Source organism: Pinus tabuliformis, chromosome 2_2 (assembly GCF_031772625.1).
Source record: "Pinus tabuliformis cultivar Carrire ecotype Pingquan chromosome 2_2, CPIR1, whole genome shotgun sequence".
NCBI lineage: Eukaryota > Viridiplantae > Streptophyta > Pinopsida > Pinales > Pinaceae > Pinus > Pinus tabuliformis.
Window position 1 is genome coordinate 553,489,894 of NC_142300.1, and position 72,089 is coordinate 553,561,982.

At 37.8% G+C, this 72,089-nt stretch overlaps 2 protein-coding genes and 2 pseudogenes across 3 annotated transcripts; all 4 read left to right on the forward strand.

The window, feature by feature from the left end:
- Nucleotides 1-30,776: 30,776 nt before the first annotated feature.
- Nucleotides 30,777-36,596, forward strand: LOC149193839 (uncharacterized; annotated as a pseudogene).
- Nucleotides 34,498-36,271, forward strand: LOC149193840 (protein REDUCED CHLOROPLAST COVERAGE 1-like; annotated as a pseudogene). Its single transcript, XR_016254803.1, has 4 exons — nt 34,498-34,591; nt 34,782-34,874; nt 35,145-35,217; nt 35,502-36,271. The product of XR_016254803.1 is annotated as a protein REDUCED CHLOROPLAST COVERAGE 1-like (transcript).
- A 3,615-nt stretch (nt 36,597-40,211) lies between the features above and the next one.
- Nucleotides 40,212-41,195, forward strand: LOC149193841 (protein REDUCED CHLOROPLAST COVERAGE 2-like). The gene is made up of 3 exons (XM_089406990.1): nt 40,212-40,539; nt 40,880-40,943; nt 41,064-41,195. Exons 1-2 carry the CDS (start codon nt 40,413-40,415, stop codon nt 40,939-40,941), a joined length of 189 nt encoding a protein of 62 aa, XP_089263116.1. The 5' UTR covers nt 40,212-40,412; the 3' UTR covers nt 40,942-40,943; nt 41,064-41,195.
- Nucleotides 41,196-48,751: 7,556 nt separating this feature from the next.
- Nucleotides 48,752-50,841, forward strand: LOC149193842 (uncharacterized). The gene has a single exon (XM_089406991.1). It carries the CDS (start codon nt 49,349-49,351, stop codon nt 50,339-50,341), a length of 993 nt encoding a protein of 330 aa, XP_089263117.1. The 5' UTR covers nt 48,752-49,348; the 3' UTR covers nt 50,342-50,841.
- Nucleotides 50,842-72,089: the final 21,248 nt, after the last annotated feature.

Consider the following 72,089-nt stretch of genomic DNA (forward strand, 5'->3'; position numbering starts at 1 on the left):
GGATCTTTGTATATCTCAGGATGTTCACCTATAGGTTCCTCTGGGTCACTGTCACCAAAGAAGAGAGAAGGGTGACTCAGTGATGTGGTGGGGGTGTTTGGTAGGAATTTGCCTGATCTATCTCGGTTCCTACGAGGCATGAAATGGAAAAGACTTTCTTTTTCTTTTGATTGCTTTTGCTTTGCTTTTCTTTTGGTACCTGCAAAACTGAGACAGATTGATCTACAACTAACTATGAAAGATGCAGAATTAAACTGAAAGCAGGAAAGAACTAATCTACTTTGCTCAAATGAAATTGCAAGAATGGAAATGCTAGTCTACGCTTGCAGAAAGGAAATGCTAATCTATGAAAGCAGGAAATGCTAATCTATGAAAGCAGGAAATGCTAATCTATGAAAGCAGGAAATGCTAATCTATGAAAGCAGGAAATGCTAATCTATGAAAGCAGGAAATGTCTATGCTACTTTTGCAGAATGGAAATGAAGTAAACTACTTAGCAGAAGGCAAGAGTAAGAAAGTAGAAGAAAAGCAACAATTACTAATACTCTGACGCTTCCCCCGCAACGGAGCCAAAAAGATGGTGGGCTCCAGTATTGTAGCAATAATGCTACAACTCCTGGAGCTTCCTATCTCTAATTTTATCAACCCAGTAGTTCGTACAAACTTGGAAGCGACAGTGTTGTATGCATAAGTACTAGCTCTTGTCGCAGCTGTCACTTGGTCAGCTGGCACAAGTCCGCTAGGGCTTAAGCCAACTTCTATATGCTCACAGAAGAAGCTTTATGAATGATGGACGAAAGCTAACTCAAAGGAGACTAGTCTATTTGCAGAAAGAAACTGAAAACCAACAAAGCATGAAAACCCTAGTAAACCATAATTTAACTAGCTAGGCCCTTACAATGCAAAACTGTGAATGAAACTACTACCAATGATGCCATTACTTGTAGTGAGCTGAAATACATGCATCTAAGCTACTTGCATCTGAAAAGACATGTTTTTGTATTTTTTCATTAAGTGGTTGGATTTATTGTGATGATGCTTTTGATTAGGGTTTGGTTGTGCAGGAGCGGTTTGAATGGAAGGAAAGCATGGGCAAGGTCAGGATGGCTAGGGGCGGTCCCTGAGGGTCTCTAGCATCAGTCCACAGAAGTCTACCATGTTCGTATGCTCAGCAACCGAGTTTGCAGGCTTCTACAGGATGTCTGCAGGGGATCCTACAGGAAACTCAGGGATTCTACAGGAAGTCTGTGCAATTCTACAGGATGTTTGACCGTGGAAGTTTTGGGAGATGGTGAAGTGTTGGAGTGGTGTGGGAGGATAGGTGAGATGGAGATGGAACTGGTGATGGCTCAGGAGCAGAGAAGTCAGATGGAGGGAGAGTGCATGTAGTGGGTTGATGGCTGGAAGGATGGGATCAACGAAAGGTCAAAAAGATGAAGCTACGTGGCAGTGGATGAATTGGAGGGTAAACGAGCTAGACAGAGGCCGAGTAGGTGGCTTGAGGAGAGGTTAAGAAGAAGAATAAGGAAGTGGAATGATATGGAGCAGTGTAAATGAAACAAATGACTTATGTCTTGCACCAAAAACGAGAATTCATTAACCTACGATAACTGTGCCATTAAACCTATGAACAGCAATGGAAAACCAAGAAAAGAAACCGTGCATGGAATGCAGAATGTAGAAGTATGGTTCAATATCAAAAGTGCATGGATGGATCTTCAACGAAAATGTCTATGTTGCAGCTTGCATGGAAGTGAGAAGAACTGTGTTTCTTTTTGGTGGTTGATATGGACTGCACCCCAATCCCTAAGCAGAGATGGCAGTGAGCTCTAACAACCTTTTTCTGGAGCTCCAATAAATTATAACGATCCTCTTCTAAACTAAGCAACTGGAATCAAATTCACCATAAACTAATCCTATTCAATCTCATAAAAACTACATCAGCAGACTGTAAATTCGAATTGCATGTCAAAAATAAAGAAACGAAGTGCTGGAACGAAATGCAAATAACATTACAACACCGAGGAGATCTATTGCTCTCAGGTTGGGCCCTAACCTGAGAGCTATAGCTCCCTTAGAAACTCAGAATGAGATCAAAATCTGCCTGCCTTTATCCATAACCAAAAATCTGATGTCATGCCAAAACTGGCTTACAAAAAGGACTAACACCGAGCTATAGCTCGTATTTCCAAATTACAAGAGTAATGCAAAAGTTCAAAAAGCTTCTCTCCAAGGCTACGGCCTCAGTATTTATGCAAAATGATCATCCAACAGGTGTCCTTGATTTGTGGAGCTCGGCTGTCCAACTGAAGGTTAAACTGCTGATCCTGTAGAACAGTTATAACTGCTGTTCCTGTAGAACAGTTATAACTGTTGTTCCTATAGAACAGTTCGCTGCCTCTACGCTCGGTGGGGAGATTGGTTGGAGCTTGGAGCTATGGTGGGAATCACGAGGAAGGTCCCCAAGACTGTGGACATCCTCTCCTAAAAACCAGCAGTGCCACCTTATTGTCTCCTTGTCTCCTTTCTCGTGGTCTTTGCTCCCTTTTAATGCCAAAAACCTGAAATCATCATGTATTAGTCACGTAGATAGAATGCCTACCCTTCTTCCTACAAACAACACGAATAAACCAAGAAATGAATGAATAAGCAATAAAAAATGAATGGTTTGAGCAGAGCAAGTAGGCCAAATGAGCCCAAATTGTACCAAAAATTGGGGCTCATCAATGTTGCAACTCCTAGGGCTACCAACTTTACTTCATCAACCTAGGGTTCATACAAACTTGGAGGTGACAGTGTTGTATACACAGTAGATGCAATGGTCTACTCTTGTGACTTTTTTACTAGGGTGATAGACCACTAGGGTTTTTCATACCAATCTTCTATTGACTAGGAGGAGTCTGACTACTAACAACAAATGGAAAACTATCCTTAATGCAGAAAGAAAATGTTGCCTACTTTATGAAATGAAAATGTTGATTGGGAAAGTGCTATGCAGTGACATGAAATTATTGAGCTAAGCATTTACACATATTACTTGCAAAAGATATCTAATTTAAACATGTGTTCTAACATCTAGTTATTTATACTAAGTAAGCACGGAAATTATCCTAAAACTACTATGACTGTTGTATGCATGTACTAACTAGAAATTGCAGAAAAGAGTCTTTTTGATTTTCAATTTTATAAATGTAAATTCTAAGTGAACTAATCTGATCTTTTTCAGGGGAGAAGGAAACCAAGGAAACAAGTCCAAAATGGTATGAAGGGTATGGAAGTGAAGTGTAGGCCTAACCTAAGCTTAGATGATTATTTCTGCTCAATTCAAGCTTAAAACAGGCTACTACAGGGTTTCCTATAGTACTACAGGATGTCCTGGTTTTACTACAAGATGTCCTGGTTTACTACAAGAAACAGGCTAAAAGCTATGGGAAGGTAGGAGAGGTGGAATAAAGTGTGGGAAAGGTGTCTGATGGTGGGATAAGGCATATAGGAGGTGTACACTACCCAAGGCTCAACCCAAATCTTCAAGATGGTTGGATTTTCTCAAGGGAGATGTCCACTTTTCTACAAAACAAAAATTCAGATTAGGCGTTGGTAGACTCTGGTGGCATGGGTGAAGAAGACTTGGATGAGGCTGGTGAAATGAGTTTTCCCTACAGATCAAAAACTCCTACAACAACACACATTATTTCCTTCATTTATGCACAACTTCATTTACATATGGAAAGTACGAGTTGAATTTAGGGAAAACTGAGTTATTGATGGTTAATGGTGAAATCTGTGAAATGCAATGCTTTCTAGACTACAACAACTTCAAGAAACCAAAATGACAACTGCAGGTACTTCTAAGGAATTATAAACAGTAATCTACTCAATCAAGAACCCTAGCCATGCAATGATCTAAAGAGACAAATCTGTTTTTTGGGCTGAGAGTGGGGCCCTCAAATCATGATCCCATGAGGGAGATGAGGAGGAGGCCACTATCACAAGATTTCTAAAGTATTCAATTTTACTATTGTACCACTGATCTACCTTTTCAACTAATGGGATCAAAACTAAACAATCATTCAAGTACTTGTAAATGAAATAAAGCATAAATAACTTCAACAACTAACTATGAATGTAATCTAAGCATACATATACAAAAAGAAGAGGAACCTTTGCTGCTAGGGTTGGGCCCTAACCCAAGAGCTTCAACCCAATGATTCAACTCATTGCTGGATCAAAGAAACCCCTTTCATTATCACCAAAATGTCAAAAATAACATGAGAATAACAGTCACAATATCTTAAGTTCAAAATTGTCTCTTGGCTACAATCAAAATACGAATCCTAATGAGGCCCTAGGACTTCTTATTTATACAACTAAATCTACCAACATATTCCTTAAAATTAGGGAGGCTTGGCTCCCAAACTTGATATTAACTTGTGTTCAAATATCACTGGCTTGGATTCCAATGAACTCGATGGGTTTGGTTGCTTGTAACTCCGAGCTGATGAGATCTGGTGGAGGAAAATTCGAGTGATTGATGAGTTAAGGAGGGAGATCCAATCTCCTAAAATCCCTTTTTCTTGTCTACTTTGAGTCCCTGCACTTAAATTAGCCAAAACCTGCTCCAAATCCTATAATTAATGCACATTAGGCCACATGAAATAACATCTCACCTTTACCCTTCTCACTAAGTAAAATATAATAAAACATGTAAAGAAATGTGATAAAAGTTGATTTTAATAAGCTAGAGAGTGGCATTAAGTCCCATATAATTTACCTATTGATGAGCCTCATCAATTTGCAAGATCCTTATAGTAACTTCTCTATTGAATGGGATCATATGTAGCTCGTGAGGGTTCAACTTTCTTGATGACAGGTTGTTCAGAAGGGCCCTTATCACCACCATTTCGAGTGTGTCCTCATGTAACAACATTAATGTTCAATTTTTGGACTTTTTCTCATTTCTAAAGTTTAAAATTAATCAAATTAGCTCCTCTTTATCGATTATGCTCTTAACATCAAGCAATTAATTTAGGACAATCCTTTGTTGCATGGGAATTAACACAACATTGTGAACACCATGGTCTTTTTGGAAATGGGAAATCCCTGACTACATGTCCCTATTCATCATAATTATATCATCTAATATGCCCTCTTCCACCAGTTCTTCCTCTTATATAACCCTCACCTTCTCTTCCACAAGTCGATTCATTCACTCGAAAGGAAGAATGATCCAACCAATCATCCAGAGCATCCAAAGCTTGACATTAGTAATTACTATGTGTGGGAGATCCACAAAGCTCACAAAAAATGGAATTAGGCACATTGGAACACTTCTACAATATAGGACATAACCGAGGTGAATGACCATAAGAATGGAAAATTTCACAATATTCATTAGAGGGTGTACCTTGTTGGTTTGGAAAATCATGATATTATGTCCTTGAAAGGGAATAATTGATTATACTTGCACAACTCCTCCTGAAAGCAATGTTTGTGAAGGAGGGGGTCGTATCAGAAAATTGGAAGGTCCCACACCTCGCAACTACAGACACTCTGTAACATGGTGTCCCTCAGTGTAGCAACCTACGCACCAAACCCAAGGAAAACCAAGTTTTTAAGTATTCATATCCTTCAACCTCTCAGTTAGAACAACAATTCAATTATGTAGATCAACCAAAGAATGATCACTGGAAGTAGAGCTTGGTTTGGAGTGGCCAGTATATCCTTCAATGGCCTCAATTTTTATTTCTTTCTATAAAGCTTCTACTAAGGAGTTAATCCTCTGTTGAGTAAAAGGCATTCTTGTTAATGGAAATAAAGCCTGAATAAACCATTCTTTCTTATGGTATGTTTGGATGGGATGAGTTAATTTTCCCACATAATCTTTGAACCTATGCATGCACTCCCATGTAGATTTCCCTTCCTTTTGTTTCATATCTCGCAACTTAGTTAAACCCTACTACGTAGTCTTAGGCAGTTTGAATTCCTTAATAAACTCCTCTCTTAGTATATCCACAATCAAGGTTTGAATGGTTGGTGTAAACTTCATATACCATTTAAGGGATCTTCCCCTTAATGTAGTTTGGAACTCAACTAACTTCGTTGCATATAGGATTGCCTTGGACCTTTATATAGCCCCACATAAATACCAATGTTTTCCGACATCCTCATCCCCTCGACTCCAAAACTTAGGATATTGGGTGAAATAACCCACTACATTCCCATTGATTGGAGTAGAACTAGGAAAAACCAAAATAAACTCTCTTATACTAGTTTGAGACATATTTACCAAATTTTGCTGACTACTAGAAGAACTAGGAACTGTATCTACTTTGTGAAACTCCAAAGTCTTAACAAGCTTGTGTTGGGAATCACAATTTCCATTAGACCAAAACCCACAGGTGTTAGTCAATGATCGAATGATCAGAGATAAGGATCCATGAGAGTCGGTTAGTCCATGTCACGAAAGACATGGGGAGCATTGGTTTATCCAATGTCCAACAATCTCCCCCCAAAGCGATCCAGTGTGTATTGAACTCGTGACCTATGCTTTGATATCACTTGTTAGGAATCATGATTATCGTTAAACCAAAACCTGCAGTTGTTAGTCAATGATTTCATCTCCATAGATAAGGATCCATGAGAGGCGGTTAGACCATGTCGCGAAACACACGGGGAGCGTTAGTTTATCCAATGTCCAACAGCTTCGAAAAGAACCTTACCATGTTTTGATAAAGTACAAGGGGAAGGGATGGAGGAGAACCAATTGTGTTGTTTTCTTGCAAAGTATTGACTTCATGGGAAGGATTGTCTTCTTGGAATAATATGCACATCATAAAATGCATACATTTATCTACAGGAGTACTAGGGTCAGTTACCACGATCTTCAGGTTTGGTGTTCAGGCTTCACATGATTCCTAATGGACATCATCATAACCTTGAATTTTCTCTCCTATCTCACTTTCTCTAGCTTCTTTTCCTCCACTAGAACTATCATCTCCTCCCAATCCTTTTGATGGTCCCTAGAATTATATAATTTATTAGGCTCATTTGATTATTTCTAGACACTTGAAATATGTATTTGACCCCCTTACTTGCATATTATGGAGTTAATTCATAGTATTAATGTGTTCTTAGGAATTCGATTTCCCATTTCTTATTATGTGCCTAATATTATTATTTTTTTGCAGAATATTGAGAGAATATTGAGTGAACTCTAAAAGATCTACAAAATGAGAGAATCTAGGGACTTATTCCCTACCAATAAATGAATGGAATATTATGAAGTTATTGAGCATATTTTGGAGCTCCATTGATTGTCAAAATGTAAGAATGTGCTCCCCACCAAAAGAGGATCTTGAGCTTGGTTGGCTTATAAAGGATCTATCCTACTTGGAATTAGAATTCAATGATGGGACCAGATCCACAATTTTATGGAATTGCAGGGAAATAATCCCCCTCTTCAAGGACGATGCCCCTCAATTCTTTTTGTATAAATAAAGGGACCTAGCATTCCAATAGGAGGTTTGAATTAGTGGAGAATACATTTAGAGGAGTAGCGGGCTTCTTTGCTAAGTATTTTATTATGTACTATTTTGGCAGTGAATGAAAGCCATCTTATTTTCAATCGGATCCATCTTTAGAGGGATGATTCCTCTTGGGTTAGGGCTAAACCAAAGGCTCTAGTCTCTCTCTTTTGTGTATTTTATTCATGCATCTTCTTTCTTGTATCTAGCTAGCAGTGTTTATGTTCCTTTATGTAGAATTTGCTTGTGAGAAAGTTGCGTGTGCATGTATGTTAATCACCTCTCTTGTGGGAAGTGTGGTTGTAGATATTGTCTTGGCAAGCCAAAAACATACTTAATTTCTTGTTTTAATAGTTATATATTGAATCAATTTCCTTTTTCATCTCTTTTTTCTACAATTAAATCATTTGTTTGGTAGCCTTTCCAAGCATCAAATGAACAATATATCTTGCGTGCGGGTTAGGGTATGGGTGTGCAGGGTTGAGCATTATCATTTACACTTTTCATTCCATTACCAACAATTTCCGTCTTTCACCAACAACCTCTTCAAGCACATCGTTTACAGAGATCGCCTTTCATATTTGTTAGAGGCCGCAATGTGCATATTTCCTTATGCAAGATGGGCTCCTGAGGAGCACTAGGCTTGGAGAGGGCTTCATACACCCTTCCCATACCTTATCCAAAAATATATTTCCTTCAAAACACCTTCTAAGCCCACATATTTCTCTCGGGCTTGATCTTGTAGTAAAACAAGACAATCTTGTAGAACTTTGTCTCGATCCTGTAGCACTATGAAAAAAACCTCCAAATGCATTATGATTTTCCTGACAACACTCTTGACCACCCATAATCACTTTATGATGATCATAAGACCATAAAAATAAATAAAATGGATTCGTAGACCTAGTAGGAACTTTTCCTTGGTTAATAAAATAGATAGACAGTCATTCCCAACAATCATGTAGCAAAACAATAGTAATTTTATGCTATTTTTTAACATGTTTTAACGAGGCTCTTTTGAGTTGATTCCACTTGGATTGAGTCCTAAAAAAATTCTATTTAATAAAAAAATTCACCCCATAGAATTTTCACTTGATCAGGTTAGGCATTTGGTAGGTTAACTAGCTCACTAGTTCTAGAATTTCTAGTTTTTAGAGTAGTAATTTTCTGCTATTTTTTAGCACATCTTAACAAGGGTATTTTTGAATGATTCCACTTGTATTGGAGTCCTAGGACATCCTAATTAATAAAAAAAATCACCCCATCTCATTTTCATTTGATTTTCTTGGGCATTTGGCAAGTTAACTCGAGCAACAAACATCTTGTAGCAATCCTATAATAGTTTGTTTTCGAGATCTTCCTTGCCTAGATTCACTCCAAATTCATGGTAGAAGTAGATTTATAGCCTATGAATTCTCTGAGACCACTTTGGTTAAGTTGAGCCTCGGTCCATTTATCTCTTACATCACTTGCTTCTTGAATGTTGATTTTTGTAATTATTCTAGATTTCCTTTCCGCAATTTACTTTATGCAAAGTGTGATTTCCTTATTACAAGAGTAATATATGACTTTTCCTTTCCTACAAAATAAAATAGATTTACTTTAATACCATTTCCTTTCCAAAAAATAGATTATATTTTCTTTGTTTTCATTATGCTTTACATTTTTTTAAATAGAATAGATTTCCTTTCCTTTCCAACAAAAGTAAAATAAGTGTGCTTATTGTTATTGGTGGCTTACCTAGATATTTGCTCATTTGAAGTTGTTTCATTTCCTTATTTCACTTGCATCAAAGGGATTCAGAATAGGAAGAGGAAGGTGTTTTCTACACATACAGTGTCGGCCCCTCTTAAGTTTGTACGAACCCCGGGTTGATAATTTAATTTGGCAGCCTTAGGAGTTGTAGCATTCTTGTCGTAATACTGGGGCTCATCACTTTTTGGCACCATTTTTAGGTAGGGTGTCAAAGAAAGCACTCTCTTTTTCTTGGAATGAGTCCCTCTTCCTTTTCTTCAAAAATTAAATTGCATTAGGCATCTTTTATTGCATTGCATTAGGATTCTCATTAAAAAAAATTAGAAACAAAACAAATATTTCTTCGACACCACAAATCCCCCCACTTGATCATGTGCAGGTAGAAGAAGAAAATGTGGTAGAGAAGTGATCCAGGAGGCTCTCGTCAGATCAGTTGCATAGGTCATCGTCAGTGTTCAATGTCGTTGTTGGCATTCAGTTCAGTGTCGCCAACAATGACAATGTTGTTTATGGTTGATCAAGTGATGGCAATGGTTTTTCATGGTGATATGGTTTTGTACATGGCTATCGACATGTGGTTGTCGTCAGTTCCACCAAGATTTGGTCATCAACATTTGTTTGTCATTCGCCTCGCAGGATTTGGGTTTTGTCGTCCACTTGTAGGTTGATCGTTGACATGGGTGTGTTGTCCATTGTAGGGGTTCGATATGGTTTATCGACATAGGTTATCGTCCTGTGATGTTGGTACAAATGTCACATTGTGACGAAGAAAAGGTACATAGGTTATTTTGATGTAAGACGTAACCTAATACATAATAAACCTATGGTACAAACCTAATGATAAACCATACTACCTAAAACTACACCTTAAAACCATAACTAAAGACATAAACCTGAACTCTAGACCTTACCTAAGTCCTACCTAACCTCTTTACATTACAACTATGTCATAAACAATGCATAAAACCATATGTTTAACTCTCGAGTTATGAAATATATTAAAACACACAATAAAAACTTTATAAAATAAACTATCAGTCCCTAACTGCCAGTTGACCGCGCGGGGTTCTAAACCGCAGTGATTACATGTGAATAGAGCATAGGAGTTAACCATCTGGTTTGGAGTTAACCGCGGGCCCTCACCACAGCGGAGTTAACTCAGCATGTGAATGCGGGTTCCAATGACTAGACAATCAGGAGTTAACCACCAGGTTTGGAGTAACCGCAGCATTTACCGTGGCACGCTGTAACATGTGAACAGGGAGTCGGAGGTTATGTTAACTACAAACCAAAATTTCTGAAGGTTAACCACTAAGTGGCAGCCTGTGGTTAGACCACGGCTGGTCACACATCACCGTCAACATCCTCTGCCTGGTCAACCTAACCGCCAGCGGATTATGGTTAATATAATATATTTTTTGGTTTTGCAATTAAGTTTTGGTTACAAACTAATGCGAGTACCATGGTAAACTATCCTAAGAAGTCAAGAGGTGAATGGACTAGGGCCCAAGAACCCAAAAATAAGCCATTCATTCCAAGTTTAGGCTAGAATAGGTTTGAATGTACCTGCAGACCTATAAGAGGTGTTTTTTGTTCATTGAAGTGGATATTGGTGGTTTTGGTTTTTGTATGCAGATTCTGGAAGTCATAGGCAATTTTTGTTTTCAGTGTAACAAGAGCATCCGGAGTTGGAATTGGGAACCATGACAGGCGTTGGAAAGATGATTCAGAGAGCTTCCTTTTGACAGTGATTAGAAGTTCCTACATGCACATTCAGTCTGATCTATTCTCTGTGTAATCAAACTCCTTGGTTTCAATTCTAATAAAGCGGTCTCCCATCTTGAAAGCAGACCTGGAGACGTAGTCCATCAAGGAAAAACTCCATAATCAACTTTGATGTCTAGTATCACTGTGTTTTTACTGTTTTCACTTCTGTTATGCATCTTACTTATGTTTAATCAACTGTCATAAAGTCTTTCTTCTCAAGCAGTTTCCTCGATTTCTACACTTTCAGTTAACAATCAATTCAATAATGGCTAATCAATTCTACATCAGTTTTAACATATGATCATTTCAGATCATATAATTTGGTATCAGATCAAGTTGCGTTTGTAGAATTTTCCATTGAATGTTAACCAGGTCAAAGTCGCAATGAGGAGAAGGAATCCTTGAGCAGATTGATCCAGAGATTGGAAAACGATGAGTCGTTCATAAGTTGACCATGACAGGATCTGATGTAGGTGAAAACACTAAAACTAAGATGAGTGATGAACAGTTTCAGCAAGCATTCTTGACTATGTAGCAGATGTTGGGAGAACTGTATGAAGACAAGAAGGCGAGAGATGCAGCTTCTTCTTCAAAGACATTGAAGAAGGATAAATGTAAAGGAAAGGATAATAAACTGCCTTCACCTCCATCATCTCCATCATCATCTTCTTCTTCTTCTTCCAGTGTAGAATCTGAAACAGAAAAGAAACCTACGAAAACATATCTTTTGAAACTTGATGTAAATTTTGAGTTACCTATTTATGATGGCGAAATGAATCCTGAAAAGCTAGATAACTGGATTAAGCAATTAGAAGTGTATTGTCGTATTCTAAAAATATCTAATGATAAAATGAAAATTCAATTCACTACACTTAGAATGGGGGGAACAACTTTAATCTGGTGGGAAAGTAAAACATAGATACATGTAAAGCGAAAAGGAAAAGTCATCTCTTCATGGTCTAAGTTTTTAAAAGCTCTTAGGAAACAATTCCATCCTTTAGGATACATGCAGCAAGCTGTTATTGATTGGTAGCATATGAGGCAAGGTAAAGGGCAGAGTGTTCAGGAGTTTACTCAGGAGTTCAGAAAGAAATCATTGGCGCTTGGTATTTCATTAGATACACGTGAAACTTTATTAAAATACATCAGCAGTTTACATTCATATTTGCAGCATACATTATTGATTTTTAATCCTCATGATTTTGATGAAGTGTGTGTTCAGGCCATACATATTGAATTAGGTGGTATGCCATTCAAGTTTTCATCGCAATCATCCAAAGAGTTGGAAATCAAAGATTCCAATGATAGTAAGGGTAAGAATAATTCTAAGAGAAAGAAATTAATGATAGCTCAGAAGGAAAGACCTACTTGTTCTCATTGCCAGAGAATCGGTCATGATGAATCGAAGTGATGAAAACTTCATCCAGAACTTAAGCCCAAAAAGTTCCTTAAGGAGAAGGATGAAAAGAAGGAAACTGCAGCAGTCCAACAAGATCTAGGTTCAGATTCAGGTGATGAAAAGAGGATAACTGCCATGGTTACGACAGGTAAAACTTGCGACCCTAGTTCAAGTTCGAATAATATTGCATCTTCATCAAACATAAATCCTTCAAATGAGGATAAAAGAGTTGAATTGTTTAACATATGGATAACTTCTAAGCATACAAAGATAGATACAATGTTTGACATTGCATCATAGGCGAATTTAATCTCTGGAATATTTAGTTAAAAGTTTGGGTTTGGAAACACAAAATCATCCAAGAACTTACCCATTAGGATGGCTAAATAAATCAACTCAGATAAAAGTCACCAAACAGTGTCAATTAAGATTTGCCATTACAGCTAATTACATTGATGAAGTGGAATTAGATGTGGTTCCAGTAGACATATGTGGAGTTGTCTTAGGAATTACTTATCTTTATGATCGTGATGCAGTATTTTATAGGAGAGAGCATAAATATCACTTTCAGAAAGATGGGGTTGAATTTATTGTCAGGGCACATCAAAGTAAGAATCACTTGAATTCAGTTAATGCTAATCCGATGAAGCGATCAATAAGTTCAAACAAAATATTTGTAATCATGTGTGTAAAGGAACAACATAACAATCAACATGATGCTTGTTTAAGTTATGGGACTCATATTAAGGATAGTTTTATCAAAGAGATAGAAACTATTCCAGTTCTATGTAAAACTAAACACCTTACTCATAAGCAGGGAATACAACATGAATTACAATTGATGACTAAAGCTCCTCTTCCTAATGTCAGAATGAATCAATTCAGTCCAAGTTTGGAAATTAACTGTTACAGGGATACAGGTCAGTATTGGGGAAGTCGGTGTTCAATTTATGTTATATTGTGTCACCATTTGATGTTTCGAATAGTTTGGAAACCTCTTTTCAAGTGGGGAGGAAACCTATTTGTTTTCATATCAAATCCCTTTCTAAAGCAGTGTCAAAGTATCTAAGAGAAACTTATGCATCAGGGGAAAGTGCTAATAAATGGAAACATCATTTAATGAATAAGGAAAAAGTGATTCAAACAAATAAACAGCTAATTCAATACTTTCAAAGACAAACTAAGTTGCAGAAATTTTCATCTTACAGTTTGATGGGTTTATGGCGACAAGTTCACTTAGTAATCATGAAGCAGGAAAGTATGTCAACTCAAGTAGTTGGTTTGATGTCAAAAGTATCTTTGATTGTCTCTGTTATTCCGCAAAATAGATTGTTAATACATGTTGATGGTATTGAACAATATCTAGTAGAGACAATTTTCAAAGATGATTATGAATCACTAACTCATGGTTCTTCATGGAAAGAAATCAATTGCCATGTTCATAATAGGTTGTTTGACCATCGTCGCAAGTTGTTCATACTACAGATGGATGGAATAGGTCACCGACTTAAAATATGCCATGGTTAGCATCATCAGGGTCATCACTTGCAGGTGATTGATCGAATGTATTAGTACATCATCAAGTCAAGGTGGAAAGTGAGGGAGCTCTACCCTCATCGACTATTTGTTTAGTCAAACTTTTGTGGTCCAAAAGCTTTCAAGTGGAGAGGATTGATCCAGGAGGATCTTGTCAGATCAGTTGCACAGGTCATCGTCAGTGTTCAGTGTCATTGTCAGCATTCAGTTCAGTGTTGTCACCATCGACAATGTTGTTTATGGTTGATCAGGTGATGGCAATGGTTTTTCATGGTGATATGGTTTTGTACCTAGCTGTCGACATGTGGTTGTCGTTGATTCCACCAGGATTTGGTCATCGACATGTGCTTGTTGTTCGCCTCGCAGTTTGATCATCGACATGGGTGTGTCGTCCGTTGCAGGGGTTCGATATGGTTTGTCGACATAAGTTATCATCCTATGATGTTGGTACAAATGTCACTTTGTGACGAAGAAAAGGTACATATGTTGTTTTGATGTAAGACCTAACCTAATACATAATAAACCTATGGTACAAACCTAATGATAAACCATACCACATAAAACTACACCTTAAAACCATACACTAAAGACATAAATCTAAACTCTAGACCTTACCTAAGTCCTACCGAACCTCTTTACATTACAACTATGTAATAAAAAATGCATAAAACCCTATGTTTAACTCTCGGGTTATGAAATATATTAAAACACACAATAAAAACTTTATAAAACAAACTATCAGTCCCTAACCACTAGTTGACCATGCAGGGTTCTAAACCACGGTGATTACATGTGAACAGAGCATAAGAGTTAACCATCAGGTTTGGAGTTAACCATGGGCCCTCATCGTAGTGGAGTTAACTCAGCATGTGAACATGGGTTCCGACGACTGGATAGTCAGGGGTTAACCGCTAGGTTTGGAGTAACCGCAACATTTACCGTGGCAGGCTGTAACATGTGAACAAGTTGTCGGAGGTTATGTTAACTACAAACCAGAACCACCGGAGGTTAACCACTAAGTGGTAGCCTATAGTTAGACCGTGGTTGGTCACATGTCACCATCCGCATCCTCCGCCCGGTCAACCTAACCACCAGCAGATTATGGTTAATATAATGTATTTTTTGGTTTTTCAATTAAGTTTTGGTTACAAACTAATGCGAGGACCATGGTAACCTATCCTAAGAAGTCAAGAGGTGAATGGACCAAGGCCCAAGAACCCAAAAATAAGCCAATTCATGCCAAGTTTAGGCCAGAGGAGGTTTGAATGTACCTGCAAGCCTATAAGAGGTGGTTTTTGTTCATTGCAGTGGATATTGGTGGTTTTGGTTTTTGTATGCAGATTCTAGAGGTCATAGGCAGTTTTTGTTTTCAGTGTAATAGGAGCATCCAGAGTTGGAATTGGGAACCATGACAAGCATTGGAAACATGGTTCAAAGAGATTCCTTTTGACAGTGATTAGAAGTGTCTGCGTGCACATTCAATCTGGTCTATTCTCTGTGTAATCAAACTCCTTGGTTTCAATCCTAATAAAGTGGTCGCCCATCTTGAAAGTGGACTCGGAGATGTAGTCCATCAGGGATGAACTTCGTAATCAACTTTGTTGTCTGGTATCGCTGTGTTTTTACTGTTTTCACTTCTATTATGCATCTTGCTTATGTTTAATCAGTTGTCGTAAAGTCTTCCTTCTCAAGAAATTTCCTCGATTTCCGCACTTTTAGTTAACAATCAATTCAATAATGGCTAATCAACTCTACATCAGTTTTAACATATGATCATTTCATATCAATAAGTTAGAAGGAGGCATGTAGTAGCTCTACTTTGTCAACTCATATTAGCAAGATATGAACTACCCCTCATCTTTCAATACAAGCTATAATGCATAATTTCAACCTTGGTATCCACCTAGCACCTCACCTTGGTCTCCATGGCCTTATCCTTCTCAATCGGGTGGTCCATATTCATGGCTTTATGTCGACAACAACTGCCTCAATGGGGTGATCCATATTTCCCTCAAAATCCTCAATATCCTCCATACCAAATTCAATGCTTCCCATCCCATCCACCTCCACCACAACCACATCCTCAAACACAACCATTTCAGAGACATACTCCCACTCAAATACCTACACAAACATTTCCAAACCCAAACAATAAAAAAACTCAGGCCACTTCCAATGTTGAGATAAAAAATCTCCAAACAAATCATCTTGATCCAAATGATATTCATCTTGGATTGGAAAGAGTATTGCAAAGAAGAAATTCTCTTATTGAATAAAAACATCCAAAAGAAGAATAACCATAGGAGAATAAAGAATCATGGACCATATTTGATGGAGAGCGGTGTTATAGACATTTTTGTGCCTTACAGCATAGAGCATGAAATGTCAATAATCTAAGGGATCCAAAGTCCCTAAACAAGTTGTTCTTACCCTTAGAGGAACAAGGTCAGCAAACCACAGCACTGCAAGTCAGTTCTCCACTGAAAAACACTCAAAAACAGGTCAGTTTTGGATCATTGCAGCTGCTCCACTAGGCATCTGCGCTGCATAGCAGGTACAACAAAGGCTACCTACGTTGCATAGCAAGTAGAACAAAGGCTACCTGCGTTGGGCGTACTTGGACATGTGGAGGAATCTTTTTCTCAAAGTGCCAGTGCCCAGGAAGCTTCTAAAAAGACACTTGATGATAAGATTCGCCTAATGATGAGTTAAGAGCTTCTAAAACTCCAAGTGGAAGACAGAAACTCCAAGTGAAGAACTGAAGAACAACTGGAGTTGAAGAGGACAACAAGTCACACATCAAGCTGACTTATCTTCACTCCAAAACTCTATATAAGGATCTCATCCCATGGGATCAAAGGAGGCCGGAATTTAGTGCAAAGAATTGCTGTTGGTTTACAGTTGTGAGCATTGGGTGATTGCTTGAGGGAGGTGAAGAAGAGATTTCTCTCCGTCGGGAAGGTGATGCTGGATTGGACCTCTCATGGTTGTATCACCGCCTGAACCTTACTTCCATATATTAATAACGCTTTTGAGGTTCTTCTATTCGCATGTGTTTCAATGGTGTATTGTCTTACTTGCGTCTTTGATTTATGCTAATCCTTGAATCGATTATGAATGCATGCTTCTTGTAGTTTCCTTTCTTTGTCTTGTTTGCAGGATCTCGTGTAGCTGGGCCCGTGAAAATACTTGGAGCTGGGATCAAGCGGCAATCAAAGGAGATTGGATCGACCATTTGCGCAAGACATCGGTAAGTGGATCTCTTCCTTTTATCTCTTGCATGTCATAAAGAAGAAACTTTAGATAGCTTTGCTTTCAGCTGTTGCTAAGGAACTGTCACCCTTAGAGTGGGTTAGGGTCATTCCGAGTTGGATACTTTCCCCCACAACAGACTGGCGACTCCGCTGGGGATCGTGTCTTGTTGGTAGCTTGTGTTTCTTGCTATTCATTTCTTAAACAAAGGAGTACCGAATCGAACTGCATTCGAGCTCTTCGAATGCAAAGTAGAGGGCAGCTACTCTAGCCCAGTGCTGGGCATGTTTATGATCTGAAGAGTTGATCCACAAGGACTCTTTTTAGCTCTTTGTGATAGTGTTCTTCTTCCTTTAATCATCCTCTAGTGTATACTTGACTGACAGCCTCTGATTTGGCCAAAAACCGCTCATTTTTGAGCAAACTGTGACCCGGAATCTGAGAGAGACGTGACTTGTCTCATCAGTGCAGCTGCCACAAAGGCTACCTGCACTGCAACGCAGGTCCCGAAGGGGCTACCTGCGCTGCATCTCAGATCCACAGTGCAGCACCTGCGCTGATCTAGTTTTGCCTTGTGCAACTTGGATTCTCCACTGTCTGTTGCCCAGTTTTCAGTATTGTTTTTGCAGCCTGTTGTCAACCTGTATACCCAGCTGAAACCACTTCTCTTTGCCTTCATTCTGCCTCAGTTGTATGAAGAAACCGTGATTGTTCTTATTGTATTTCTTGCCGTCATTCACAGTTTCCCATAGCGAAAGTGAACTAGTCTTGCTATGACCTCTTGAATCTAGACCTGTGTGAAAGTGTCGTTGTGATTCTAAGAGTTAGTTTATTGCTGTTCATAGCTGCTTGAGCATTTGCTTTCGTTATATGGTTCAAATTTCAGTATTTCTTGTGTTGAAACGAGTGAATCTTAAGGTGTTCTTTTGATTGTTGGACAAAACTTGTTTTCTTTCACTTGAAATTGAATTCGAAATTATACAACAGCTTTCTTTTTGTAATACATCAACATTAAGGAAGAAGAAAAGAAATACTTGCATTGTGCATGTGCATTTTGACAGTTTGCATGTCGATTTAGGGAAAGTGCATCAGTGTGTGCTCTATGATCTGTTTGAAAAGATGATGTCTTTCTTTTCCTTCAGTAGTTAAGGTTTTCATAAGTTGAAAGAATTGAAAAAGCTTGCTTATCATTCTTAGACTGCATTTAGGAGTTGTATCATACATCACGTGGTGATCCGTAAAGGCAAACTGCTAAGCAAGATCAACCTAAAAAGAACTGAATTTATCTAACAACGCTTTGAAACATAATGAAACACAGTAGAGGTCTAGGTAGAGACGTGAACCGGCGTCGTTAAACATAGTGACTGTTGATCTCTACGAAGGTGGGTGATTCCTCCTGAGGCACGATAGCACTAATACGGACTTGTGCCCCCACGTACCGTCGCGTATATTGGGGGACCCCTATAGGAACAAAGCCTTTATCCATAGGAAGCCGTGTCGGCCGCCCTATTGATCGCGATGCAGTGAACACAACATTCACGAAGATCGACCACTCGTACCGTAAAACGTATTTTGTGGTTTCGCGAAAGGTTTGGCACACCCTTGCCTAGAACTCCAGAGTAGTTTCTTTTGGCCTTTTTCAAACTCTATAACTGAAAAAGTCCATCCGAGCATTTGTCACTTCGGGCTCGTTAATACATCGAAGGAGACTAGAGTCATCTTTAGCTTTTTCTCGACTCTTAAAAAGTGAAAAAGCAAGTTGTGTCTTAAAAAGCGTCGTCATATAAAATTCATTCTAAACGGAACATAATCACCCCTTATTCCTACGTTGATCTTAAGGTTGAGAACATGGAACACACCAACCAAGGGATTCCACAGCATGGGACCCCTAGCCCTTTCTCCTCTTGGGGAGAAGTTGGTGCGCCCCACATGGCCACATTGTCGCTTCCAGGACTGACAATTGGCCTGCTAGTTTGGCTATTCTCGACCGCTGTAGTTCAGACCACCATGGTTCCTGAACAGTCGATTCAACAGTTAGACCAGTCTAGAGCTACCCTCCAGCCTTCCACTTCTTATGAGCCTTCCTCTGATCCTTCTTCTTCGAAAGGTCAAGCCGCCAAAAGCAGAGCTCCCATAGAAAAGAAGAAGGAAAAGAAGAAGAAAGAAAAGAAGCAAAAGGAGCCAAAGGCGCCTGGGGGCAAGCAAAAGGCATCTAACGAAAACCCACACACAGCACGGACCGGGCCCAAATCGCCATGTGTCATATGTAGAGGAGACCACCTCCACCGTGATTGTCCCAGTATTCCCCGGATACTAAGGGACTGGTCCCCTCGTTTGCACGATTCGGAAGCGTCAACCTCTGAAAACCAGGTTGAATGCTTACCATCGACCAACGAAAGTGAAGGTCGCAGACGACGAAGAGGGATGAGATTCCCCTGCGAACTGTGTGAAGGCGATCACACCCTTCGCCGTTGTCCCTTTTTAGACAAGGCAAAGAGAGTTTTGGAAGATCAACCGGTGGCACCGGTGCTACTTCCTCCTGGATATCAAAAACTCGCGCCAGGTCCTTCGTTGGTCGAAAATACAGTTGTCTTGCTCAGAGGGCCAGCTGAAGTGTCAGTCACTGAAAGTGAACCTACTGAATCCGGACCGGACGAAAGTCCAAAGGTCGAAACAGCAGTTGACCCGGTTCTCCCTTCAGAAGTTTCATCTTCAAACACCACAGTCACTAAGGATTCATCTTCAGTTGACGCCCTCACAGAAGAGAGTAAGGATGACACCGTCCAGGTTCTCTTCGTCAACACCGATTCTGATGAACATCAGGGCAATGTGCCCACTCCTTTATCGCAGGAAGGAGCGTCATCAGGATCATATCCGGCCGTATATTCAGTCCCACCACCAAGCAACCTAGTTGCGTCCTTTGATTGGAACCAACTAGGCAGACCCCGGTTACCAGCTAGTATACCATTTAGAATTATAGTCCAAGTATACAAAATGGTGATGGCTGGAACTATCATTGATGAAGGGGCATCTGTGAGTATTCTGTCCTCTATTGCTTGGAAAGCACTGGGTTGCCCGGCGCTTTTGCCTGAGACAAGAAATCTCTCGGGTTTTGACAGAGGAACCAGTCGACCATTAGGGATTCTACCTAATGTGCCTATTACCTTGAAAGGGAAGGCTGTCAAGATAAATTTGATGGTCATCCAAGGACCCTTGGATTATAACCTACTCCTTGGACGAGACTACATATATTGCATGGAAGCAATAGTCTCCTCACTCTTTCGAATAATGTGTTTTCCATACGAAGGAAGAATGGTCAAGCTCGTAGACCAACTTTCATTTCCGGGATCGCGCATCGCAAATAGTCACATACCCATCCTCAATGGTCTTTTCGATCAAGAAAGGTCTCTTCCCCCGGTTCTTCTTCCTGATGAATGCGAGTGATTCGGGAAAGGAACGCAGGAGCCCAGGGGGCATGCATCCTGGTCTGCTCTGGAGGCAGAAGAAACCTTGGGTGTAAAGTAGAATTTCCACGGGAGAATATGACTAGTCCGTACCCCATCCCCTCCTTCATCTTTGAAAATCTTCCTTTGAGCCATATTCGTAGAGAAGAAGGACAAGAAGACAAAGAGAGACTGGGAATCTCAGAAGGGGCTATTAGGAGTGGGGTTGTTCTAGAATAAGATTCTTCTGTCAAGGTTACTTGTTTGACAAAGGTCATTCACCTTTGTCTAGATAGGTAGGCTCTACCAAAGAAGGGGATCCGTTTGCGGCAGCAAGTAGTAACCATCTTTGGGTAAAAGGCAAGCCTCACCCATTAAAACAAATGTTTTAGAGGATAAGTAGGGGCAGCCTCCAAAGAAAGAGATTCTATTGCTGCAACAAATTGTAACCATCTTTGGATAACCTAATGATAGACATCGCCGAAGAAAGTTTCTGTTTAAAAGAATTAACAGAACAATCTTTGGGTAACCAGAAAGAGGTAGGCCCCTCCCGGTAAAACAAATGTTTTACCTGCAAATTGAGGGGTAACCTTGAAATTAGACTTACACCTGGGGGCATGCAACCCTCTTGGAATGCAAGCACGGGCGGCTATTTTGTTTTTTAGTTTTTTAGGTCCTCCCTTTAAACCTGTAGGTCTAACCCGTTAAACTCATAGGATTAGCCGATACCCGGCTTGCACAAAGAGAGGATATGGAGCATAGCTTCGTGAGATAAAGCTCCTTAAAAAATAGCTATCTCACACGAGACCTTCCTACTTTATGACTGGTAAAAACGAGCAGTTTTGGCAAAGTTCATGCTCGTTAAAAAATAAACGCAAGATCCGAGCAGTTTTCGCAAGTGTTCATGCTTGTTAAAAAAATAAACGCACATGTGAGCAAGCTTCCCCCCAGAGTTCAAGCTCATTAAGAAAAATGAACCGGTAAATAACCATTTGAGACCGTAAATTCATCAACCATAAAAGCCTTGGTCGTGTTTGTGCACCGTCACCTCCACTTTTCATTTGGCCGATCATTCACATCCACTTGATTGTTTACCTGTTTTGAGGAACAGCTGCGAAGAGTGATTTCACCTAGCCATCCTTGTAATACTGCCGTGATTGGAAAATTCCAACCTGTACCTGGAATTTGCTGCTACCCCTGTTTATCACTCGTTCCTCAAAATACGAGTCTTCTTTGAGCTCTTTTCACTGACTCGTAAAATATGAAAAGTTTGCCGAGTTTTGGCCTTCCAGCTCGTTAAAAGGACCGTAAGAGCTATCCCTCCTCTAGATTTTAATCTTTTTGGACCTGAGGGATTATTGCACAAAAAGATCGAGCGCTTGTCTAGTTCGGCTCGATAAAGATATCGAACATTCATCCCTTCTGTATTGTTTTATACTTTTTCGGACTTAAGGGATTAGATGACGAAAAAGGACCCCTGGAGTCCACTTTATGTACCCTTTTCAGACTCTCTAAAAATGAAAAGGACCGAGTTGTCTTTGTCGCTGGGCTCGTTAAAAATATTAGATAGCGACAAACTTGTCTTTAGACGAGAATGAGTTTCCCCATCGTTAGGCTCGTTAAAACATAGTGATGGGCTTGCCCGAAGGGCACGTTATAGAACAAGCATATGTTATCCTCCTCAAGCTTGACAAAAATAAAGAGGTACTGGTCAGAAATGACTGGGGAAAAATTGGGAAGAACCTCAAAGCTTAATGGTAGCAAGTCGCTCTTGAACATGACACTTTTGCCTCCATAAATATCGGGTTGGGTTATTATCATTCACCGGTCCCTTCACCATGGTCTCGCCATACCATCCAAATGGGGTAATGCTACCGATCCATCACATCAGTGTCGAGATATGTTCAAGAGATGTCATTCAGAAAGTGTCAACCGGGTCCCATCCACTACCATACATCATCTTTCATCCTTCCATGACCGCCACCCTGGATCATATTTCACAGATCGTTTTCACCATCATCACTAGTTCCGTTCCGTGTCACTGATGTGGGATTCATGAAGGCCCTCCTTTGACGGATCGCTTCTTGTCGACATCAGCTCACTATCCAAGAAGTTGATCTAGGAACACCCCCTCAGTACTTTGAAGCTTGCATGCCTCAATGGCAAGTTTCTCACTTCCGGCGATAGGTATACATTAATGACCTTCGACCGGGAGACTTTGCGTGGTGTTCGACATCAGATCCTATATTCACGCCACGTGAATTGTGCTGCAGTACCTTGAGGGTCATCATCATTATCGGTGATTCCTCTCGCGCTTGTTAACAGTTTACATTATTGACTGGTAATCAAGCGATGTCTTTCCATGTTCGACTCCAAGAAATTCTCACATGGATCGACTTGTACTTAGTGTGAAGATCGGAAGTTTGAAGACCCCGGATCTAGTTTCATCCATCCGGGCTGCGATATATATTCAGGAGATAAAAACATAGACATGTGCAGCAGATGATCATCCTACTAAAAGGATGATAATTAAAAGCAGAGAATTATCAGTCTACTATCAGACGATCGTCTGTTTATATACAGCAAATGTATTTATAAAGCTGAGCATGGGAAATGCCCGCATCAGCTAGATCATGAAAAGAAAGTATGAAAAGATAATGTATTGTATTGTATTTTGTTACAGGTCACCTCCCGGCGATTGAATGAACTTCGGATCCTCCTAATAAAGCATTTCACCCGATAAACGACCTCATACTTTAGGGTGCAACTGTTATAGACATTTTTGTGCCTTACAGCATAGAGCATGAAATGTCAATAATCTAAGGGATCCAAAGTCCCTAAACAAGTTGTTCTTACCCTTAGAGGAACAAGGTCAGCAAACCACAGCACTGCAAGTCAGTTCTCCACTGAAAAACACTCAAAAACAAGTCAGTTTTGGATCATTGCAGCTGCTCCACTAGGCATCTGCGCTGCATAGCAGGTACAACAAAGGCTACCTGCGTTGCATAGCAAGTAGAACAAAGGCTACCTGCGTTGGGCGTACTTGGACATGTGGAGGAATCTTTTTCTCAAAGTGCCAGTGCCCAGGAAGCTTCTAAAAAGACACTTGATGATAAGATTCACCTAATGATGAGTTAAGAGCTTCTAAAACTCCAAGTGGAAGACAGAAACTCCAAGTGAAGAACTGAAGAACAACTGGAGTTGAAGAGGACAACAAGTCACACATCAAGCTGACTTATCTTCACTCCAAAACTCTATATAAGGATCTCATCCCATGGGATCAAAGGAGGCCGGAATTTAGTGCAAAGAATTGCTGTTGGTTTACAGTTGTGAGCATTGGGTGATTGCTTGAGGGAGGTGAAGAAGAGATTTCTCTCCGTCGGGAAGGTGATGCTGGATTGGACCTCTCATGGTTGTATCACCGCCTGAACCTTGCTTCCATATATTAATAAAGCTTTTGAGGTTCTTCTATTCGCATGTGTTTCAATGGTGTATTGTCTTACTTGCGTCTTTGATTTATGCTAATCCTTGAATCGATTATGAATGCATGCTTCTTGTAGTTTCCTTTCTTTGTCTTGTTTGCAGGATCTCGTGTAGCTGGGCCCGTGAAAATACTTGGAGCTGGGAGCAAGCAGCAATCAAAGGAGATTGGATCGACCATTTGTGCAAGACATCGGTAAGTGGATCTCTTCCTTTTATCTCTTGCATGTCATAAAGAAGAAACTTTAGATAGCTTTGCTTTCAGCTGTTGCTAAGGAACTGTCACCCTTAGAGTGGGTTAGGGTCATTCTGAGTTGGATACTTTCCCCCACAACAAGCGGCCATTGGAACCTAAGATTGAATAATTATACTATGCTTATCATCAGATCCTTTATGTGTTTAAAGGACCAACCAGAAAATAGTAGAAGATTTGAATGGCATAGAAAAAGAAGGCAGGAAGAATTATCCAAATGAGAAGGCAAACAAAGGGCGTCATAGTTATATTGAAATTTGGTTCCTGACAATCACTAAGTAGATATTTTGAGCCTACACATGATTTTATCTGTCATCTTGTTATGCACATGGCTCCATACAAAGTGTTCCTACACTTGAAAGAGATTTTATTTTTTTCAAGTAGAGTAGGATAGAGGAATAAAAGAAAAAATGTAAAAGAGGAAAAGAAAATAAGGGAAAAAAATAAAATCTCAAGTGAAAACCTCCTTTTAGGTGCTTGGATTAGCACATTGATTGAAAACCTCCTTGAGGTAGTCAGCTGGTTGGAAAGAAAAAGGAGAAAAAAAAGAAGAAAAAAACGATCCTAGGTGAAAACCTCCTTTGAGGCACCTAGGCAAACCTGCTAGTTGAAAACCTCAGTGAGGTAGCTATAGGCCTAAAGAAAAATTGTTCCAGTTGCATCGAAGTGTTTGCATGTAAGTACTCTTCCACCCACATAAGGAAAAGAAATAGGTATGTGCCACAAAAAGGGATGAGAAACAAATCAGCAATGAGACAAGCAGAAAGCCAAAAAATAGTCAACCTTGGGCTTCTTACCTCTTGTGAAAATTTCTCAAGAAGGGCCAAGGAAAGGTCAATTCACCTCTCTCCATTCTCCTAAAATGATTCCATACCTTTTCCCCTTCCATTTCATCAATTTCTAGCTCATTTTGAGCATGTTCCCGAAATGTTATAGGATTGTCCTATAATGCTACAGGATACAAAGAATCTTGTTAAAAAGACATAACAGGGCCAATTTTTCGATTTCTGAAGGGGAGGAAGGTGTCTTTGAACTCAAAAAAATTATTCCCACCTATTCCAAATTCAAAAACTCCACTCGGGTCATCCTACACCATCATTTCAAGCTCATTGTAGTCTCATTTATAGGCTTGTTTTAGAAAAAAACTACAATAACAACTTTTTCTTGCCAATTTAACTTGGGGAAGGAATAATTGGCCATGGATACTTGTATCATCACTTTACCCGATATCCATTAAGTTCCCAGAGAAACAAGAGCTCCAAGAAATGGTGATTTTATGAAGTCTTTGTGATTGCTACATGAAACTCACTTTCCTGTAGCAGCCTTCAAAAGCCTAACAAAACCACCACTACTTAGCAAGAATTGAAGAGAAGAGGCCAGGAGGGCCCTGACATCATCAATTGCATTTGAAGAAGACTCCAACAACATGAAAAAGAAGGTTGGGCAACCATGCAAGAAGGACAAGAAGATCCAGTCATGAAGCCAAGCAACTAGACATGAAGAAGAAAACCCTTGACAATAGTCATCAATAAAGAATCAGGCCTCCATGTAACACCTGCAACACAGTATTTTCCTCCAACAACACTTGCAAAACAAGTCTTCAATCCAAAGCATCATCACCATCAAGAATATCCACAGGTAGGCAAGGTATGTAACTGATCCTTTGGGCTTCATGAGTACTACGTAATTTCTCTTCTATGTGTTTAAGTATCGAGGATCAATAAAGACAACCATCCACAAGCTAAATTCTTGGCCAAACTCAATCTTTACGTGGCCTTGTTTTTATCACCATTAGCCTTGTTTCCATCTAACCTCGGTTTCATCACCATTAACCTCATTTCCATCACCTTCATCCATTTTCAACTTTCATCCATCATCTCGAAGCCTTTCCCATTATTTTTCTCAATGTCCTATAGTTGCTATAGGAAAGTTATGAGTTGCTACAGGATTGAAAAAAAACATAGAGAATAAATTATTTTTACTATAGCTTGAAAACCATACATCCAATGGCCGAGATGTTTTATGGGGATATGCATAAGGATGATGGAAACATGCTCAAATATTTTCAAGTGATTCCAGTGCACACTTTTCGAGATATTTGTTGCTGTCACCTACAAACATTTTTCATTTTTCTCAAAATTCATGCATCCATTGGGCAATATTGTTTATGGGGAGATGCATAAGGATGATGGAAACATGCTCAAAATATTTCAAGTGAATCCAACCTACTGTTTGAGAGATATGGATTAAACAAGGTTGCTACAAGATTGTCGTGTATTGCTACAAGATTGTCCAAATTTTCTACATGATTGTAATCAGAACATAAAGAGGGTTCAGATCTTGTGTTTTTCATCGAGGAAGAAGAGGAGGGATCCACCACACCTTCAGCATCTATTTTCCACACCACCTTGTCTCTCCTCCACCAAAATATCCACTTCTGTCCATAAAAAATACTCCTTTTGACCCCTTCTTCCATCCCTTCCACCACAGAAAAAGACTTTTACCCTTGACAACATGATTTTCATGAATTATTAGTTTTTTAGAGGTAGTTCCTACATGGAATTATGATCCTAGAATGGTCTCTATGACTGTTACAGGAAGACACACAATTATGTAGCAGTTTACACAAACCCTACTAGACCACTGCTGGATTACCAAATTAAGAAACCAACCATCACAAATCCATTGGAGAGTAATTTATTTAATCTAGAGCACTACAGGAGGCTAATTCTACCCAAAAAATAATAAACAACAAAGGAAACCATCAAGATAGAGGGTAAGTGCCATCTCTCCTCACCACTATTTGACACAAAAATTAAATGAAACCACTCAATTGTCAGAAGAAAGAACTCTGTAAAATTTACAATCTGAGTTTCTATAAAACAACAACAAATATGATGTAGTAAATGAGGAATTGGATGATTTTTTTTTCAAAGTGATGGTGTTGTGAGTACAAATAAGTGGATGCACATATAGCATAGTAAACATAGAAGCATACAGGAAAACCAATGACACCACAGCAACAAAGGCAAGTGGAGGATAGTTGGAAGGAGAAGGTTGAGTTGCTCAAGGGTGAGCAACAGTTTCAGCAAGGGGGAGATGATGGGCCCCATAATTGTATAATTTATTAGGACCATTTTATTATTTCTAGACACTTGAAATATGGAATTGACCCCCTTACTTGCATATTATGGAGTTAATTAATTGTATTAATGTGTCCATAGGAATTCTTTCCCCTTGCTTATTGTGTGCCTATTATTATAATTTTTTGCAGATAATTGAGATAATATTGAGTGAACTCTAAAAGATCTGCAAAATGATAGAATCTAGGGACTTTTTCCCTACCAATAAATAAATGAAATATTATGAAGTTATTGAGCATATTTTGGAGCTCCATTGATTGAGAAAATGTAGGGATGCGTTCCCCACCAAAAGAGGATCTTAAGCTTGGATGGCTTACAGAGGATCTATCCTACTTGGAGTTCAAATTCAACAAGGGAACCAAATCCACAATTTTAGGGAATTGGAGGGAAATAATCCCCTTCTTCAAGGAGGTTGCCCCTCAAGTCTTTTTGTATAAATAAAGGGACCTAGCATCCCAATAGGAGGTTTGAATTAGTGGAGAATAGATTTAGAGTAGCATGCTTATTTGCCTAGTATTTTGTTATGTACTATTTTGACAGTGAATGAAAGCCATCTTATTTTCAGTTTGATCCATCTTTAGAGGGATGATTCCTCTTGGGTTAGGACCCAACCCAGAGGCTCTAGTCTATCTTTTTTGTGTATTTTACTAATGCATATTCTTTCTTGTATCTATCTAGCAGTATTTCCTTTCGTTTATGGCATAATTTGCTTATGAGAATGTTGTTTGTGCATGTCTATTAATCACCTCTCTTGTGGGAAGTGTTGTTGTAGATATTGTGTTGGCAAGCCAAAAATATAGTCAATTTCTTGTTGTAATAGTTAGATCTTAAATTCATTTCCTTTTTCACCTTTTTTTTATGCAATTAAATCATTTGTTTGGTAGTCTTTTCAAGCATCAAAAGAACAATATATCTTATGTGCGGGTTAGGGTATGGGTGTGTAGGGTTGAGAATCATCATTTACACTTTTCATTCCATCACCAACAATTTCCTTCTTTCGTCAACAAACTCTTCAAGCAAATTGTTTACAGAGGTCACTTTTTAGATTTGTTAGAGGCCACAATGTGCATCTTTCATTATGAAAGATGGGCTCCTGAGGAGCACTAGGCTTGGAGAGGACTTCATACACCCTTACCCTACCTTATCCCACCATATCTTGCCTTTAGAACACCTTCTAAACCCACATATTTCTCTTAGATCTGATCCTATAGCAAAATAGGACAATCTTATAACACTCTGTCTTGATCATGTAGCACTGTGAAAGAAACCTACAAATGCATTCTGATTTTCCCCACAGCACTCTTGACCACCCCTAGGCACTTTATACTGATCATAAGACCATAAAATGAATAAAATGGATTCATAGACCTAGTAGGAACTTTACCTTGGTTAATAAAATAGATAGACAATCATTCCCAACAATCCTATAGCAAAACAATAGTACTTTTCTGTTAGTTTTTAACACGTGTTAACGAGGCTCTTTTGAGTTGAATCCACTTGGATAGAATCCTAAAAACATTCTATTTAATAAAAAAATTCATGCCATAGCATTTGCACTTGATCAGGTTAAGCATTTGGTAGGTTAACTAGCTCACTAGTTCTAGAATTTTTGTTTTTAGAGTAGTAATTTTTTGCTATTTTTTAGCACATCTTAACAAGGTTATTTTGGAATGATTCCACTTGGATTAGATTCCCAGGGCATCCTACTTAATAAAAAAAATTTACCCCATCTCATTTTGATTTGATTTTCTTGAGCATTTGGAAAGCTAACTCGAGCAACAAACATCCTGTAGCAGTTTGTTTTCGAGATCTTCCTTGCCTGGATTCACTCCAAATTCATCGTATAAGCATATTTATAGCCTATGAATGCTTTGAGACCGCTTTGGTTAAGTTGAGGCCATTTATCTCTTACATCACTTGCTTCTTGAATGTCGATTTCTGCAATTAGTCTAGATTTCCTTTCTGCAATTTACTTTATGCAAAGTGTGATTTCCTTCTTACAAGAGTAATCTAGGACTTTTCCTTTCCTGCAAAATAAAATAGATTTTCTTTAGTATCATTTCCTTTCCAACAAGATAGATTAGATTTGCTTAGTTGTCATTATGATTTAAATTTTCGTGAATATAATAGATTTCCTTTCCTTTCCAACAAAAGTAGAATAGGTGTGCTTATTTTTACTGGCATCTTACCTAGATCTTTACTCATTTGAAGTTGTTTCATTGCCTTATTTCACTTCCATCAAAGGTTGTCAGACTAGGAAGAGGAAGGTGTACGTTGCACATACAGTGTCGACCCCTCTTAAGTTTGTACAAATCTCAGGTTGATAATCTAAGACCACTTTAGGCATTCTCTTTTAACCTAATTAAATGCATAATGCTCATTGTTCAAAATTTTCTTGATTGATGTCGACTAATAATAACCTCTATATATATATATATATATATATATATATATATATATATATATATATATATATATATAGATATATATATATAAGCTAGCATTTTTGATACATTTTATACTTTGACTTTTATCGAGCTAGTTAAGCTAAATTATTGAAAACTCAATTAATTTTATAATTAAAAAAAAGAAACCACAATGCCTTCTCGTTCACAATCTTTAATCGATTAGTTAAAAAAATCAACCTACTTTAGTTGATGTTTCATTCAATCTTCCATAATTTATGAGCCTCAATGTTTTTCAAGATATAAAAGGACAATAGCATATCGAGTGGTTTTAAACTGATGCAAAGTCTCTCCCCTCCTTTTTCCTTTTACGATTTTCAAAGCAAACCCTCTGATAGACAAGTAACCCTAACCTTATGCCAAGCTACCAAAGATCATAATTGATACTCGAACTTACTTGGCCTGTAAGACTCGCTATACTCGATATATTTTATTTATAACAATATGCAATAATAAGTCACTAGTCTAATTTATCAACTAACAATCTATTTTTCCCCTTTTTTGAATTAACCACATATTTTTGTCTCTATATTTGAATTAAAATCTAAGTGACTATCTATTTTTTCCCTATTTTTGAATTAACAATATATTTTTGTCTCTATGTTTGAATTAAAATCTAACTCACCTGATTTTTACGCCGTAAGGCATTTCCCTTTGAAATCAACTTTCCTCTTGGGTTACGTGTACATTTCTGAGCCTTTGATTTCAGTGTTAGACGATGAAAATAATCTTACCCATCCAATTGATTAGACGGTATACTATGCGACCCAGCAGATCAATGCTTGTACTTCTAGGTGCTTCTCCGTGTACGCTACTTCTAGGTGCTTCTCCGTGTGGAGATCTTGCACTTGCCCTGGCTCGGCGATACTATATTCCAGGACCCTGGATCTGTGGAAATCGACTTCAAGAAACCCTTCATATCGATCATAAGGTAGCAAATGACATTCTGACCCTCAGAACATACCCAGTCTGCTACAGGACCCATGAGATGATTCCAGGAGGTCTCGCTCAGCCTAAAAAGGGCTTGGATTATCACCACTAGATGCCTTGGATTGTCAGCGGCCCCTCATCCATGATGATCTCCTCTTTCATTTTATTGATGAAGAATTAGTCTCTACCCTCAAAGAATTAGATAAATCCATGAAAGAAGCCGAGGCAGAAGAATTGGAGCTCCAAAAATTGGAAATTGAGGACAAAAATGGCAAATGGCTTGATGGAATCCATGAGAAGTATGAGATTCTCAAAATCCAATTCAGGGAGAAGCTGGAAGGGTTTGTCCTGCCAGCATGAGAAGAAAAATACAGAAGGTATTGCCAGCTGAAGGTGTGAGAGTGAAGCATATCAAAAGTGGGGAGGATGTTCAGGTGCCCAGAAGATTGGTTGCCATATTCCTCTTCATGACCATGGCAGATTTTATTAATCAGCTATTCAGTTTTCAGGACGTTCTGTTTGATAACAAATTACGGCGTATAAGGGGAATACATGGACTGCTCTCTGGCCTGGGGATGGTAAGCCTGGGCTTTGGATGAATTCCATTTCTCGAATGGGAGCTCTCTATACTGTAATTGTGAGGGAGGAGAAACTGCTCCAGAGGGAAGAAAGGAATCAGAAGAACGAAGAAGAGAAGAAGAAGAGGGGTTTTGAAGAAATAGAGCTTGTGATCCCCCGTGTACTGCAGAGCTATTCTATTTCCATCAGATCAGGTGACTGCCAGAGATTTCTATTGGGAAGTTGTTTGTATGCCCCTAGGGGAGAAGACCCATGAGAAGGCGGAGACCCTTCTTGCAAAAGCATGTGAGCTTAATCCTTTCATAGGAGAGCCCCGTGTTGTTCTTACTTAGATATACAATTCCTAAGAGAGATATGATGAAGCAGATAAGGAATCAGAGACAGGGCTGAGGCTAATGTTAGAGTGGGGTACAACTTGGGACAAGAGGATGTCATGGGAGGGGTGGATTGCTTGGACAAGGGTGTTACTGATGAAGGCCAAGGAGAAATCGTGGCCTCACACCTCCTGGGGGATCTTGAATTTAGGCCTTGTCAAGTAAGGCCAGAATTTCAGATATTAATGTTATTCTACAGGTTGGGGGATCTTAAATTTAGGCCTTGTCAAGGCCAGAATATGAGATATTAATGTAATTCTGCAGGTAATAATTTTATTTTTCGCTTAAATTTGTTGTTACATAGTAAAATTTATGAAAACATTTTAATGTAATGGACTCGAAACAAATGTTTGTTTGGAGTGAAATATGCCATGGATGCTTAGAGTGATTTTTACGATGGTCATATTGAATTTAAATTTTCTAATTTTATTTGATGTGTGATGTAGCAGTGTCTGATAAACCACTTGGGGTTTTCATGCATCGATTCAGAATGCTGAAATCCAAGTGTTAAGTTTATTTTATTGGCTTAAAGTTATATATATATATTTCATGTCATTCTTGTTTCCATTTTCATTAAGCTCTGGAAACTTTAGTTGTTGCTTGCATTTTAGATTTCACAGAAAGTTTCTACATTTTGTTTGTTTTGCACATATTATCCTATGCTTGATGTGCATCTCACTTTTGCTAATTTGATCAATTTTTAAACATTGTTGTTTTATCCTCAATATGTTTATTATTTAAGCTACTAGATTACAACAATTAGGTATTCCACACACTATGTGGCTTGACCGTAATTACTGGTAGAAGGAAGGATCATCTTTACACTTTGTCTCAACAGGGAAATTACAATAGTGAGGTGAACATTCTCTTTCAATCTAACTGCAAAAAAGGATAACACTTAAGGCATTTCAAAAGGTCCTCTCAAACTGGGGTTTTCATGATGAAAATATTTAGTTACATAGCATTTATAGTATTTGAGCTTCAAACAGCTAGAAGCCAGCTACTAAAATGGTTGTCTTTAAGAATACTTGCACTTAATTGAAAAAAAATAACAGCTAAAACCAGTGATGTTTCATTCATTAATTTTACAGATTGAAAATACTGCTGATATTTATTTTAAAATTCATCTATAATTTCCTTAAAATATTTCAAAGTGAGGCGTTTCCCCTTTTACTATTGCCAAAATAATCCACCTTTGCCTTCACTCTTTGCTTCTTGATGATGCTTTCTTTATTTAATCACTTATGCATTCTGCTGGAAATTTTGAGGATTGAATGCAAGTGGAGATAACACAAGAGGCAAGGACGTATACCAGGAAGTGAGAAGAGAGGATTCATTATATCCATGGCTAGCCCATGTAGGAAGCCATAAAGAAGACACCTGATTCTCCTTCTCATGGTCTCATCCCTTGGTACATTACTTACGAACAAACGAACAGTTTTCTTCGCATAATAGTAACATTAGCTGCTAGATGGATAGTTGATATAATTGGCAATATTTGGAGCTTCATATATAATTCACCAAGGCTGCCCCAAGATGAAAGCTCCAATGCCATTTGTTGGAGCTCTATATATGATTCACAAACAGCCCCCAATGCTCCAATTGATGTACTCCCAATTAGCTGGATGTTCGCTAAATGATGAACGACCAATGAGCTGGAGATCTGACAGAAATATCTGTTTCACCAACAAGTTTGCTATCTCAACATGCTCATTGTCTATCTCATTAACGCCAATCCCTTTCAAGTGAGAGATTGCACATAAAGCTTACAAAACAACTGCTTTCAAACATCTAAAATTTTGTATGTTCATCTTTAGGAGTCAAATTTTTTTATGTCATACATCGATGTACAGTTACTGATAAAAAAATGATGGTGTTCTACAACCTGAGTGGTTTCCTTTTTCCTTTTTCAAGGAAAAGTATTGCAAATCCTCTATTTGACAAAAAGGAACAGATATCATTTAAAAAAATATGTAGTACAACCTAAATAAAAAAGAATGGAAATCACATTCTTCAAAGGTATGTAGTAAATACAAATAGATACTCGTTTAGGTATTCAAAAATATCCACTTTACAAAGAAATTCTCAATCCTGTTGTTGTTTTTTGCTTTTTCTTTTAACTCAGTCCACCCCTGGCAAGGGATTTATAGCTACCATCTGTAAGTCGGCTTCCAAAAGCTCACTTTTCACCAAAATTGTCTGATTCTTGTCTGAGTCAAAGCTTTTTAATTCATAAACTTTTTTCAGCTTCCAAAGGCTCAATTTTCACCAAAATTGCCTGCTCCTTGTCCGAGTCAAAACTCTTTGATTCATAATCTCTCTTTACTCATCTTCATAAAGTGTCCTTGTGAAATGTCTTTTATATGGTAATATTAGATGTTCTTATACTATTGTGGTTACTCTCCAATGCCCTGTCATTACGTTTCGGTGGTCGTTCCCTCTGATCTCGATGTGATTAATTGGTTGAAAAGGCAAAGACCCATTGTGGGCAGCTTCTTGGCTATTCACAAGTTCATCTGATCTTAGTACTTTTATATCAATACAAATATGAGGTCTCCATTTGCTTTTAAAAATAAGAAATTGTTAGGGTGGCAACCAATGACTATATGGTATCGTTTGTTGCTTGCAGTCCTGCCTACTGTGCTAGACATCACAGTTGAACACTCCAGATGATTCTCAAGTTATTTTAAAGGTATGCTATCTCATAAAAAATATTATCCAGTGCTTATGATGGTAGGTGATAACATAAGTCTTGTCATAGATGTTCGATCCAACTTTAAGAATTATGATGAATATAATCCAATCTTGCAGCATCCAGACCTATGGATAGTTATGTTTGGTTCGACAGTAGATTTTAATATATGTTTGTTTTATGGAAACAGGGAATTTCCACAGACCATATTCTTGATTTATGCCGATTATTAGCTGTGAATGTGGAGACATGCCATCTGACCAACTATTCTTTATCCCATGAGGTAAGAAAATCAGTAGTTCAAAAGCTCATTAAATAATGGGATTGTTTGACAGGCTGGTGGATTGCAATTGACTGATTATGTTCAGAATATCATGTGGTATGACCCTACTTGTATTAAAAACACAGGTGTTCGTGTCAAGATAGAAATAGCCATGTACAGTGAAATTGGTTCTATTATTAGTTTGTAAAGCTTAAGTGTGACCATGGCAACATTGGCCATCTTAGTTTTCTTGAAGTATCCATGACTTGGTAAAAACTTGAATTATACCAGGTTCGTGGCAACAGGTTGAGGGATTCATCAGATTTTGCAACCTTGAAGCCCTGTGCCCTTACTATTGTAGAAGGTAACTAATAACTTTGCTCCCCCATCTGAACAAGTCAGGGGAGATAGCTAGAAATTTTGTCTTGCCTTTCTTTAAAATATAAATGTTTTTATCTTGAAAAGGGGTCAGAAATAATGCTAAATCATAATATTAGAAAATTGTTCTCTTGTTTCTTGAAGTGATCTAAACTGAATTTCTACTTGCATACGTTCTTCAAATATATATGCAAAGAAGAATATGCATTGTTTATACTCAAAGTTTGCATAATACTCTATATATGATTTTCATTTATTTTTCCTTTGCAGAGGACTACACTGAAGAGCATGCAGTTGCACATATTAGAAGATTACTGGACATTGTTGCCTGTACAACATGCTTTGGTTCTTCAGGAAAGCAAGGGGAACCTTGGTCTAGGCAGGGAGGTGGAAAAGAATCAGCTCACTCAATGACAGAGAATGTGGCTGAACAAAACAATGATGTTGCTCTAAAGAAATATTACCTAGCAATAAAGAAAGAAAAGAAGCAAACAAGGATGGAAAAGACAATAAACCAGAGACCTTTCAAAAAGTTGAAGGTAAGGTTGAGGCTAGTGAAAAAGAAAATGATGGAGAGGAGAACTCAAACCAACATTCTTCTAAGGGTGAAGGAAGAAGCAAATCCTCAAAAGAGGGGAAATCTGAGGCCAGGGCAGCTATGGCTGCTACCAAAGAGGCCACAGATAAAGGGGATATGACAGGAATGTGTCCTCCCTCTAAACTTGGCCAATTCTATGAATTCTTCTCGTTCTCACATCTCTTGCCTCCTATCCAATGTTAGTATACCATTCCCTGCAATTTTTTATAATTTGAAAGATGGTAAGCCTGGGCTTTGGATGAATTCCATTTCTCGAATGGGAGCTCTCTATACTGTAATTGTGAGGGAGGAGAAACTGCTCCAGAGGGAAGAAAGGAATCAGAAGAACGAAGAAGAGAAGAAGAAGAGGGGTTTTGAAGAAATAGAGCTTGTGATCCCCCGTGTTTGATCACTGCAGAGCTGTTCTATTTCCATCAGATCAGGTGACTGCCAGAGATTTCTATTGGGAAGCTGTTTGTATGCCCCCTGGGGAGAAGACCCATGAGAAGGCGGAGACCCTTCTTGCAAAAGCCTGTGAGCTTAATCCTTTCATAGGAGAGCCCCGTGTTGTTCTTACTTAGATATACAATTCCCAGGGGAGATATGATGAAGCAGATAAGGAAGCAGAGACAGGGTTGAGGCTAATGTTAGAGTGGGGTACAACTTGGGACAAGAGGATGTCATGGGAGGGGTGGATTGCTTGGACAAGGGTGTTACTGATGAAGCCCAAGGAGAAATCGTGGCCTCACACCTCCTGGGGGATCTTGAATTTAGGCCTTGTCAAGTAAGGCCAGAATTTCAGCTATTAATGTTATTCTGCAAGTTGGGGGATCTTAAATTTAGGCCTTGTCAAGTCCAGAATATCAGATATTAATGTAATTCTGCAGGTAATAATTTTATTTTTCGCTTAAATTTGTTGTTACATAGTAAAATTTATGAAAACATTTTAATGTAATGGACTCGAAACAAATGTTTGTTTGGAGTGAAATATGCCATGGATGCTTAGAGTGATTTTTACGATGGTCATATTGAATTTAAATCTTTTAATTTTCTTCGATATGTGATGTAGCAGTGTCCGATAAACCACTTGGGGTTTTCATGCATCGATTCAAAATGCTGAAATCCAAGTGTTAAGTTTATTTTATTGGCTTAAAGTTATATATATATATTTCATGTCATTCTTGTTTCCATTTTCATTAAGCTCTGGAAACTTTAGTTGTTGCTTGCATTTAGATTTCACAGAAAGTTTCTGCATTTTGTTTGTTTTGCACATATTATCCTATGCTTGATGTGCATCTCACTTTTGCTAATTTGATCAATTTTTAAACATTGTTGTTTTATCCTCAATATGTTTATTATTTAAGCTACTAGCTTACAACAATTAGGTATTCCACACACTATGTGGCTTGACCGTAATTACTGGTAGAAGGAAGGATCATCTTTCCACTTTGTCTCAACAGGCAAATTACAATAGTGAGGTGAACATTCTCTTTCAATCTGACTGCAAAAAAGGATAACACTTAAGGCATTTCAAAAGGTCCTCTCAAACTGGGGATTTCATGATGAAAATCTTTAGTTACATAGCATTTATAGTATTTGAGCTTCAAACAGCTAGAAGCCAGCTACTAAAATGGTTGTCTTTAAGAATACTTGCACTTAATTGAAAAAACAGAACATCTAAAACCAATGATGTTTCATTCATTAATTTTACAGATTGAAAATACTGCTGATATTTATTTTAAAATTCATCTCTAATTTCCTTAAAATATTTCAAAGACAGGCATTGCCCCTTTTACTATTGCCAAAATAATCCACCTTTGCCTTCACTCTTTGATTCTTGATGATGCTTTCTTTATTTAATCACTTATGCATTCTGCTGGAAATTTTGAGGATTGAATGCAAGTGGAGATAACACAAGAGGCAAGGACGTATACCAGGAAGTGAGAGTACAGGATTCATTATATCCATGGCTAGCCCATGTAGGAAGCCATAAAGAAGACACCCGATTCTCCTTCTCACGGTCTCATCTCTTGGTACATTACTTACGAACAAACGAACAATTTTCTTCACACAATAGTAACATTACCTGCTAGATGGATAGTTGATATAATTGGAAATATTTGTAGCTTCATATATAATTCACCAAGGCTGCACCAAGATGAAAGCTCCAATGCCATTTGTTGGAGCTCTATATATGATTCACAAACAGCCCCCAATGCTCCAATTGATGTACTCCCAATTAGCTGGATGTTCCCTAAATGATGAACGACCAATGAGCTGGAGATCTGACAGAAATATCCTTCTCACCAACAAGTTTGCTATCTCAACATGCTCATTGTCTATCTCATTAACGCCAATCCCTTTCAAGTGAGACATTGCACATAAAGCTTGCAAAACAACTGTTTTCAAACATCTAAAATTTTGTATGTTCATCTTTAGGAGTCAAATTTTTTTATGTCATACATCGATGTACAGTTACTGATTAAAAAATGATGGTGTTATACAACCGGAGTGGTTTCCTTTTTCCTTTTTCAAGGAAAAGTATTGCAAATCCTCTATTTGACAAAAAGGAACAAATATCATTTTAAAAAAATATGTAGTACAACCTAAATAAAAAAGAATGGAAATCACATTCTTCAAGGGTATGTAGTAAATACAAATAGATACTCTTTTAGGTATTCAAAAATATCCACTTTACAAAGAAATTCTCAATCCTGTTGTTGTTTTTTTCTTTTTCTTTTAACTGAGTCCACCCCTAGCAAGGGATTTATAGCTACCATCTGTAAGTCGGCTTCCAAAAGCTCACTTTTCACCAAAATTGCCTGATTCTTGTCTGAGTCAAAGCTTTTTAATTCATAAACTTTTTTCAGCTTCCAAAGGCTCAATTTTCACCAAAGTTGCCTGCTCCTTGTCTGAGTCAAAACTCTTTGATTCATAATCTCTCTTTACTCATCTTCATAAAGTGTCCTTGTGAAATGTCTTTTATATGGTAATATTAGATGTTCTTATACTGTTGTGGTTACTCTTCGATGCCCTGTCATTACGTTTCGGTGGTTGTTCCCTCTGATCTCGATGTGATTAATTGGTTGTAAAGGCAAAGACCAGCTATGGGCAGCTTCTTGGCTATTCACAAGTTCATCTGATCTTAGTACTTTTATATCAATACAAATATGAGGTCTTTGTTTGCTTTTAAAAATAAGAAATTGTTAGGGTGGAAACCAATGACTATATGGTATCGTTTGTTCCTTGCAGTCCTGCCTACTGTGATAGACATCACAGTTGAACACTCCAGATGATTCTCAAGTTATTTTAAAGGTATGCTATCTCATAAAAAATATTATCCAGTGCTTATGACGGTAGGTGGTAACATAAGTCTTGTCATAGATGTTCGATCCAGCTTTAAGAATTATGATGAATATAATCCAATCTTGGAGCATCCAGACCTATGGATAGTTATGTTTGGTTCGACAGTAGATTTTAAAATATGTTTGTTTTATGGAAACAGGGAATTTCCACAGACCGTATTCTTGATTTATGCCGATTATTAGCTGTGAATGTGGAGACATGCCATCTGACCAACTATTATTTATCCCATGAGGTAAGAAAATCAGTAGTTCAGAAGCTCATTAAATAATGGGATTGTTTGATAGGCTGGTGGATTGCAATTGACTGGTTCTGTTCAAGATATCATGTGGTATGACCCTACTTGCATTAACAACACAGGTGTTCGTGTCAAGATAGAAATAGCCATGTACAGTGAAATTGGTTCTATTATTAGTTTGTAAAGCTTAAGTGTGACCATGGCAACATTGGCCATCTTAGTTTTCTTGAAGTATCCATGACTTGGTAAAAACTTGAATTATACCAGGTTCGTGGCAACAGGTTGAGGGATTCATCAGATGTTGCAACCTTGAAGCCCTATGCCCTTACTATTGTAGAAGGTAACCAATAACTCTGCTCCCCCATCTGAACAAGTCAGGGGAGATAGCTAGAAATTTTGTCTTGCCTTTCTTTAAAATATAAATGTTTTTATCTTGAAAAGGGGTCAGAAATAATGTTAAATCATAATATTAGAAAATTGTTCTCTTGTTTCTTGAAGTGATCTAAACTGAATTTCTACTTGCATACGTGCTTCAAATATATATGCAAAGAAGAATATGCATTGTTTATACTCAAAGTTTGCATAATACTCTATATATGATTTTCATTTATTTTTCCTTTGCAGAGGACTACACTGAAGAGCATGCATTTGCACACATTAGAAGATTACTGAACATTGTTGCCTATACAACATGCTTTGGTTCTTCAGGAAAGCAAGGGGAACCTCGGTCTAGGCAGGGAGGTGGAAAAGAATCAGCTCACTCAATGACATAGAATGTGGCTGAACAAAATAACGATGTTGCTCTAAAGAAATCTTACCTAGCAATAAAGAAAGAAAAGAAGCAAACAAGGATGGAAAAGACAATAAACCAGAGACCTTTCAAAAAGTTGAAGTTAAGGTTGAGGCTAGTGAAAAAGAAAATGATGGAGAGGAGAACTCAAACCAACATTCTTCTAAGGGTGAAGGAAGAAGCAAATCCTCGAAAGAGGGGAAATCTGAGGCCATGGCAGCTATGGCTGCTACCAAAGAGGCCACAGATAAAGGGGATATGACAGGAATGTGTCCTCCCTCTAAACTTGGCCAGTTCTATGAATTCTTCTCGTTCTCACATCTCTTGCTTCCTATCCAATGTTAGTATACCGTTCCCTGCAATTTTTTATAATTTGAAAGTAGTAGTTTTCAATCTTGTGTATAATAGAAATATTACGCGAATGCATATATCCCATACAAATATGGATATGATGTTGAAAGATTTTCCATGTACTCTTCAAGCCATCAAACTATGGTTCTTTATTTGATTGTAATGCAATGATTCCAGAAAATTTTGAACTGTGAAGCATGGCAAATAATGTGCACATTGCCAAATTTAATTTGTTGATTTTCTTTGGAGCTTATGAGTTAGAACTTTGAAGGGAAAAAAAAGTGAATTACGAATAGTATTTTAGTGACTAATGACATTGGGATGTACAGTCATAAGGAAGTCCACAAGGCAATCTGTTGAAGACAAACGTCCTGGAGATTTTTTTCTATAGACGTGAGCGCTTCTTATCCAATCCTACACTAATTTTGACCTTCACCTCCATAATGGCTAGGAACTGAATTGTTTCTTCTGTAGATTTCTTATATTTGTCATGCTATTTCCCCTGATATACAGGTGAAGCTTTGCAATGGAAAGTTGGTGACTGTAACAGCATCCACCAAAGGTTTTTATAGTGTTGGAAAGCAGCTTGTTCAAAGTCATGCACTTGTCAACTTGCTACAGCAGTTGAGCAGGGCTTTTGCAAATTTCTATAGACGTGAGCACTTCTTATCCAATCTTGCACTAATTTTGAGCTTCACCTCCATAATGGCTAGGGACTGAATTGTTTCTTCTATAGATTTCTTATATTTTTCATGCCATTTCCCCTGAGGTGAAGCTTTGCAATGGAAATTTGGTGACTGTAACAACATCCACGAAAGGTTTTTATAGTGTTGGAAAGCAGCTTGTTCAAAGTCATGCACTTGTTAACTTGCTACAGAAGTTGAGTAGGGCTTTTGCAAATGTGAGTATCTTTAAGGTCCAAACTATACTTCTATTGCACCTTATATTATTTAATTTCTTACAAGATGCCTTCTCTCGTGTTTAAGAAATTGACATCAGTGTTTAATGTTTGGGCATCGGTCTTCTCTTTGTGGGATAGATCTTCTGAATGTTTTAATTTCCTTCTAGCTATTAAGGATTTAAGAAATTATAATGATTTTGGATTTTGAAATAGTTTGTTGTGTTGATAAAAATTGAGGCTTGGACATATTTGTTGTAGACGCTTTCTTCATGGGCTACATCAAGTGCTGAAGAGGTTGCTTCAACTGGACCAGGCAATCGCTTTTTTCAACTTTATGTAAGTTTATCATTTCCACCCATATGATTGTCTTCCCATGTTTTCTGAGATGTAATTGAGTTCATATCCATCCAATTGTATTATAGGCTCCTAAACCAATGGTAAGATCAGTTATATTGCGTTGGGTTTACTAAATGTGGATGTATGAGTGGTGTTAAAATTTAGATGTCATTTTTGGCAGGTTTACAAGAATAGGAATGTTGTTGCACAACTTGTTAGAAGAGCGGAGAGGGCTGGTTTTAAGGCAATTGCACTGACTATGGACACACCTTGACTTGGGCGGAGGGAGTCTGACATTAGAAATAGGTAGTGAAAATTCATTCTATTTTAGATTTGCTGGCAGGACTAGGTAGACACATGGGATAAATCTTATATTCAGAGTATACTCCTCTTTAACGTTATGAGTTTGTACCCATGTTTTAACACTTTCTCAGCTCTCAATAAAAATCATAACATTGTGGAATTCTTTTACGATCAGAAGCGACGCTAGGATTAGAAAAAGCATTTAGCACCTATAACGTATCAAACTTAAAATAAGTCAGAAGTCTCCATTTTATCTGGGATTCCTCTTTGTTCATCCCTTGTGTGACATTGAGGTATCTAATGTTCTGAAAAGTCTCATTGTGATATCCACTAATAGAAGGCATGGGTCTAAAAATTGTTTAGTTTGAGTTTGTGAGTAGGATGTGAAATGGTTCAATTTGTTTCTGCATGGTTGTTTTTTATTTTTTTACAAAGATAACCCTTCAATTGCTTGCATATTATGAGTTTCTTATGGATTCCACAATCTCCCCTGTTTAGCTACTGTACCTTCAGCTAATACATAGTCATTTGAAGAAGATGTACCTTCAGCTTCCGTATCTATTTTTTCACCAACTTTATGACTGCAATCAGATTAGATAAACATTGAATAGCTCTAATTTTCAATTTTAGTCACCCTGTCTTGGGCCAAACTTTTGAACATTATGGCACCTCTTCCATTACAAGCATCAGAGGAATTGACATTGTTACAAAGATTTTGGTTGATGTTGTATGTATCAGGTTCCGTCCCTGTATATTGGTTGATGTAACAAAGGTGGATCTGAGTACCACTGTGTTGGGATTCAAGATAGCAATGCCTATTATGATCGCTCCAACTGACATGCAAAAGATGGCTCATACCGAAGGTACGCATTAGATTATTGTATTACAGTTAACATCCTATTTTGATGCATATATTTTCTGAAAGTGAATCCATCATCTTTTACAGGAGAGTATGCTACTGCAAGAGTTGTTGGAACTATAATGGTTTTGGAATCGGTCTTCTCTTTGTGGGATCGATCTTCTGAATGTTTTAATTTCCTTCTAGCTATTAAGGATTTAAGAAATTATAATGATTTTGGATGTTGAAATAGTTTGTTGTGTTGATAAAAATTGAGGCTTGGACATATTTGTTGTAGACGCTTTCTTAATGGGCTACATCAAGTGTTGAAGAGGTTGCTTCAACTGGACCAGGCATTCGCTTTTTTCAACTTTATGTAAGTTTATCATTTCCACCCATATGATTGTCTTCCCATGTTTTCTAAGATGTAATTGAGTTAATATCCATCCAATTGTATTATAGGCTCCTAAACCAATGGTAAGATCAGTTATTTTAGATTTGCTGACAGGACTATATAGACACGTGGGATAAATCTTATATTTAGAGTATACTCCTCTTTAACGTTATGAGTTTGTACCCATGTTTTAACACTTTCTCAGCTCTCAATAAAAAGCAGAACATTGTGGAATTCTTTTAGGATCAGAAGCGACGTTAGGGTTAGAAAAAGCATTTAGCACTTATAATGTATCAAACTTAAAATAAGTCAGAAGTCTCCATTTTATCTGGGATTCCTCTTTGTTCATCCCTTGTCTGACATTGAGGTATCTAATGTTCTGAAAAATCTCATTGTGATATCCACTCATACATGCTAGACAGTGAGGCACACCTCTGTGTTGAGATTCAATTCTGGTTCCATAATTGTTTTTGACTTCTATTGATTTTTCTTTGTCAAAAATGTAGATTCTCATTGCCTCGAATTGTGCTTCTGCTTCTCCTCAAAAGAGACCATCAATGAAGGAGGTATTGCATTTTATAGAAAAATTTCCATCATCCACAACCGATTAACCAATTATTTCTTCCTATGTAGCGTCCTTGCTTTGACATAAGTTGGACAGAGATGAGGACTTACACCCACATTCCGTATTCAACAGCTCTACTTAGACATTGACATAACTGATATAGACACCTCTATGATTGGGACTCAAACAAACTCTTCTGTCAACTCAGCTGCTTATGAAATCTCCAGAGTCTTCTTAAAAATTTCAATATTTCTACAGTTGAGGATTGTAGAAAAACTCAGGGATCAAACTTAACTCCATGCTTATGAGGCATCCGTGTTCTCACAGTTTACTTGCAGCTCATTCTCAGTTTTAATGGGAAGGTGATACATGGTGTATTATTGTTGTAGTGGTAGGGGATGGATTTTAATTGTTGATTGGACCAAAAGAAATTGATGCAAATTAATATTGAAAATTAGATTTATTGGTTTAGCTATAGTTTGCATATACAAAGAAGAAACTGCTCCTTTTTCAGGTTAGAATATTTACATATACATGTTCATCTCAGCAACAAATGATAATTTATCAAAACCATGAGAATGCTACACAACTTCCTTCATAAGCCTTCTTAGGAAAACCATGAAATAAGACAAGTGACCCTGTGCTTGTATTTGTATCTTATTCTACATAACATCTTCTTACTTAGCTGGAGAACAATTGGCTGCAGTATTTATATCAGTTTCTATGGAATGTTTATGCTGTTATATATTGAATAGGTCCATTATACCATATTACTGTTCTGTAGAGTCTATCCCTGTTTTCTCTTCTTTAGAATATATATCAACCCTTTTGTTTTGTTTCAAGGATATGTTGCAGTTTATTTTATTTCTCTTTTATCTTTAAGATGGATATTTATCTTTTTTATCACCACGTTCTCTGTGGTTCATTTAAATTGGATATTTTTCATTTTGTTCACTGAGTTCTTTGTATTTTGTTATAACTAGTTATTGATAATTTTGCCAACTGAGTTCCCTGAGGTCGAGTATAATGCTTTCCTTGCTTATCAAAGAGTATTGATTCCTTTTCAATTTCAACATTTTGGATAACCAAATCCAGTTCTCTGTAATCATCGCAAAAGGGAGTCCATTATCATGTAGGGTTTGAATTGTTATTCTTCGCTTATTGCATGCTAATCTTGATCATCTTGTTCAGCTTCTAAGGTTCTTAGTGGCCTATCCTTTTCAGATCCTTTGACTAACACTATATCTCTCTAATCTTGCAGGATGGTCATCAAACTCTTCCTTTTATCTGCCATGGTTGGCCAGGATTAAAATTGCAAAGGGAGTAGCCAGAGGCCTGGCTTATTTACATGAAAGGAAGTTTGTTCATGCAAATATTAAGCCAAGCAACATCCTTCTGGGCTTTGACATGGAGCCATACATAGCAGATTTTGGGCTAGAAAAACTACTGGACACTGCCAATGTCAAGTATAGTAGCTCTGCTATCCACCTAAGGAACCTTGAAGGTATATTTTCAGGGAGCAAACGCTTGGCTCCCGCGATAGCCTGCAAACAACGTTTTAATTTAAAAGAGAATTATCATGGTAAATTGGTATAAGAATATTAGTAGAAAAAATCACCTAGTTATAAGCCTAAATATTGGCAAAGGCTAATTCTTCATGTGGCATAATCAATTAGCCATGTTATCTTGCTACATGATGCAAAAAAATGACCCATGGATCCTCATACTTTTTAGGGCTCTTTTTCAATTCAATAGGCTTATCTTCTTCTTCTTCTTCCTGAGATGGTAAAGATAATGACTCAAGAATGACTCTAAGCTTACTAGATAACCAAATTCTCAACATACCTTGCAATTTCCACACTAGCCACTTACAGATTTTCAAACATCAATGTTTAGATAATAAATAATGGATGGGCATAAAAAAAAACATAAACATTAACACCAAAAATAATAATAATCACATGAACCTACTGAGAAAGCGGAAACACATAAGATATCATCTTCAAATTTTATACTTTGGAGAAAGGCAATCTTGAGTACCATGATCAAATAAAGAAACACCAGACTACAGGAGAAGTGAGTGTTAATTTTTAAAATTTTGATATAAACATTGGTTTTCAAGAGAAATTGCAATTAACAATGTACAAATTACTGAATAAATAATTACCAATTAAACTTTTAAGTCATGTTTTAATGGGTTATATGCTTAAAAATCTAGTATTCCAATGCATATTTGTTACACCTCTATTATAGACCAAGACAAATGTAACAAATCAATGTACACTAGTGGATCAATATGATTGTTTTCACATAAGGCTTGATCATTAAAAGGACATTAAGGTTTGTACCTTTTGGGACAATTGCTAGTATAGTCAACATTAGAGAAAATACAAATGACCCAGAACATGAGAGAAAATACAAATGAACTAGATCCATTAAAACCTTGAAAGTTTGTTCATGAACTCTTCGAATTTGGTATAAAATGTGTACTGTATTTGAAACTTCAATTTGCCATTAAATTAATGGGACATGAATTCCCACAAAGGAGTTCAAAAATGTGCAATTAAGTTGAGCTTTCATCTTGTCATTCAATTGATGGACACTGAATATTAAATATAAGATAAATATATAGGAGTAGCATGTGAGTGTCAGTTTTATAAAGAAGATTCTTTTTATTATTAATAAAAATATAGATAGTTAGTTTCATTTTAAAGGGTTATAAATATGAGTTATAAATACAAGACTTAAAAGGTTGTAAATATTTAAAGTGTTGTAAATATGAGTTATTAATTATATTTACTCAAAACCTGATAAATAGCAATTTAGCAATTTCTTTTTAATTGAGTGACTCAAATTCATGTTTCTTTAGGTTGAAGGTAAAGCCACTAAAGTGGAAAAAATTGTGATGTCAATAATTAGAGGGATTGTCATCATGGGGTGATAAGAAATTTAATATTCCAAGAAGAGGAGGTAGTAGTAGATTCTAAATAAATTAGCAATGCAACAACATAAATGCTTGCAACAAATTTAGAGAGATCCACCTTGTTGAATAATGCACACACTACATGGATAATGAATTTCCGCACTTTATGCCTTATGGCATTTTCTTTGCAACATCTGGTAGAAATGCTAGTTATTATTTCTAGAATGTGATTTTATATACAAATGCCATCATGCACTCAATATCATTTGGTCAATGAAAATAATTAGCCATAAGAAACTTGTGATATACAAAAACATACAATATTTTAATAATAATTTATCCATTCGGGGAGGAGCATGTGATATAATAATAAATACTGAACTATATCCCCTCAAATTGTGGAGCAAGAGCAAGTGGCACTGTAATATTATTATTCTTTCCATTGGGCGATTCTAGCAAATCCATCTTGAATTTTTCCCTCTTAAGTGCCACTGAACCAGAGGAAAGGTATCAACTACGGAAATAACTCGAGGGCTAGAGCCAATGGGAATAAGGAATGAAGAAAAACAAGAGCTTCGTTTTAATTTGAATTTTTCCTGTCAGCCGAGTGGGCCAACCTCACGACGTTTCCACAAATTTTGTCGGCCATATGTCTTGTAGTCCTTACAGCAATAACATCGAGGGCGAATGAGGTATATTGAGCCAACCAACCTTATCACTTTTTCAATTTTCAAAAGTAGTTTGTGTCTTTTTTTTTAGTTTTTGTTGATTTTTGGAGTAATTTAAATAAAAAAAATTATAGTTAAATTTTGGTTTGCATTATTTTAATTGGTTTTTAGATTTTTTTTATATGGGTTTAGCACTTCTAAAAATTTATAGTTAAATTTTGATTCGCTTTATTTTAACGGAGTTGTTTTTAGTGCGATTTTTTGGATTTTCTAGTTCAGGAAAAGTTTAGGTAAAATTTTGATTTGTGTTATTTAAACTGTGTTTTTAACTGTATATAAGAATTCAACGCACTGAAAAACCCTTAGGGCACTTGGATTGTGCAGGGGTTACCCATCAAAATTATGATTTCAATAAATTCCTGCGGGATTTTAGAAAAATTATACCGGGAAAACCCACCAGAAAAAAGCTTCCAAAAAGTCGCACTAAAGACAACTCCATTTCAAAATCTAGTAGTTTTAAGACTTTTTCGAAAGTTTTTGGTTCATTTTCCAATTTAATTGGTTTAGAATTCTGTATGGATTTATTGAAATCATAAATTTGATAGGTGAATTTCTCACAATAAAAATGCTCTAAAATTTTTGAAAGTGTTGAACCCGTATAAAAAATCTGTTTTTGAAGGTGCTGAACCTATATAAAGAGTCTGAAAAAGCACTAAAGACAGCTCCTATTTCAATTGGTTTTCAGATTCTTTATATAAGTTCAACACCTTCAAAAATTTAGTTTCCAGATTTTTTATATGGGTTCAGCGCTTTCAAAAACTTTTAGAGTATTTCTATTGAAAAAGAACATTTCTATTGTGAAAAATTCACCTATAAATTTATGATTTCAATAAATCTCTACTAAATTCTAAACCAATTAGACCCAAAAAAACCCATAAAAACACTTTCAAAAAATTACACTAAAAACAACTTCTTTTGAAAAGTATTTCATTCCATTGTCAACCTTGCCTATGTCTTTAACCAATCAATCTCGCTCAAGTGGGACAGTCCTCTTTACGAGGTATGCCATAAAATCATAAAATCACAGTGTGGCCCCTGCAGAGAAGAGACAGGGGTGCGGCAACGACAAGGCCTCACACATGTGCCCCGGTCCCCAAATTAACTCTGAGAAACGTACAGACCTTTTAACAATTAGCTAAATGACAGAAGCAGCACGATCACCGATGGAAAATGGCATGCGCGGGATTCGTGGTAACGAAGTGCTTCTGGTTTAATTTACTGTTTTGAAGGACTCGAAAATTGAAGGGCTTCTCATGCCCTGACACGGTGGTGAGAAATGAGGAATCGGTAATTTGGCGGATCACAAATGGTGTTGTGCGCCGGAGTTACTCATCTGATTTTCGGTTTCTAGCACTGGTTGGGATCTGTATGTAATCTGTCCTAATTCAACCTTCTACCGCACCTAGGGTACCTGAATTTTTGCAGGAGTCAGTCAAAGTTGTCAGTGCATTGTTCGGGCGTTGGCCTGTAGGATTTCCGAGGCTTTTAAATACTAAAAGCGCGTTGGTTGAACGCTTGCTCCGGAGAAATGAACAGGGCCGGGACTGGAACCCTTGACGCTTGGCATTATCGTTGTATTATTATTAGTACATCTGGCAGCTGCGATTCGTAAGCTATACAGTCGGGCCTGCCTGGATTTTTGTGTGTTTTGGGGCAATGCTGGTTCACAAAATACAAGGGATTGAGATTGCGGGCTTCGGACCAAAGTGGCAATGGCACAGAGAATCAGCAAATAACTAGGCCCCTTGGTATTTTGATATAAGATGGTCTTCTTTGGTAAGTAACTGAGAAGTTTTCTAAGGAACTAACCATGGCAGCTCTGGGAGGCTTAGCCATAGGGTTGACTGTTGTGTTTGGGGTATTCCTGCTAGTGTTACTGGCTGAACTCTACTATTTATTTTACTGGAAATGCCGGAGTCCTTGGAACATGAGGAGAATCACTAGTGTGGCCACTGAATTCACAGAAGGGGCTTTCAACTTCTCTCGTGAAGATGGACTGGTGGGTTCTTTGGGTTCTCATTCCATACGAGAATCAGCAGATCCGGAATCTTTAGCAAAGCTTTTCCCTCTTAGTAACTCAGAACTTAGCAACAACAGCCTGTACATGCAAGAAGAGCTCGGAGGATCAAGGGTTCTGTTCACTATCATAGAAGAAACCAAAGAAGATATGGAGGGTGAAGAATCTGTGGGTGATCATAAGAGTACTTTCTCTGGATGCCCTTCGCGCTCTGGATCCCCTTCTCCAAATCACTTGGAACGCCGTTTTCAGCAACAGCAGAAACAACTGCAAAGGGATGCATTCTCCATTGGATTAATCCCACAACAGCTCTGGCACGAGCAGCAACAGGACTGGCAAGAATCTCGTCACTGGATGGCCACTTCCCCATCTCTGGAGCCGATGAATTACTCAGAGTTACCAGCCCAATACAGCTGTTCCCCTTCTTCCTCGCCTTCTCGGCTCGCTTCTTTCAGGCCACCTTCACCCTCGTCTCCCATTTCTTCCCCATGGCGAACTAATTATGAATCGTCACTTCCCGCCTCTGCAAGAAAAGAATCTCAACACCAAAGTTTCTATGCTGTGATTTCAAATCCCATGTATGATAGCAGAAAAATCTGGTCACTCCCTACTGATTCCTTCGGCACCCATGTTTCATCCCCTTCTCTTCTCGACACTCCCCCCTTAACCCCAATGAGAGCACCTTTAGCTGCTTACTCAATGAGCGGCATTTCATTCTTAAGAAATCCCGCAGAGAGCAGCGATTCTTCCCCTTCTTCTAAATGCAGTTCTTCTTCCTTCTACTAATCTTTTTCTTTGGTCCCAAATGGGAAGGACAAGCAGCTCTGTGAATCTATGGGAAGGACAAGCAGCTCTGTGAATCTTCATTGATTGCAATAAATAGAGGGCTCTGTATCCCACGCATCGGCAGCTTCTTGTTGCGAGATGGACAAAAGTGGCGCTCAATAGCCATGGAATATTTAGTTTAAAATTCATGTACAGGAGATTCGTATGATGATTAAAAAGTAGATCTGTGAGGCTCGTCTTTGTCTGCAGAGCAAATGTTAAAAGTCCGGGTTTGTGTTATTCCATTTTAGCGTTTTTTTTTCATTCAATGATGGCTAGTTCTCCAGCAATTCCTGGTGGAGGCTTCTTTTCCGAAAAAATGTTCTCAAATTATTCAGACAATACGTCTTATTTCACAGACTCAGGTGATTCTGTCACTCGTTATGATGGGATTGTTTGTCTCAAAATGCTTGTAATGATGAACGCTGCACTGTTTGCATTAATCATGAACTTTTGAAGTATCTCTGTAGGTTTGAATGATTCTCAAAAAGCACTTTTGAGGGCAGGCCATGATTCATTTCCTTTATTTTTTATAACATGATGTAATTATAGGAGCATGGTGAATATTCTCTGGTAACGTTGCATTGATGTGTTACATTATCATTATAGTTTAAATTGATGTTGCATTCTTGTGTTAACATTATAACTTGATTTGTATTTGAATCAATACATAAACATGATGTATGGATAAGGTTATATTTTTTGATAATTAATAATCAAAAGATTTTATAAAAATTATAATATTGATATTGTATTATTGCATTTACCATTTTTATATTTTTTTAAATGTTATTGATTGTATAATTATGCTTAGTTTGAAATAAATTTAAAATGGGTTATTTTATGTTTAATTAATGATAATTTATTTATTATAATTCATTTTATAAATATAATGGATTGGTATCTTAACTTATACCATTTAAGAAGTTTAGTTGCTTTAGTTGCTGTGTTATATTAATATGATTTTAGTTGTTATGTTATATTAATATGATTTTGTTATTTGGACATAACCATCTATGTTTTAATTAAACTCAAGGTAGGCATCTTCAACAACTCATAGCCTTAGAGTGCATATTTCACCATATGTAAAGACAATTAAGTTTGCTTTTGAATGAATTTCGCCATAAGTTTGAATATATATATATATAACACAAAATAATAAATAAAATCACTTGATAATAATGTTAATCTCATTTGGATATTTTTTTAACAAAATATAATATATAGAATATTTAATAATAAATTTATATAAACACTTATATAAGCATTTTATTATATATGTTTTTTACTTAAAATGCAGGTTCATTCTTCTTATATATATATATAATTACTTAAAAATAATGCTAATTTCATTTGCACACTTTTTATAACAAAATTTAATATATAAAACATCTAATAATAAGTTTATATAATGTTTTATATAAATATTATATTATATTATTTTTTACAATGAAAATGTGTTGTACAGTGGGTGATTTAGGTAATTGACTGTATGTTTGATGTTTAATACATCGCTTCTTTGGGTGCACGACAAGTCAATGCAACATTTCTTCAAGCAGGTTTGACTCCGACAAGGTTGTAGAGCCCAAACAAAACGACAATGATCAGTTATTGTCCGCTTAATTAACATATCGTAGATTCATAAGGCACATTTGATTATTCTACTTAGGCTCAAGGTCGATTTTAAAACATGAAAGTGAACTTAAATCAAACCACAATTGAATTTGAGGCAAACCTAAAGCATTTTCTGAGGTTCGTCAAGGTTCAAATTCGACGAACCTTGTGACATGCACCTAACCGTAAGCAACCTATTGTTAGCTCCCCCAAGCTAAGCATACTTGAACAACTAACTATCCAACATGAAACCCATGTTATCATGTATCTAGGCTAACAAATGATTATGCTTTATGAAGCATTCACATACCTCCAGTGCACTTATCAACGCTATCATATGCTGCAATAACGCACAAAACCCATCACATTGTTGAGTCACATTGTCCTCTCATGTCCTAGGTTCACTAGGGATTCAAATACCTTTGATGCACTTTTCAATAGTATTGTCTTGGCATGGTAACACATGTAATCCATCACATTGCCAAGTTGCACCACCCTCGATCAAATATTGCTATGCAACACCTTGTCAAATGTCTACCCGTCCTACAAACGACATCCTTGGTCCTCTTAGCCTATGTAATAATAAATTGTCTCAACCATCCCATAGCTACTACCCGTGTGTCAATCACCAAGATTACTAAATCATATGAACTCATTGTATACTCTTAATAATGTATGTTGAACATGCCATATATATATATATATATATATATATATATATATATATATATATATATATATATTACAATGAAAATGCACTGCACAATCGATGACTTAGGTAATTGATTGTATGTCTAATGTTTAATGCAATGCTTCTTCGGGTGCACGACAAGTCAATGCAACATTTCTTCAAGCAGGTTTGACTCTGACAATGTTGTAGAGGCCAAACAAAATGATAATGATTGGTTATTTTCCGCTTAATTAACATACTGTAGATTCGTAGGGCACATTTGATTGTTCTACATAGGCTCAAGGTCGATTTTAGAACAAGAAAGCGAACTTAAATTGAACCACAGTTGAATTTGAATCAAACCTGAATCATTTTCTCAGGTTCGTCAAATTTCGAACCTCAAGGTTCAAATTCGACGAACCTTGTGACATTGCACCTAACCATAAGCAACATATTGTTATCTTCCCCAAGCTAAGCATACAACTAACTATCCAACATGAAACCCATGTTGTCATGTATCTAGGCTAACAAATGATTATGCTTTACGAAGCATTCACATACCTCCAATGCACTTATCAATACTATTATATGTTGCAATAACACATGAAACCCATCACATTGTTGAGTCACATTGTCCTCTCATGTCCTAGGTTCACTAGGGATTAAAATACCTTTGATGCACTTATCAATAGTATTTCCTTGGCATGGTAACACACGTAATCCATCACATTGCCAAGTTGCACCACCCTCGATAAAATATTGCTATGCAACACCTTGTCAAATGTCTACCCCTCCTACAAACAACATCCTTGGTCCTCTTAGCCTATGTAATAATAAATTGTCTCAACCATCCCATAGCTACCACTCGTGACTCAATCACCAAGGTCACTAAATCATATGAACTCATTGTATACTCTTAATAATATATGTTGAACATGCCATCTATCATACCATTATCCATAGTAACTCAAATCAAATCCATATAATAAAGTTATGAAGTACATATTCATTTGTATCTTGCTTGTCATGATTATTTAAAAATAAAACAACTAGACGATTAAAAAGGTTGCATCCTTTGTCATATTTGCTAACTCTCCCATACTTTGCACATTGGAGCATCTCCAAAGGATGATGGTCGACCACTACCATGTCAAGTGTGGGATGAACGACAAAGAAAGATTGGGTTATTCAATTATATATTTAAGAGGAACTAGTATTGCAATAAGAAAAAGTAATCAATAGAAAATGATAATGTTTGCATTCTAAATCTAATATTTTAAAATAATTATATTTTCTTAATGATAATTAATATTCTAAAATAAGTATTTAAATTTATTATTATTATGTTGAAGGTGTTCTATTATGAGGTTGTTCCTCAAGCTAGCGTTTATAGATTTATCATCTGCCATGTAATCTGTAAACTCATTATTTTAAAAATATTTATTTTTAGAGCACATAAACCTTCAGGGAATGAGAATCGAATATTGGCAATGACCTTCAGGCGATGAGAACAGCTTTTTAGGTTGGTCAGGTATGGTTCCAGAAGTGACCATTTCCATCCATTCTCACATTCATCAATTTTATCATAAGTGACCATTGGCCAATCAAAGGACACGCCAGGTTTAGGAGGGTTGGGGGTTATTCCTCCTCCTTCTGACAACTTTTTCTTTCTAAGTTTATTGGTTCTAATCTTATTATCTAAGACTATCTTATATAATACAAATTTTGAGGGATTAGGATTATTTCTCATTGAGTTCTATTATGAGGTTGTTCCTCAGGGTACTATTCATAGATTCATCATCCACCACGTAATATGTAAACTCATTATTTTAAAAATATTTATTTTCAGAGCATGTAAATATCATAGTTACTTTGTTAACACGACACCGTTGTGAAAAGCACAAGTGTTCATTTCATGGCATTCCATGTCACCAAGATTAGTATCAGTCTCTATTACATGTTTTCACCCATTGCCATCTCTTTTCATCTAATATTGTTTTCAACCATTGCTGATTAATTGCACACATCCTCAAAATTCTCAGAAGGTAAAATCATTTGATCGGGAAGGGAGATGACGAGCAACATGATTCAATGCCAAAGGGTTTTCCAGCTTATGAAAATCAAGAGTGTCAAGAGACCATATCAAAATATTACCAATAGTTGCTATTTTCTTTGTCAAATCTCTATGTATGTGGGTGCTTGATATTAGTGTTTTTGTCAATCATATTTTTGTATTGGGGAGTCCTACATATGTGCCTTTTTTGTGTTTTTTTCTTCAAGGGTGGAAAAACCCCAAACACTATGCAAAACAACTTGGCTGGTTTGAAAAGCCAACAAAATGTCGTTTTAAAGGTGGGAGATGGCTAATCCTGACAATCATTGTTCATTTCAATGAAGTGGGCAGTTGAAACATCTTTAAGACGATAACTTCTTATAGCTCGCTGCTTCAAGACTGTTAACGCCATTATTGTACAAATGTTGAACGTATTTTGACTTTTAACATTCGATGTTTCTAGATCCTCCTAAAAATTGGTATTTTAAAGGGCATATGGATAGTTTATAATACAGTTTATAAGTGTTTTCTTAAAAATAATCTAGATAGTATATTCTAAATGTTGTCATTTTTGGTATGTGATCCTAAGGAAATCTAGACTCATGGAATGTTTTTTAGTACTCTTGGCTTAAAATTTCTATTAATATTCAGAAAAAGGAAAAAATGTTGTTTGGGCATTGAGAATTTTTGAAAAGTAGTGTCTTTCATTATCTGTGGCTTGGAAAGTCTCATTAATCTTCAAAAACATAAACATTGCTTGGGCACTTACAAATTTATCAAAGGTAGTGCTTTCATCAATTGTTTTATGTTGCAACTATTACTTCAACAATATCCAATAGCATCCAATTTAAAAAAATTCCATTTCTTCAATTAACCAATGACAATAGAGGAATAATAGATAGAACAATTATACAAATGCACAATGAAAGACAACCAAGAGACAAGAGACACAATATTTGGTCAATGACCAGTGAAAAACCCCACAATGGGGAAACCCTTTGCAATTTTTCTTCTATTAGATTGTCTTCAAATGTTCAACAAAGAGAGTACATCATCCAAGAGTTAAAGTCAAGCCTTGACTAGCCAATATCTAATATCAAATATCCAAGAATGATAATATGTCAAGAAACTATCCAAGTCAGAGACAAAAGAGAGAGATGAAGTCAACAATAGTCAAATATGATCCTTCTGCAAAATGTCCAGTCAACTACAGTCAACAGTTGCAAAGTTAGTCCTAACCAGTCAACGTTCAAGGGTCAATACATTCCTCTAGCATCTCGGTCAAAGTCAATCAATATCGACCTCAAATGTTGGTTAAAGTCAACCCAAAACAGCGAGTCAAACTCACTCAATTTATACTCTTTATTTTGTGGTCAAACCTTCGGTCAACCCTGAAGTCAATGCCAATCAACCTACCCAGATTTCCTCGATCTGTGTTCCCTCCAATGCAGCCTAGAAAAACAAAGATATTCCACCCAAAACACGCAGTCAAATATGGTCAAACAATCCTTGGTCAACGTTGGACAATGCCAAGAAACAATCCTGCAATTTAGCCCAATCAGAAAATGACTTTTGCCCTTTGCAGATGTGAGAGATACCCTGCAATTTTGAGTTGTAAGAACCAATAGAATGAGGAGAGAGAAGATATGTTGTGAGTTGATGAGTTGATGTGGTGCCAATTGAGGAGGACTCAACTTGTATTTATATGCAACTTTATGGGTGCCATCTTATCCTTGAGATGTGTCATTTGACCCAAGGCCAACCTTGATAATTTTGTACTTTGGGATTGACCTAAAAAATCCACTTTTTCTTATTTGAATTGAGCACTTAAAAAGTCAATTTTGGTCCTCTCAAAAAGAGGAATTCAATGCAATGGTTGGAAGTTTTCACTATGATGCCAAATTAGCATTCCCACTCAACTTATAAGAAATTCCAACTGAATCATGTGATCATCATATGTATCTTGTCATCATGTAATGTATATCCCTGCTCATCTATGCTTGTCTCTGCTTGAACATTCTCGAGTCTAAAGAATAAGAATTGCTACAGGGGAGCTCCAACTACCACCCTATCTCTATCACCTTCAGGGAGTCTTTGCTACCCCCTGGAATCATCATCATCATTGGGGAGCCATAACTACCACCTAGAACCAAAGACAATGGGAGAGACCAACCTACTCCAATGCATAGGGATCATGCTTTATCCCAAAGTCCCTGACAATAAGTGAGATCAACTTACCAAAGGTTAGGATCACGCTCTACACTATTGTCCCTAATCATCCATCTTAACCCTAAAGAGTCAAATGGTAGAACACTTGCATCCAACAACTTGGGTGAGATCCACCTACTGCAAGGGGTAGGGATCACACTCTATCCCAAGTCCCTCAACCCATTGGCCAGATGAGAGAGGTTATCCCATAGAGTGGGCAAGACGCTAACTAGGGGAGATCCTAGGTCTCAACATCCAAGCAGTCAGAGGTCTCTCATCCCTAGGAGCCCTATAGCTCCATTTCTAATCTTGGGAGATCAACCCGAGGGGAAGAGCACTTTCTCAATGCCCTTGATCAACCAGGACCCTTATTAGAAAAGGTCATCTCAACCAGTCCAATTTTCTCCCTAAAGACCAAGAATTTCCCTTTCGGCAAAACCTTGGTGAGGATATCATCTATCCGCTCATCTATCAAAATGTGAAGAAGTCTTACATATCCTCTTTGCACCATATCTCAGATGTAATGATATTCGATCTCTATTGTCAGCCGGATAAATCGTTCTTGCGGACAAGACCAATCTCCCTAGTATCAACTGATATCTAGCGACAAGAAGAACAAGCAAACCTACCTTTCTCTAAATATTGTGATTTATAAATAAAAGCCAAAAGGTGTTTTTAGACCCTACCTTAAGTCCAACGCTAGTTTGTGGCAGCCACGCTTCGACCATCTGAATGAGTTTCCTTTTAAAGAACTTGCAAACACAAACAAACACACATCAAATAACACCTACATAGCCAATATAATAAATCATATTCATCATGGTGATCAAGGAATCCATGAAATAAACCATAGAAGACAGCTTATTGAGAAAAATAAACTTGATTGTATTAACTTTAGACAAAGAAGAACCTTACAACCTTGGTGCCTTGATGTTGTACAAGCTCCTCCCAGGGTCCAAGCAAGAATCTCCTCTACTTTGACAAGCTTCACACTCTTCCCAATGAGGTCAAAAGGTATGTAATCTCTCCTCTCAAGCTCAATTAGGAAGTCTAAATTCCAACAGCATTTACCCTAAAAAATATTCAGCTTTCAACCTCCCTAGTAACCAGCTCAATGCCGCATTTTGTACTGCAGAGGAAGGAAGTTACCAGGTCCACCTACGAAGGGATAGAGTCCTCCTTCAAAGGGATAATCTCCTCACATCAAGGGGTTAGCTCCTTTAGTTATGGGATGCATGAAAAACTAAGGAGCGAACTTTCCACCTCAAGATTCCCTCTAGAAGCTTCCACAAATAACCCAAAGTGAGTTTTTAAGAATGTACTTGCGCCTTTTTTACTTTTACAGGGGTCCACACCCATTACACAGAAACAGAGCGGGCATGTCCACAAGGAACATGACCAGGGGGTGCGGGACCGCAGGTAATGCTAAGAGAAAGTGTGGAACTAGAGTTTTAGAGATTTTCAAGGACTTTCTCTCATTTTTCAAGGCTTGACATGAAGAGCTGAGGTTTAAGACTTGCATAGGAGGAAAGTATGAGTGGTGATAGACTCACATTGATTGCAGAATGTCATGGTGACAATATTTTGTGCAACAGATTTCCCCCTAAAGTGCGAAGTCTGTAATAGATAGTATTTGTCATCTAAGAAGAGTGAAGTACTTTATCATTTCGAGGATCATCCTATGGAGACCCTGGTTGGAACCTGTAAAAAAATTCAATACAAAATATATATATGTGATCATATCAAAACTGACTAGAAAACTAACTAAACTGCTCTGATATAGGAATGATCTTGTAATACATCACAAGTATAGACATATGTAGACACAGTATGGGCGCAACCATCTATTTATGAATAGTCCACTGTATAATGAATAACAAAATTCCTCACAGCCTGGATGGTGGAAACTAGATCCAGGGTTTGATTTCTGCTTCCCGAACTAGTACGATTCTATCAATGTGAATGAATGTGTCGAAGTCGAACATGGTAGAAACCACTTGATTACCAGTCAATGATGTAAACTGCTAACAAGTGTGAGAGAAACCACCAGTAATGTCAATGGCTCTCAAAGTGCTCAGTACAATCCATGAAATGTGAATAGATGAGTTGATGTCGAACATGTCACAGAATCCTTTGATCGAAGGTCAATGATGCAACCTGTCGTTGAAGGCGAGAAACCTGCCATTGAGGCATGCAGATTTCAAGGTACTGATGATTTCTAGATCATCTTTCTAGATAATGAGTTGAAGTCGATAGAAAGCGATCCGTCGTAGGCAAGCCCACAACACGAAATCATAGATCAAGTTTGAAGAAATATAATTTGCAAGGACTGACTCAGGGATGGTCAAGATGGATGACAGATATTTTGCAGATGAATGGTTTATTTGCACTGACCTCTTGAACACATAACGACACTGTAGATGGTTTGGTGACAATTGACCCAAAGCTAATACCCAGAAATTGGCTGAAGACTTTCAATATGGTTTGATTAACTGTTAGGCAAAGGATTTCCCAACCCAGGCGAACAAAAAGTTTCGTGTTCAAAAGTGGTTAAATGTTTTTCTGATACACAAAGTATAACAAACAGGTTCGTTTTTCTCTCTTTTCCCCCACCATTTCCGGCAAGTGTCTCTTTATTTTTTAACAAGCTTGAGGAGGATAACATTTGCTTGGTTATAAGCTCATCCTTCAGATGAGTCCAACTTAGTTTAAATTTGAACCCTAAGAAGAAGTAGTCCGTTCCTGTTTGTAATTGAACAGGTCCTTTACTGTTAAATTTTAACGAGTCCAGTATAAGAGAAACTCTATGTTTTTCAATTTTAGGGAGTCAGAAGAGAAACTTAAGAAAACTCCATGGTTGTCCTTTTTCGTAAATTTGTGTCTCCCAAGCCCGAAAAAGTATAAAATAATACTTGAGAGAATCGCTTGACCATTACGATCAAGGAGTACTTTTCATAATTAGTGCCTCTGACCCGAAAAAGTAAAAAAGCGATCAACGACACATCGTTTATAACTAATATCAAATTTTAAACAACAAAAATCCGGCAATCTTTTCATGTTTATACGGTCAGAAAAGAGTTGTAAGTGGACCGTCCTTTTAATTCCGTTTTAACAAGCTTAAAAAGAAAAACTCGGCAATCTTTTCACATTTTAGGAGTCAGAAAAGAGCTTAAAGATGACTCTAATGTTTTTGTTGAAAATGATTAATTTTGCCTGAAAAATCTGATATTCTGCACAAAAACTCAAACATTACTCATACCTGTTTAAAATAAATAAAAATGCATAAAAAAGTTACCTCTTTAAAGTGAAAAATAAACAAATTAAAAATTTACTTATTCAAAAAAGCTTATAAAAAGGGCTTTTGTGTATTCATTTTTATCATTTGACTTCAGAGTGAGAAAAGAGAGCTTTTGGGTAAGAAACTTCCCGTGAAAATTGCAGATAATCCGTCTATTGGAATCCAAAACCGTAACCTCTAGGTAATCCACATCACTTTAATCTTGCATTTCAACTGTTTGAATTTTGTTTTTAGGTTTTTATTTTGTTTTTTAGGAAAAATTTAGTTTAAAAGACCGCTCGCGGGGGTCCGTAGGCGCAGCATGCGAAACCTGCAGACCCCGACTTTTTCCTACACAAGAAAGAGCCAGGGGCCCGCACCTGCTGTTTGGGCAGAGTGCGGACCTACGCATTGTCTCTAACTGGAGAGTGTGGTCCCCGCAACATAGGTTTTACAATTTCAAATTCTTCAATTTCCGCCCAAAAACTTTGATTTAAAATGTTCTAATCTGCCTTTTCTTTCAATGTAGGATATACACTATGCTTAGTTGGCGAGAACGGGAGCACGAAGATGTGGATCTTTCTGCAATTAATCATCAACCTTCAATAGATGCATTGAAGGCATGCAGGTTATTTAAATTCTGGGCCATACCTAGCATGAGGGCCCAAGTAGACTTTTTGCAGTGGTTGGTGGACAAATGGAATATACAGGACCAGTGTTTCATTATTGGTGGCCACCAGCTCGAAATGGAGCCAGAGGACATTTACTTTTTGACTGGTTTTCCCAAGGGAGGTGAATAATTGACTCTATTCGTGACTAGGCCAGGTGGCCAGTCTGTCGATAGTCTCCAGTTAGAGTTTTGTAACGACCAAAACAAGGACAAATTGATTGATATCAAAACCATTTCCCGTCCTGAACTCAAAGTGATTGCATTTACTGTCACCAGACTCTGCGGGAGCGCAGCACTGCATATGGCCACCGAATCCCAAATGCGGATGGCAGTAGACTGTTATCGAGGTACCATCTTCAACTGGTGCAAAGCTGTGTTGGCTAATGTAAAAGGCCAACTGACTAGAGCAAAGAACGAACAACTGAAAAACTTTGGATATGGTTTTTTAGTTGTGAGCTTTGGTCTAGAGAGGGTTCTGATGTTGGTCCCACAGCATCTTTCCGTTGGAGCTGGACTTCCCCAAGAGCCCAAGCTGATGCATTGGGTTGCAGTTATGGCCCATCATCCTGAGGAGGGTTCAGAGGTTGTTCGATTTCCTCCTGAGTATTTTCATTGGTTGGAGAACCAAGTTTTCATGATTCAGGATTTTCCTTATGTTGGGATGGATTATCGTGGTGACCCAGACATGGATTTTCCACCAGGAGAGCAATGGGATGACTCAAGTAAAATCATTTTCAACATTTTCTAATTAAGTTTTTTTTTGTTTTTAAATCATCCCAAAACTGATAGTAAAAAGTTTCAAATGCAAATGTAGGTCCACGACAACCAGCCACTCTCCGACCTTATGAGAGGAGACACCCAACTGCAACAGTACCAGCCCCACGGGATGAATCTACAGAGACCGTGGCCGAATTGGAAAACCATCTAGAGCGTTTGATAGCAGACATTCCCAGGACTAGCATAGATGACATTCCTCTTAGGTTACAGCGCTATGTGATTGGGGTCCCAAGACCTTTCAGGAGGTTCCTTTGTAGGGTGGCCCGAGCAGTGGTTTCTTATCGTGATCATCACCAGTGATAAGATGATCGCCTTTTGTAGACTCATATGACATTTTGCTTTTTTTACTATCATTTTTGCCGATCATAATATGTTTTTCAACCTATGATTGAAGACGATGTATATTTGAGACACTTCTATGCTATGCTATATCACTATTATTGGCTATCTTGTAAAACATGTTATGGAATGTTTTTAAATTTACTGTTTGATTATTGCAAATGTCTACTTAACATTCAAGAAGCAATTGCATCTGCTAATGTATTTAAATATCTTGGAATATGCTGATATTCAATATAGTCAAATTCACGTTCCAAGAGACGAACCCTCAAAAATAATCTTAATAACACAGGATTTATAATGTCATAAACTCTATTAAGCTACAATACAACGAGTTCAGAATCTAACCTCACAATCAAACTCCGAATCCCAAATGAAATGGATTCAGATAATAACTCAATCACTGCACTATACTCTGCAATGTTTTTTGTTGTTTGACCGAGGCTTACCCCATGCATAGATACCAACTCATTAGAGGGTGAATAGATAACCCAAGCTGCGGAAGAAATGTTCCGTGTATTACGACAAGCACCATCAGAAAAACCAATGTATGTTTGAAGAGATGTCGACATCTGCAATATCAAGAGTAAAATCAAGATAAGCAGGAATAATGACAAAAACACTCTCTAAACTAATCACACTTTTCTAATCTAAAACAAACTAGCTAGAAAGAAAACTAATCTAACTAAAATCTCCACACCTAGGTTTAATCATAATATCTCTTCAGATAAAGACCATTTCTGGGCTTACCTAAAGAGACACTGTCAAAATCTACCAATTCATAGGCCCCTTTTGCCAGCTTTTGCTTAACAACATAAGGACCATGCCACATAGGTACGAATTTACCAGCGCCTAGCTTATCATTTGCTTGATCATATAGTAATACTAGGTCTCCTTCCGAAAAATTACAAGGTGTAACATTTCGATCGTACTGAGCTTTAATACATTTGGCATGAGTTTCGATTGCTAGTGCAACATCACATCGATTCTCATCTAGCTGAGCCAAGTACAACAAACGTTTCTCCTCTTCGGAAGTGGCTGGGAGTAACTCTATGGCTATTTGCAATGACGGGATTTCGCATTCAATGGGTAACACAGCTTCCAAACCGTAAACTAGTTGGAAAGGAGTGAAACCAGTTGATGTTTTTACTGAGGTTCGATACGCCCAAAGCGTTGAAAATAACATGTTATGCCAATTCGACCTATGAATCCCAATGATTCGTTGAATCATAATGACTAGAACTTTGTTGATGGCTTCAACCAGACCATTAGCCTGTGGGTAATATGGAGTAGAACTATCGTGACGCAGGCCAAGTTGATCTGTTAGTTCAGTCATCATGATGTTTCGAAAATGATGCCCATGATCAGTGATAATCGCTTGTGGAACACTGAACCTAGTAATTATATGATTGAAAACGAAAATTGCAGCAGTTTTACTGTCTGTCGAAAATGTAGGCATCGCCTCGGCCCACTTGGTAAAATAATCTACCACAAGGATGATATATGCATGCCCCCCGGCCGAGTGAGGGTTACATGTAATAAAGTCAATACCCCACTTTGCAAAAGGACCGACAACAATTATAGGGTGGAGAGGAGCAGGTGGAGCATGCATCTTTCGATCAAAAATTTGACAATTGTGGCATTTTCGGACCGCGTCAATACAATCTTTAAACAAAGACGGCCAGAAATAGCCAGCGCGCAATATCTTTTGGGCTATGGCATACCCAGACATATGACCGCCACATGCTCCAGAGTGACAGTCATTTAAAACCTTTTCAGCTTCCTCATGAGTTAAACAATGTCGGAAAACAGAGTCCGCCCCACGACGATAGAGTGTATCTCCAATAATCTTGTATTGTTGGGATTGGAAACGTATTTTCCGTCGCTGAGATCGTGAAATTTCAGGCCGAAAAGATTGGGTTTGGAGATAAACAATGATATCTCCATACCATGGGTCAAGAGTGCTGATAAGAAACAAGGATTCGTCCGCAATGGGCTCTTCCGCCACAGTTTCAGTATCAGCACGCGGGAAGTCACACATCAACTCTGCAAAAACTAAAGATTTCTTTGACTTAGATTTTTCAAACTCCAAGTCAAATTCCTGTAGGATAACAATCCATTTGGAATACTTGCCCCCTAGCAATTGTTTTGTCAAAATATAAATCATAGGGTTACAGTTAGAAATTACAGTAGTTTTGCGTAGTAAGATGTAATGATGAAATCTTTGGACAGCTTGAACAGCTGCCAAGGCCAATTTCTCCACATGCGAATATTTTAGCTCAGTCGGATTCAAGGTTCGACTAAGGTAATAAATCACATGTTCACTACCGAGTTCATCTTCCTGAACTAACACCATCCCGATGGTGGAATGAGAGGCGGTGAGATACAAGAAGTAATCTTGGTTGTAGTTGGTAGGATGCAATAACGGTGCATGGGTCAACGCGTGTTTAAGTGTATCAAAATATTTGTCAGCTATCTCATCCCAAAAGAATGGGACTATTCTGTTTCAACAACCTGGTAAAACCCTTTATTATCTCGGCGTAGTTAGGAATGAATCGAAGTAAAAAGTTTTCTTTCCCTTGCAAACTTTGGAGTTGGCAAAGAGTCGAAGGAGGAGGCAATTTGACAATAGCTTCAACCTTCGAGGGATTGACACGAATGTCGGCTTTCAAAACAACAAATCCCAGTAAACGACCCGTTTCTATACAAAAAACACATTTGTGTGGATTCAACCTAATTCGATTATGCCTACATCTCATAAAGATTTCTCGTAAATGAGTGAGATGATCGGCTCTACGTAATGAATGAGCAGGTAAATCATTGAGATAAAGTTGCACAATGTGCTTGATGTCATGAAATGCGTAAGACATAGCTCTTTGAAAAGTTGCTCCGGCATTTTTCAACCCAAAAGGTAATTTGCAATAAGAAAATGTCCCCCATGGACAAATAAAAGTCGTTTTGGTTGATCGGCAGGTAGAATGTTAATTTGATTGTAACCCAGAAAACCATCCATAAAGGAGAAAATTTCGCTGCCGGCACAATCATCAATGATTTGATCGATACAGGGAGTTGGGTAATTGTCTTTGGGACAGGCTCGATTAATATCCCTATAATCGATACATATTCTTATCGTTCCTTGCTTTCTGTTAACAGGAACAATATTCGATACCCAATCCGTTAAGGGAATTGGATAAATGAAACCTGCTTTAAGTAAATTTTCAACTTCTACTTTAATAGCAGCAGCTTTTCGCGGGTGGATCTGACGCAAACGTTGCCAGATGGTTTTAGCATCCGGGTAAGTTTTGATTTCATGAACAACAATTGCTGGATCAATTCTTGGAATTTCTACATATGACCAGGCAAACACGTCACGGAATTCTTGAAATAGGGCCTTGTATGTTTGAAGTTCATTTTCCATACAGGAGGCACCTATATGAATGTTTTCAACAATTCCAGGTTTAACTGAAATGTCAATAGGAACTGTTCAAGAAATATTTCCCAAATTTAGCTCAGAATCACGATTTTGCAATGGATTTTTTGGTTCCTTGACATAATCAGTAGTAAAAATAGATGAAAAATCATTTTCAAAATGATCAATCTCAGGTAGGAATGAAGATCGATGATGAAGATCTTCCGATGGTAAATCATCAACAGACAAAATTTCACGAATTTTCTCATCAGTATGAACAAGTTCAGAAAAAGTTGTTGAATCTGAGTTTGATGTTGAAAGTTATTCTCCATTTACCACATTCATTAGATCAATTCCGGTTGAAGAAGGGTCGGAAAACGACTGTACAGCCTGATACGCAATTTAATAGGGACATAAAGGCATAGCATCACCAAATGAATCCACCTCAGACTCTAAAGGTACGATCCAAGGGTCATCATAAACAATAGTGTCTGATGAAATCATATAAATGGTTGCAGTAGAAGGCGATACGTTAGGAGGAGGAAAGGAAAAAGTTCCTAGTAAACCAGAATCTTTAACCAATCCTACCCCAACATCCTTATAAGGGATAGTTGTTTTGCCGACATGTTGGATACTTTTAGAAGAGGCTGGGTCGGATGAAAAGTAGGTTAGCTGGTCTATAGTTATGATCTTTCCATTATGAGGAAACTTTATAAGCCGAAAGACCGATGAAACAACAGCAGTGATAGCGTAAGACCAACTACGACCCAAGAGAAGGTTGTAATCTAGAGGGGTATCAACCACTTCCACATCTAGATTAACAGCTTTGCCTTCAACCCCTATAGGTAAATCTTGTAGAATTCCAAAATGATGGAACCCACGGCCATCAAAAGCCTTTAGAATCATCGGAGATTGATTGAGTGTAGGAGAACCAAGCGATCTCCAACACTGGATCGACATAATACATGTTGAAGCTCCCTCATCAATCACAGTCCTAAAGCAAAGTCTGTTTTTGACTAACACTGGAATCTTGAAAGCCATTTGATGAGGTAAACAAGGTGTACTATTTTCTAAATCGAAGATTATAAGGTTCGAGTCCTGAATATCAACAGCTCCTATAACCGACAATAGCAATTTACGTTGTGCTGGACATGATTGAAGCACCTCCAAAGCCGACATTGTTGAAGGGGAAATAGCTAAATCTTCAACAATGTATAGTTCTGAGCAACTCTCGCATGTGGATTGAACGCTGACTTTCGAAGTATACCCTTAGCAGGCGGTTTGATTACTAAGTCTGGGTTAGGTTTCACGATCTGTTGCGGATCAAAACCAAGAGTTGAAGTTGATGGGTTCGAATTAGAAGATTCTGCTTCCTTACCACCAATAGGACTTTTACTTCCATAATCTTACGATCGTGTCATAATCCTAACATGGGACATCATAATTATGGGTTCTTCCGAGGCATTTGAAGAATAACCAATCATCTTACTGTCTTGTTACACTAAAAAATGTCACCTTGACTACTTACAGTTAGTATGGCTCAAATCAACAGTCATGCTACCCTCTTAGGCAAGTCTAATGCCTCTGTTATCCATCTCAAACTCAAAGAAGAGAGAAAGTCTTGTAAAAACTATGTTTATCTCTGGGGTCGCAGGTTCTCTCTAGCCTTACCTGCGGGGACGCTGACCATGTTCACAAAATCTGCGTCCATGGACGCTCTGTATGTTAAGGGACAGGTGCGTCCCTCTGTAAAAGGCAAAATGCGCGAGTTTTATCTTGAAAAAGTTACTTGTGGTTACTTCTAGAACATTCTAGAGGTCGGTTTGATGAAATGGATGCGCCTCCAGTTGGTTCATGTATCTCTATTAAGGGGGAACTTATCCCATCAATAAGGGAGCTATCCCACCCAAGAGGGGGATGATCCCATTGATAGTGGACCTGAATAACCTCTTTACAGCACTATAAATAAAGACATTGAGCCAGAGGGAGAGGAGGTTGGAGCTATACATTTTCTTTGGGTAAATGCTGCAGGATTTAGGTCTTCCATTAGAGCCTTTGTAAGGAGAGATTGTCTTTACTTGATTCTACTTGGAAGAGGGTGAGCTTTGTCAAAGTAGAGGAAAACCCTTGATGGACCCTGGGAGGAACTTGCACAACACCAAGGCCAGGTTGTAAGAGTTTCTTTGTTTCGTTATTAATACAAACTGGTTTATTTTTCTCAATAGCTTGTGTTAATGAGTTATTTCATGTGTTCCTTGGTCTGCATGTTGAATATATGTTTTATTATATGAAATGCAAGTGCTTGGTAATTGTTTGATTGTTTGTGGTTGCAGGAATTGACTTGAAGGAGGAGCTCATCCGGATCGTCAAGAACGGACTTCAACAACAGCGTTTTGGAATAAGGTAAGCCTAAACACTTGTAGTTTTCATGTTGTAAAAGGTGTATTTAGAGAAAGATCACTCCATTTTGTCTTGTTTGTCATTAGAATGTCTTAGACTTCTAGGAAGGTCAGTCGTGTCCGCACCCTTGACAAATTCCGTGTGACAAATTGGCGACTCCGCTGGGGAATCCATTAATGAGAAAGTCTTTTCCTTTGTGTGAACTTTGCTCTGAGAAAATCATTTTTATTTTCTGGTTTTTGACTGTGAGAATTAGTATTTGGGTGGCTTAGCTTTAGATTTAGTTAGATTTGGTTTTTCTTAACTTTTCCAGAAGGACGCACCCTCTGAGTACTGCACAGTGCGTCTTTGGACGCGCTGTTGCCGTTTGCACAGAGCGGGCCCGCACCTGTTCTAACGGGTTGCCTGCGTCTTCCTGTAAAAATTTAGGAAAACTCCATTTTCGCTTTAATTGCTTTTAGATTTTGGTTTTTCTTAGTGTTTTCTGCCCAGATCCTTTAGTACCCTGTCAAAAATTTTCACCTGAACTTGTTTCATTAGCATTCCTGCTTTTAGCTTTCATCAATTGGGTGTTTTGAGTCTCTTTTTTGAGAAATTCTTAATTTGATTTCCTTCGGTCATTACTTGGAGGTTTCTCTCAGTCTTTTCACAATTTTGCATCTTTTTGCTTTTGTTTTTGCAAAAAAAATTCCCCCTCATTCGCCGGGGGGGGCTAAATTGTGTATGAGTGTTAATCGCCTTTGAGTGTTTTTATGTTTTGATCTTTGGAACTCTCACCCAATTTTCTCAATTTTCACTTGATTGGTTCTTAGATCACATTAGAATCGTCTTGTGTTTGAGAATTCTTTTGCATAGATCACATTTGCACAATTAGAATTCTCATTCTCAGAATATTATTGAAAAATGTGCATAGATTACATTTGCATACTTTTCGAGTGAATTGTGCTTAGATTACAATTGCATAGTTTACATTCTGAAAAATCAATCGTAGATTTAGATCAGCTTTCTTTGATTTGAATTTACACAAAAATAAAAATAAAAAAATGGTTTGGAATTGATTTGCATTAGTTTTTCTTGATGAAATTAGTGCATTAGAGAATTTGTTATATTTTCTCTTAGTGATCAATTTTTTGCATTGTTGGAAGTGAATGGAAACTCTCTCCTTACTTTAGTTAGGATTCATCGAATTGAAAAGATCACATTATCATATTCGATTGCATTCAGTTGAGTTGGGTCATAACACCATTGGTTTCATCTCCATTTACCCCTTTGAGTAATAACAGCCTTAATAACACAGCGCTTAATTAAAATTCATCTAGTAATTTTTACATTTCTAGGGCTCTGAAACACCAACATAGCTTAGGCTAGGGTCTTGGAGTAGGTGAGTACTTAACTCTCCAAGACTACAAAACCAAACAGATAGTTTATCTTGAGTAGAATAAATCCAATTGTTTCAATTGCACTCTGGGAAAGCTCCTCTTAAAGGAGAAGCACGAGCTCGTGTCCGAACCAGTGAGGGGATCATTCCCCCCTCGTTGGGAACGACGCCAGACAGTACGTATTACAAACGGTAAACCTCGGATTAACCATTGTCGAGGAGCCAGGGGTCACTTATCGGTAAACCTTGGATTGTTGTCAAGGAACCGGTAAGGGGATTGAGCTTGCTACTCTGCCCTTGCGTGCTGTCGGAGTTTAGACTGTTCCCCCAGGTGTATTTGTTACTGTTGGTGACCTTAGTGACCATAATCTTTAGGGTTCTACCGAGGTGACGGTGGAGGGAAGGTCCCACTGTACCTGGAGCAGACGTCGGCTATACTCACTTGGATTTTCTGGGGGGTTCACTTCACTCGAGACGGTTAAAGTGGAGGAACTTGGTCCAGTCTATTCATTAAGCAGGTTGTCGGGGTAACTGTTCCACCCACTATTTTTGTACTGGATTCTGCAAGGTTGGGCTTCATCACCAACTAGTGTTTTCGGTCCGGAGAGCTTACTGTTTGTGTGTGGTTTGACTCCTAGATTTGATAGCGCGTGTTAATTTGTTTGTTTTTACTTTTAGAGACCATAGGTGTGAATTGTGAATTGTTAATTTTAGTTTTAAATTGTTAATAAAATTCACTGAAGTTGAATATAATGGCAAATGTTCCGGAATTTATCAACCTAGGAACCCCTCCTAACGAGAATCCTAGTACTTTTCCTTACTTTGGAAATGTTGGTCCTCCTTATATGGCTACTTTGTCATTACCTGGATTTACAATAGGTTTACCGATATGGTTATTTTCAACTTCGTTGGCCCAAAATACTCAAATTGTTCCACCTCAACCGGATGCTTCACCTCAACAGAGTTCACCATCTCAACATCACCAACCTTCTGTTGACCCTTTACCCTCTTCGCCTAATTTTTCTTCCTCCATTTCTTCCTCTTCGCCTGGTAAAAGCCTTGATGCTAGTAACCAGGAGTCTAAGAAGAAGAAGAAAGGGAAGAAGAAGAAGAAGAAGAAGCAAGCTAAGAAAGAAGTCAACCAACCGACCACGGCTGTAAGTGTTAGTTGTGTTGAGGAAAACTCCAACATGCATCGTAAACCCAAATACCCTTGCAGGCTTTGTAAGGGTGACCACTTCCTTGTCAATTGTCCTGGGATTCGAAAGGTCTTGGAAGTATGGTCAGAAAAACCTCATCAACTTTCTGTTGATCTTTCAACCAGTGATAGTCAGGTTCCTGGGAAAAAGGGTAAAGTTAGGTTTCCTTGTAAGTTGTGCAAAGGGAGTCATCAAACTCACATTTGCCCTCACATGGATGAAGCCTCAACATTGTTGGAAAACCTTACTGTTCCACAGCAAGAATTTCCAACTGGTTACCGTAAATTTTCTCCCAACCTACCGTCAACTGACGGAGTGATTAATCAAAATTCAAGTACAGTCGATCACACTCTTCCATTGGAGAGTGAAACTCATGTCACCCAGGTTGATGATCCGTTAGTTGATCAAGTGGTCGATTCAATTTCACATTCGGTCGATCACACTCTCCTTTTCGAGAGTAAATTTCATACCGCTGATGTTCTTCTTGTTACATCGGATTCTTCTATGCCGGGGGGCATTTCACCTGTTTCTACAGAACCCCCTCCAAGTACTGAGGTCTTTTCCTTTGATTGGAATAGACTGACAGAACCTCGTCTTCCTTCCTCCATCCCTTTCCAAATCATTGTCAAGGCTGGTGGTAGGGACATACATCGTACTCAGGTAGATGAAGGTGCTTCTGTTAGTATTTTATCCTCAACTGTTTGGAAAGCTTTGGGTTCCCCTCAGCTAGCGCCTATTACGCAGAATCTGAAAGCTTTTAACAGAACCATTAGTGAACCTTTAGGGATCCTTCCTAAGTTTTCTATTACCTTGGAAGGTAAAACTATTTGTGTTGATCTTATGGTAGTTCGAGGTCCCTTGGATTTCAATTTACTCCTTGGGCGAGACTATGTTTATGCAATGAAAGCTGTCGTATCGACACTCTTTCGCGTGATGTCTTTCCCTCACAATGGCAGTATTGTGACTGTAGACCAGCTTTCATTCCCTAGTCTTGTCTCAACTACTAATAATATGACGACCCTAAATGTTCCTGATTCTAAAGTGGTATCTACCCTGCCACGGGTAAATTATGTGGCAACCGGTCCCATGTTTTCAGTTACCGAAGTAAGTGAGCCTCTCACTATTTGCTCATCTTCCTTTGATTTAGATCCGGTAATTGACATGGAAAACTCTATGGGATTACTTGAACACGATGTTCTTATCCCTTTTGAGTCCCTTGACATGTGTTCCTTCCAAAGAAGTATTCTTCCTTCGGATGAAGACCTCTTGGAAGCCATGATCAAGGTGTGTCCATTGACATGTCTTTCCTCCAGTTGGAAGCCATGATCAATGTTACGAGGATAGTTTTTTCTTGTATCAACCTCGTTAAAAAATGAAACAGGCTGTCATGAGGACATTTCTTTTACTGAGTCAACCTCATTAAAAAATGAATCAGCTAGTTTTTAGGTCATATAGATAGTTAGAAAGTAGGATTGCGAGGAAAGTTCCTTTTACTGTGTCAACCTCGTTAAAAAATGAATCAGTGTATGAGGATAGTCCTTTTACTGTGTCAACCTCGTTAAAAAATGAATCAGTGAATCGAGGAAAGTTCCTTTTACTGTGTCGACCTCGTTAAAAAATGAATCAGTGTGTCCGAGGAAAGTTCCTTTTACTGTGTCAACCTCGTTAAAAAATGAATCAGTTAGTTCGAGGATAGTTCCTTGTCTTGTGTCAAC

What these genes read in the sequence shown, in the direction of transcription:
- LOC149193842 (XM_089406991.1), top strand. Translation starts at nt 49,349, where the DNA reads ATGGCAGCTCTGGGAGGCTTAGCCATAGGGTTGACTGTTGTGTTTGGG.
- LOC149193841 (XM_089406990.1), top strand. Translation starts at nt 40,413, where the DNA reads ATGGCAGCTATGGCTGCTACCAAAGAGGCCACAGATAAAGGGGATATG. An exon ending in TCTCTTGCTTCCTATCCAAT is followed by an intron (nt 40,540 to 40,879) that starts GTTAGTATACCG and finishes TGGGATGTACAG; the next exon opens with TCATAAGGAAGTCCACAAGG.